This window comes from Budorcas taxicolor, chromosome 11 (genome assembly GCF_023091745.1).
Source record: "Budorcas taxicolor isolate Tak-1 chromosome 11, Takin1.1, whole genome shotgun sequence".
NCBI lineage: Eukaryota > Metazoa > Chordata > Mammalia > Artiodactyla > Bovidae > Budorcas > Budorcas taxicolor.
The window spans coordinates 38890558-38962646 of NC_068920.1; the positions used below are offsets into that span (position 1 = coordinate 38890558).

The window sequence follows — 72089 nt, forward strand, 5'->3', positions numbered from 1 at the left end:
TTATGTTTCCTAACTGATATCACACTGCATATAAATGAGCTAAATTTTCAAGTTCCAAGGGAAAAAAAAAGAGCTTATTGCAACCTGACTAGAGAGGTAAGAAAACTTGTGCTAGCATCAAAACTTGCAAGTTTCTTGATACTTACTGCCACATATTTTGCTAACATAAATTGACATAAAGAAGATTTTTTATTATAATCGACAATGTTATAGAGACTGGCTATAAACACTAACAAACAATACGCCTGCAATACATTATTAACTAACAAGCATTAGCAATATGCCTTTAAAATCAGTGATAACAGTACTGAGTTGGCACAAAAGTTAATCAGTTTATGAAACTTGAACAGACATATTTTTGAAAAGTATATATTTTTGCTTCAAAAGTTTGATCAAGTATTCTAAAACAGATAAACCAGTTTTGTCAATGTGAATATAAATATTAAATAATAATATAAATTAATGTTTTGGCACTTGATTCAGGAATTGAAAACTGTCAAATTTGGTTGGAACAATCTGGATATGTGAGTCTATGTTTACCTTTTCAAATATAAATTTTATAAAATATAAATAGGGATCAAATAGAGCACCTGCATTGAGATGGGCTGTATTCAAAAAAATTTCATTAATAATTTTCTGATAATTACACACTGAAATAAAATATGACTAAAATAAATATTACCTGCTCTTCTACTTTGTAATACAGCTGCTAGAAAATTTAAAATAAGAATTACATATGAGAATAGCATTATATTTCTATTGGGCTATGCTGATATAGAAGACAATTTCAACAGCAAGAATGAGCAACATTCTATTTAACATGTATAGAATACTGCATTCAACAACTGTGGAACACATACTTTCATGTGCACATGTAACATTTACTGAAATTGATCACATGCTGAGCCCTAAAGCTAGTGTCGATAATTTTCAAACAATTTAAATTATCAAAAGTATGTTCTAAAGCTTATGAGGACACTTGTTGTACATTTATAATAATAAAAATAAACAGAAGAAATAAAAATATCCAAGGCTATTATAATACTCAAGGAAACAAAAATGTCCCAGATGTACATATTATTGTGATCATTAAAATGGAAAGTGTAAAGAACAAAAACTACATGTGGGAAATAAATGTTGCATAAAAACATAGACCTCAAAACAACATACACACCTACACACATGTAAACAGCATGCATTTTAAAAATCAATCTTATACAAAAGGGCCTTACAGGGTATTTTAGATACTATTTTCAGTAAAATGGTTAAAGGCTATATTTTAATATTTCTTAAACATGCTTATTATTAGCTTGGAAAAGTGAGATCTTACATAATGGTATTTCTGAATTACAAAAAAAGGAAAGTAAAAAATTGAAAGACATGATACCATGATGAGTAGCACTATAACTTGAACTTTACAGTTAGATTTTTTTAAAGGCTCAACTTGGTTGACTCAGCAGTAAAGAATATATTTGTAATGCAGGAGACCAGGGTTCGATCCCTGGGTTGGGAAGATCCCCTGGAGGAGGGGAGGGTAACCCACTCCAGTATTCTTGCCTAGAGAATCACACAGACAGTCTACAGCGTACAGTCCATAGGGTCGCAACCAGTCGGACATAACTGAAGCAACTAGCATGCATGCACGCAAGGCTCAGCTTAATTTCTAATTCACACAGGTGGGGTTTCTGAAATGATCATTCAATATTCACCTTCAGAAAAGCCAGAAATCTTTACCACGGGAATCTAATAATAGGATTTAATTTGCAAGAAATCCATTAACAAAATAACTCTTGTGATTTGTAAATAGATAAAATATATTTTCTTTAATTAATTTCTGGGCCAATTGGTAGAGAGTTGAAAGAGATTTTCTTTTTTTCTTCTTTTTGTATTTCTTTTTTAGAAAATAAAATAGGAGCTACTTTCAGAAGAAAAAATAAATGAACCATTCAGTTGTCTTTGGGTTCAATATAGGCAGAAATAGGCTAGGAAACAAGCCATTTTAGAAACTGACACTTTCCTTTATATTTGCACTTTCAGTACTTGTTTCACAGAGACCAAGAATGTGTGAATATTGTCCACCAATTGGCTGATTTAGAAGAACTGTGCTCTACAAACTCCAGAGTAGCCTAAACTTTTAATTGGGCTCTAAAAAAAAAAAAAAAAAAATAGCCCTTGCAGCAATCAGGAAGTTCAATATCATAAGTAAAAAGGATAATAGGCAAGGAGCCATACAAAAGCTATATTTACTTAAAGAGCAAAGATTAAATTGGCTTACTAGGGAGAGTAAAGTGAGTTACAGTAAACTTTCACAGATCACCTGGCTCCCATTAACACACTGGAAGAGTCTTGGTAGCAAAAACGAAAGCACACTTTTCTTCTCTCCCTGTAGGTTCAGGATGATGAAGATTGCAGATTAAAATTTTCTAACTTTCCCTCTATCTGGCCTTGCTATTTTATCAATATTATTCCTCACCTTATTTTAAAATTATATTTTTATTTTGTGTTTTCTTCCCTTTTGTGTGTGTGTGTGTGTGTGTGTGTGTGTGTGTGTGTGTGTGCGCTCAGTCGTGTCTGACTCTTTGCGACCCTATGGACTGTACTCTCCAGGCTCCTCTGTCCATGGGTTTCTCCAGGCAAGAATACTGAAGTGGGTTGCCATTGCCTCCTCCAGGGGATTTTCCCAACCCAGGGATTGAACCTGCATCTCCTGGGTCTCCTGCATTGGCAAGTTGATTCTTTATCACTGAGCCACCTGGGAAGCCCTTTTTCCTTTCAGTTCAGTTCAGTCGCTCAGTCTTGTCCGACTCTTTGCGACCCCATGAATCGCAGCACGCCAGGCCTCTCTGTCCATCACCAACTCCCAGAGTTCACTCAGATTCACGTCCATTGAGTCAGTGATGCCATCCAGCCATCTCATCCTCTGTCGTCCCCTTCTCCTCCTGCTCCCAAGCTACCTCAAATCTTATGTGATATAGTAGGATCATTGGTGAACAAAAAAATTCAAAATACCTAAGTCAAATAAATATGAAATTTATTTATATGCTTTATTGTCAAAATCCAGTAACATAACCTGTTAATGCTGCTTCTCAATAAACCATTCTTCATTTTCTCTCTTCTTAACCCGTAATTTATACGTATATTACAAATTCATGAATATGCTGATTTTTACCTTAACGAGTTTTACCTCCTTATGAATTCATTCATTCTTTTTTTGTCGTTGTTAATTCATGACAGTAGGAGATCTAGTTGAAAGCTGTAAAGAGCATATCGTGGCCCCGGCCTCCTATCCTGGAAGGGTGCACAATCGAGCAAGTGATCAATAATACATAATAGCATTTCTGTTCGTAAGATGGCATGATCAGTGCTGGCTGGCATGATAGAAAGATCTAAAGGGCAATTCTGAACATCTCTCTGCTGGTGACATGTATGCCATTCTACTGGTTGCTCTCCATTCTGCAGCCAAGACCTCTGTAGCTTCTCAGTGGTTCCAGGCAGAGTATAGAAGCAAGGACATCTTTTTGCAATGCGGTGTGCCTTTCTTTATGACCTCAAAATTGACTAAATTTGAAAGCCAACTTTGTAACCTCTCTTCAAAAGCATTTGTGAGTCTACAATTAGAATAGCCTTTCATTCCTCAATCAGCAGACACCAGATCCATTTAACAAGCATCAATACTCTCATCCCTGCCTTCTTGGATTTCCATAAAACTTGCTATGAAGGCAAACAAATCAAAATGGACTGCTCCCTGAAGAAAGCCAAACATATGAAAGTACTGATAACTGTATCAAGTAAGGGAAAGGATGCTCCAACCTCTGCTTATGCATTGAAAGGCATCAAACCTTCTCTTAAATCTTTGGTTTTCGTGGTTATAGTTAGTGACCTGGCTGTGCTCAGTCCCTCAGTCGTGTCCAACTCTGCGATCCCATGGGCTATAGACTGTAGGCCACCAGACTTTTCTGTCCACGGGATTTTACAGGCAAGAATACTAGAATGGATTGCCATTCCCTTCTCCAGGGGATCTTCCTGATCCAGGGGTTGAACCCGCATCTCTTGCATCTTCGGCACTAGCAGGCAGATTCTTTACTGCTAGCACCACCTGGCAAGTGACCTGGCTAAAAACCGTCAGACCTGGGAGATCAGAAGTCGCTGTTTGGTGCTCCAGACAAATATACTGAGTACTAGCTGACCTTTTCCCAAAGTGTAAAATAGATTCTCATATCATATAAAATACCAAAAGTTAATATAAATAGTATTAATTAATATTAGCAAGAACAGCTTACTGAAAAAAATACATAATCATATCAAGTCACAGACCCTTAAGCTATAAAGCAATAATATCATCTGGTCCAAGACAATAATGATTATTATTCATGGTTTTTTTTTAAGTATCTTTGCTAAAATCATAGCCAACTATTAATTTTTGTCTTTAGAACTTTGAAGGAAAAAAAATCTTGGGAGGGATAAGAGTGGATTGATTGCCCTTATAAGACCTCTGTCATGTTTTCCAAAGAGATGCTTCACAATTTGTATACTTAGATGGACTTACAATTTCCCAGTAGTTAATGCCATGGAAAGGATTTGTAAAACACACTCTTGTTCCTGACATATGAAGTCCACTAAAATCTTTCTTCTAACATATATTTCTTCTAGAAGTATAAAGGTATAAAAATCTTTTGAAAGATATATGATTTCTAAAGATAAGTAGGTCAAAATATATATATTGAGTCTGGCAGCCACCAATGGTGCCACTTACTCCCTTCTGCAGAGAAGCAGATGCCTGGACACCCTCCCACCATGACTTCTGTCCTGCGCTAATATTGCAACAGTAATGATGTTATAGAATTGACTATTCACTTTTTAAAGCCAGAAACTTGCTATACATTTTGGTATTGATATGGTTAGATTTTTTTCACCTTTGCTAAGATATAACCGATCCATAATATTGTGTAATTTTAAGGTGTATCACAAGACGATTTGATACATATGTCCTTAGTTTTTTTAACTGAAGATAATATAACCAAAAATAAATGAATAAATGAAAAGGTAATGCAGATCTTGTAGCAAAAGTGGTTCTAAAGAGAAAAGTTTAAAGTGATAAATGTCTACACTAAAAAAAAAAGGAAGATCTAACTCTGCTAATGAAATGAAAGGAATCAAGGAAAAATAATCTGCACATTAGGAATTGAAACATATTTTTAAAATATAGCGATACCTAGTCAGTTGGGGGGAAAGATATGTTTCACATATGTAATGTTTCTGAGTAATTGAAACCATTCATTTTATATCCCCATTATTTCAGGAATCTTCAATTTTTTATGGTAGAAATTTGTGGATCATGTATTATATATTTCTACCCATCATTAGATTTGAAATCAATATGGATGATTTGTAAGATAATAGACGTTAGGCACATCACTTGAGCTTTTAGTATTTCTGATCCTTACTTATAAATGGGAAATAAAATTTTATCGTCTGGCTGCACACAAGGTGTTTGTGAGGGTCAAATGTGATAAATATATGATAAAGCATCTTCAGAATTTGAAAGGACTAAACAAAAATAAGAAATGTTAGCTATGGGGCTTTCTTGGTGGCTCAGTGGTAAAGAATCCGCCTTCCAATGCAGGAGAAACGTGTTCGATCCCTGATCTGGGAAGACCCCACATGCCGCAGAGCAGCCAAGCCCCAGCGCCACAACTGTCAAGCCTGTGCTCTAGGCTCCATGTGCCGCGGCTTCGGCGCCCTCATACCCAGAGCCTGTGCTTGGCAGGAGAAGCGGCCGCCGTGAGAAGCCCGCGCACCGCAGCTAGAGATAGCCCCCAGTCGCCACAACTAGAGAGAGGCCCGTGCAACACCAAAGATCCATAACAGCCAAAAATAAATAAATCATTGGTTTTAAAAAAATGGTAGCTATGAAATTCTAGATGATTCAGGGCTTTTGTTATAAACGTCAGCCTTTGTCGTATGCTGGAATAAGTGATATCTTGTGAATTGTCTAGCTCCTCAGCGCTCCATGTTCCTCACTTTGTAGGCGAATATGCAGAGTTTTTGTGAGTTCTTAAGTCTTCTTTTTAGAATCTAGGCTGTGATTATTAAATAAACATGAAAGGAGCAAAAAACATACACACACACATAGATAAACACACACATTCTCTGTTTTTATTATTAACGCTTTAAGAATATTAAAAAGGCAGCAACTCTCCTTTTAAAGAATCGGCACTCTTTTTTGTACAATTAAAACATAATCATAAATTGTAAAATTGCCTGCCCTGTATCCTCTTGTCAGGGAAACAGTGTAGGCTCTGATTTATTATCCTGGGGGACCTTTCTTCTTCCCACCCAAATTCAGTTCTCTAGTACCTGTTTCTTCTATACTTACGGACTCAGTTCTGAGAAGACAACCTAAGAGAGAAATAAAACGAACATTTTATTTGCACCTCCTGAGTCATTTTGATTCACACAGGTAAGAGTTAGGGTTTAAATTAGGCAATTTCTGGCTGGGCAAGTTATGCTGTTCCTAAAATGGAACACAGAGGCTGGAGGTGTGACAAAAGTGTAAAACAACTCATCGTCAGCCACAATTAGACTTTCTCAGTCGCCTGCCAAGCGCTTGACAGGCCAGGACACAGGGCTGCCCAGCCCCTGCCAAAGACTTCCTTGACTTCTGGTAATCTTCCTCAGCTACTGAAAACTATCGATCTCGTTTCCACACATCTCAACGGTAATCGGCTTCTCTTCAAGCGTCCCCATGGATACCACAGACCAACCCGACCTCTTAAATAAGCAGAGTTGATTCCTATTAATACTTTCTCTCATCTGAGTTAAAGAGTCAGACACCACCAACTGTGGCAACTTTTAATTTGTTCTTAAAATAGGACAAACATTTCCAGATGACCCACTCATATGAGTCCCTATTTCTGAGAGTGATTCAGCAGTATAATTGGTACCCAGAGAGATGGTGGTACAGGTTTCATCTAGGTAGTACCTAAATGAAAAAAAACAAAAAACATAGAATGAACTAAATAAGCCGTATGTGTGTGTGTTAGTTGCTTAGTCATGTCTGACTCTTTGCAACCCCATAGACTGTAGCCCACCAGGGCCCTCTGTCCATGGGATTCTCCAGGCAAGAACAGTGGAGTGGGTTGCCATTTCCTTCTCCAAAAGGAACTATAGAAAGAAAGAAAGTGAAGTCGCTCAGTCGTGTTAGACTCTTTGCGACCCCATGGACTGTAGCCCACCAGGCTCCTCCATCCATGGAATTTTCCAGGCAGGAGTACTAGAGCGGGTTGCCATTTCCTTCTCCATAAATAAGCCATAGGGGTTTTGAAATCAGTTTAAATCCTTAATCTATCACTTTTTAGCTATTTGTGATTATTTATAAAAATTGTTATTATTCAGTTGCTCAGTCATGTCTGACTCTTTTCGACCCCATGGACTGCAGCACACCAGGCTTCCGTGTTCTTCACAGTCTCCCAGAGTTTGGGCAAATTCATGTCTGCTGAATCAGTGATGCCATTCAACCATTTCATCTTCTATTGTCCCTTTCTCCTCCAGTTCAGTTCAGCTCAGTTGCTCAGTCGTGTCCAACTCTTCGCAACCCCATGGACTGCAGCACACCAGGCTTCCCTGTCAATCACCGACTCCCGAAGCTTACTCAAACTCATGTCATCGAGCCGGTGATGCCATCCAACCATCTCATCTTCTGTCATCCCCTTCTCCTCCTGCCTTCAATCTTTCCCAGCATCAGGGTCGTTTCCAGTGGGTCAGCTCTTCATATCGGGTGGCCAAAGTGTTGGAGCTTCAGCTTCAGCATCAGTCCTTCCAACAAATATTCAGGCTCGATTTCCTTTAAGATTGACTGGTTTGATTTTGCCATCCAAGGAACTCTCAAGAGTTTTTTCCAGCACCACAGTTCGAAAGCATCGCTTCTTCAATGCTCAGTCTTCTTTATATATATTTATATTTTTAGACTCATATATATTTGTTGTTTAATTGCTAAGTCTGACTCTTTTGGGACCCCATGGACTGTAACTTACCAAGCTCCTCTGTCCATAAAATTTCCCAGGCAAGAAGACTGGAGTGAGTTGCCATTTCCTTCTCCAGGGATCTTCCCAACCCAGCATCAAATCTTTATCTCCCGAATTACCACTGAGCCACCTGGAAAGTCTATATATATCCTCACACTTTGGTTGTTTCCATGTCTTGGCTGTTGTAAAGAGTGCTGCAATGGGCATTAGGGGGCATGTATATTTTTGAATCATGTTTTCCTCCAGATATATGCCCAGGAGAGGGATTATGGAATCATCTGATAGCTTTATTTTTAGCTTTTTAAGAAAACCTCATATTGTTCTCCATAATAGCTCTACCAGTTTACATTCCCACCAATAGTGTAGTGCACCATACGCTCTTCAGCATTTATTATCTTTTGGTGACAATAATAGATAACAAAATATAGATTTTGTGATAAATGGCCATTCTAACCAGTGTGAAGTTATACCTCGTTGTAGTTTTGATTTGCATTTCTCTGATAATTAGTCATGTTGGGCATCTTTTCATGTGGTGACATTCAGCTGAGAACTCTGACCTCCAGCACTATAATATATAAAATTCTGGGGGGTTTTTGCTGTTGCTGTTCTATTTCTTTTTGGTTATGTGGGATCTTTTTGCCATGTGGGCTTTTCTCTAGTTGCAGGGAGTGGTGGCTACTCTATAGTTGAGGTGCTGAAGCTCCTCATCGCTGTGGCTTCTCTTGTCTTGGAGCACAGGTTCTGGCTCCTCATCGCTGTGGCTTCTCTTGTCTTGGAGCACAGGTTCTAGGCACGCGGGCTTCTGTAGTTACGGCTCCCTGGGCTCCAGAGCACAGGCTCAGTAGTTAGCACGTGCCCATGAGCATGTGGGTTCTTTCCAGATCAGGGATAGAGCCCACGTCTCCTGCACTGGCACACAGATTCTTTACCACTGAGCCACAAGGGAAGACCAATTCTGTTGTTTGAAGACACTAAATTTGTGGCAACTTGTTATCATAGCTACATTCATGCTTATCAAGTCCAGCCCATCTCTCATCCCTACCCTGGCCTGCTGCTACCCATTATCTCCTGCTGTCTGCTTCCTGTGTACATATATCATTAACAAAAAATACATATATATTTATTCAAAATTTTCTTTCTTTCTTATACAGAGTTTCCATACTATATGCAAACTCTTTGCACGTAGGCTGTTGTTTTTTTTTTTTTTTTTACTGAACAACATACATTCTTGTTCTTTGTTAGCACTTGCACAGGCCTCCATAGGGAGGATGCTCTATAACTCATTCAACCAGTCCTTAAATGATCAACATTTAGGTGGATTCCAATCTCTGCTAATAAAAATGGAACTTTATAAAGAATGACTTTATGAATATGGTCTCTAATAATCAGGGAGGTGTGTTATCACACTAGATTTCTAGAAGTGTTTCCCTACTGTAAAAGTATATATTTTTTTGCACACAAATATTTCAGTTGTGTCGGACTCTTTGTGACTCCATGGGCTCCGCTGTCCATGGATTTCTCAGGCAAGAATACTAGAGTGGGTTGCCATGCCCTCCTCCAGGGGATCTTCCTGACCCAGGAGCAACCCCGGGCCTCCTGCACTGTCAGGCATGTTCTTTGCCATGAGCACCACTTGGGAAGCCCATGTTCTTTTGTAAATATTGTCAAGTCCCCTCCATAGAAGTCATACTACTTTTCACTGCAACAAGCAATACATGAGAATCCCTACTTCTTCACAATCTCTCCAAAAGCATGAGCTGTCAAACATTTGCATTTTTGCCGATCTGATGGTTGGAAATAGTTTTTAGCATAGTTTTTAATTTTCATTGTCCTTATGAGTGACAGTAAGACACTCATATAGGCCATACATGTCCAGGCATTTCAGGTTTTCTCTACAGAAAAGATCTAAGGGTGCTTTCTAGTTAAACAAGGTTGAATACAGGGTTGAGAAGTGTTGATTGTGCATAACCAGGATTGGGAGAGTAGCAGTCTGATAAATTTGATGGAGTAAGTAAGGCTTGAATAGAATGAGAGTTCCCCCAGCCGCTGGCCACCACCGTCACTGGCTAATGGTTCGTAGGCAGGTCTTACAGGCTGCCTGTGTTCTATCACGGGTCCATGTAATAAAATGCTGTATCCCTGAATGTGTGCAAGTTGAGTTTCCTTTTCCACTGTATTATTAGGTAATCCGTATGAACCATTTCAAACTTATTTCATCATCTGATCACAATTAGCCTCCTGCCCTGCTTGGGGGATAGTATGCCTGCTCTTTGTGGGGGAAAGCTATGGGCAGGTGACATTTCAGGTCCTTCACTGTAAGATTTCAGCCACAAGGTGGCACTAAAGTGTTTAATTTATTCAAGTCAATCGTTTGCCCTGTCAAGACTGTGACTAATTGCCTGTGAATTATTTATGACAATGTAGTTGTAGCTACTCTATTAGCTTCCTATCACTATTGTAACAAATTGCTACAAATGTATTGGCTTAAAACAATACAACATATTATCTTACAGTTCTGCTGGTCAGAAGTCCAAAGTGGGTCTTGCTGCCTTAAAAGCAAGGTATTGACAGAACTGCATTCCTTCTAGAAGCTCTAGGAGAGAATTCTTTTTTTGGCCTTTCCCAGCTTTTAGAGGCTGCCTGTATCTTTTTACCAGTAATGTCACTCCCCCCCCCATGGAACGCTTTGTACGATCTCAGTTTCACCAGACAGAGGGCCCTGACCACTAGTCCTCCATGAAACGTACATTGGATTGTGGGATTAAGTGACTAAAGTAGTTCAAGAACGGAACTTATCTTCTGCGTGCGTCATTACTCTGAAAACTCTTGTTACCCAGGTGGAGTTCTTTGCTCTCTGGCATCAGCTTCCAGATCCAGTTTTAACTTCTATTCCTTGCTCTGAAACCCTGTCCCTTTTCCTATCTGGGGACCTGGCCAAGCCACTAGAAGCACATTGACAGGCCTCCTCTGGCTCTTGCTCTTGAGTCTAATGAAAGCACTAGGTCCTCAATTTCACTTCTTTATTAGTGAGTCCACACCTCCACCCCGCTTGCTGCAGAGTCAAAAACTCTGCCACAGGAAAAGCAAAGCACACATGCCCCATCCCCAGACAGGTGGAAGGATGGAGAAGGGAACTAACATTTCTCAGGCATCTCCCATGGGGGCAGCGACATTCATAGACATCCTCTTCTTTGCTCCCCACAATAGGATAAAGCATGTTTCATAGGACCATTTTATAGATGACCAAAGTAGGAAACTCCTAGGGACTAAATAGCCTCCCCAGGTCACTCATTAGAAGGTGGCAAGGATGGGCTCCCCCTGTGGCTCAGTGGTTAAGAATCCACCTGCCAATGCAGGAGGAACGCGTGCAATCCCTGATCTGGGAAGATCTCACGTGCCGTGAAGCAACTAAGCCCGTGCACCACGGATGCAGAGCCCGGGCTCTAGAGCCCAGGCTCTGCAACAGAAGTCACTGCAGTGAGAAGCCCGTGGGCCGCAAACAACAGCGTAGCCCCCACTCACCACGGCTAGAGACAATCCCTTGCAGAAGTGAAGACCCAGCACAGCCAAAGGTAAACAAAGAAAATCACAAATTTAAATCTTCTTCAATTAAAAAGAAGGCGGCGGTGGTAAGGTAAAAATTTAAACACACATCTGTCTTCAAATCCTGTTTTCTGGCCCACACGGCTTATGTATAAAGGGCATCACTGAACCAAGTCTGAATCCATGCTGCCCCCTCCCCCAATTCTCCAGGCCCAAAGGCTGAGGTGTTTGTGGTCTTCACCTCCTGAGTTTCACAGCCCATTCTTGTGTCTGAACAAAGGTTCTACCCACTGTCTTAAAATGTCTTCTGTCTACACTTGATTGTTTCCTGTTGAATGAGTTTCAGCATTCTTCATTTGTTTTAGCAGCTGAGAGCTTCTCTTTGCTGTCTCATCATATCCTGTGCTGAGGGCTCTTAAATCTTAGCAGAAGATTGAAGAGGAAATTGTGGGAAAGCAGGATATGCTTCCTTCTCTGTTGCCTCTTTAAGTGATGTTGCTTTCTGACTGACTGCTTCCCGGAGATCTTGTAACTCTTTGAAAGCCAATTCCCCACTCCCTGAGCAGCTGTTAGCTCTTGAAGACTTGGGCTGGGAAACCAAACACCAAGTGAAAGCCACGCCTGCCCTTTGCAATGCAAACGTTTAGCCACACCTCTTTAAGCAATGAATGGGATGTGGTAAGGTGGAAAGAGATGATAAAGTATCACCAAACCACCTAACAAGGGTGAGAAGTCTATTTCTCAATGGAGGCATTGAGTTATGTCCAAAGATGAGAACTACCAGGAGGAGAAAAATTCCAAGGAGAAAATTAATCTTCAAACTGAGTCACTCAGGTCTAAGATATATCTGCCTAAGTTTCACTCCTGGGTGCCGGAGTCAGAAAACAAGATATTAATATTTTCAAGAAGGTGGGTATTTCACTTCTGAAAGCATAAGATTATGCAGGAGATATTGTATATTCTATTTTGTAATATAATTGTTTTAAATAAAGAGACAAAAAAGAAAATAAAAATTTTCATTTTTATTTCTAAAACAACACCCCAAATCGTTTTACATATATACAGTGGTTTAAACAGACACACACACACGCACATGCACACACAAATAATAATAACCACAAGAATTTTTTTCTCTGCTTCACAAATGAAGAAAGTAAGTTCCCAGGGGCAAAATTATTTTACTCAAGGTCTAAAACAGAGCAAAATAGCAAGCACATTGAAAAGTCCTCTTGAGAATTGCCTGGTGGTCCTGTGGTTAGGATTCCACAGTTTCACTGCTGAGGGCCCAGGTTCGAATCCTGGTCAGGGAACTAAGATCCCACAAGCTGCACAATGCAGCTCCCCAAAAAGTCCTCTTTATTATTATTATTATTATTATTATTGTTCCCTATCTTTAGGAAACCTGGCATGCTTTAACTGTCTCCAAAGTAAATAAAGTATGTTTCCTGCCACCCCATTCCCCCCACCCCCATGCCTATCCCAACCTGCCCCAAACCTGGAGCCAGATCCGGACCTCCCAAAGTGCCAGGATCCATGCAGAGACATGGGAGGTTGAGCCAAGGAACCGCAGAGCAAGTCCTTGGGGGTGAAAGGGGATTAAGTCTTAATCTTGCCAATGCTGACCAACAAGCTAGGCTTTTGCAGGTCATGGGTAGATCAAAGAGCTCATAAATCCATGTCCTTAAAGCCCAGTCACCAAATGCTCTCCTCAATTTTTCCTCGGCAAACCTTCTTACTGAGAGTTCAGGCGTCATTTCTGGCAAGAATAGAAAGTCTTCCAAAGAAACATGACTGTCCTTTACATTCCAGCCTGCCTTCCAGCCTCCTGCAGGAGTTCAACTCTCCAGCCAGGACCCAGGACTTCCATGAAGCATGGAGCAACCTAGGCAAAATGATTGACATACTGGTTAAGTCAGAATAATAGCTGGCATGTACGGACAACTTGCCTCCCAGGTGGCTCAGTGGTTAAAAAAAAAAAAAAACTCTGCCTGCCAAGGCAAGAGACACAAGTTTGATCCCTGGGTCAGGAAGATTCCCCTGGACAATGAAATGGCAACCCACTCCAGTATTCTTGCCTGGGAAATCCCATGGACAGAGAAGCCTGGAAGGCTAAATTCCATGGGATCGCAAAAGAGGTGGATACAACAACTAAACAAAAAACTCCCAAACCCGATAACTTAATTTGAACCAGGTATTAGTCTACCAATCTTGAATGTGTTGGCTCATTGAGTCCCTACACCTGAGAGGTATTTACTATTATTATTAGCTTCATTTTACAGATGAGGAAATGGAGACACAGAAACATTGAGCAATTTCTTCAAGGTCACACAGCAGGAAGGCTAAACTCCCAGCTTTATTTTTCTGTGCCTTGTGCCTTCTCCTCGCCACTCCGGCGAGCCTAAATTTTCAAGGCCCCCTCTTGCCCCTCTGCTAAGTAAGCCTGATCTCTAGAATGACTCAGTGCTCTGAATTTGCAACTTCCTAGGAAAACCTTGGTGCTTCTCTCTGGGTATCTGTTCTGTCCATCTCGTTTCTCACTTGGAATAAAGAGATTTTTTAAGTGAAGTTTAACCACAAATATGTGGAAGAGATTTCAGAAGAACGGAGGAGCCATCCTAGTGACTCTGAAATCACACTAGGTTAATAACAAGCTCTACCGGGTCCTTTTGGAGAAGGCAATGGCACCCCACTCCAGTACTCTTGCCTGGAAAATCCCATGGACGGAGAAGCCTGGTGCTGCAGTCCATGAGATCGCTAAGAGTCGGACACGACTGAGTGACTTCACTTTCACTTTTCACTATCATGCATTGGAGAAGGAAATGGCAACCCACTCTAGTGTTCTTGCCTGGAGAATCCCAGGGACGGGGCAGCCTGGTGGGCTGCCATCTATGTGGTCATACAGAGTCGGACACGACTAAAGCGACTTAGCAGCAGCAGCAGCAGCACTGGGTCCTATTAAAGGCAGGCCCTCCATATGAACAGCAGAGGGCGCTGTGCAGCGTTGGCCACGTGTTAAAAATGCCCTTCCCTTTCCTCCCCTGCTTCCCAGGACGGGGTCCCCCAGTTAGGATGTGGGGAAAATGGCCCGGTTTTCACACGGCTGCTGTCCTTCCACAGTCCCCGGACCTCTCCGTACACGTGTCCAGACCTTGTTCCTGATAACAGTCCCACCTGAGGTCCCTGGGATATGTGGTGTTTCCAACAATGGAGGGCCCCTTTTCTGACCCAAGACCCCTTCAGTCTAAGATTTTGTGTCCTGGTTAAAATCTGAAAAACTGCCTTTGCGTTATGATTAACCCCAGCCTCGACCAGGATCCAGCCTTGTGCTCCCCAGTTGCCTGTGTCTTGAGCTGTAATTCTGTTCTCATCCCCCTGACGGGGGACCTGCTTTCTTCTACTGAAAGACCTTCGCAGGGCTGCCAGCCCTCCATTCTAGACTTGGGAGGATCCCTGGTCATGAGCTTCCCATCCTATCCTCTGAGCCTGTTTTGCCTCCAGCTTGGTGCCAGCTGCTGCTTCTGAACTCTTCCGATTCTTCCTGGGTCCAGATGTAAAAAGCAGGGAGACTAAGATTACCTGGAGAATTCAATAGGCCCAGGGTCACCCAACCAAGATGTGCTGAAAGAATGCAATCTTCATCCATCCCCCACTTCACAGGTTCAGAAATAGAGGTTGCAAGCTGAAGAATGAGGTGGTCAGCGTTTCTTTGGGGAAAGTTGTTGGTGTGTTTCTACCTCCTTCCTCCATTTCCTCCTGATACTGGCCAAACATTGAGCACCTCTGATTCTACTGAGTGGTGCAGTCCCTGACCTTGTCTTCTACTGGTTGTCCCCAGCTATTGATACAGTCGACCAGATATGCTGAGGTAGCTAAAGTGGAGACTTCATCTACACCTCTCTTCTCTTGAATGGTTAGAGATCGTCTCCCCAGGTGGCCCAGCCTCCTCCACCCAAGATAGTCTAATACAGGGGTCCTCAACCTCTGACATCTAATGTCTGATGATCTGAGGTGGAGCTGATGTAGTAACAATAGAATAAAGTACTCAATAAATGTAAAGCTCTTGAATCATCCTGAAACCATCACCACCCCCAGTCCATAGAAAAAAGGTCTTCCATTAAACCAGCCCCTGGTGCCCAAAAGATTGGGGACTGCTGGCCTTAGAAGCTTCCCCAAACAGATCAAATTAGAACCTTGATGGAAAGATTAGGCTTCCCTGGTGTCTCAGTGGTAAAGAATCCGCTGCTAATGCAGGAGACGTGAGTTCACTCCTTGGTCCAGGAAGATCCCCTGGAGAAGGACATGGCAACCCACCCCAGTATTCTTGCCTGGGACATCACATGGTCATCTGAATTACCTCTCCTTACTGACTAATCAAGGAATTCTAAAGCAATGTCCCACCAGGGAAGATCCCTATGGACTAGGAAACAGACAGAAGTTGGGGGCGTTAGCTCTTCAAAGTTCTACTGAATCCTCCCCTTTAAAGTTCTCAAATTAAAATTCAAACATGAAGGTGATTAACTAAGGGTAATACACCAGTGTTTTCCCCTCTGTTTTCATAGCACCTGGTACATGCCAGTCAATGTATATGAAAGAGCCCTTCCCTCTTCTGGGGACCATGTGCCAATGTCCACAGCAGCAGGACAGCAGGTTTGTGTAATCTCTAATCCAGGAGGGCCCTTAAAGTTTCTTCCAACTCAGAGAGTCTTTCATTCCATGAGATTGTTTCAGCCCCTTCCTTTGCCCCATTGCTCAATAGATGAGCCATGATTCAGAAAGGAAAGGAATGTAAAAGAGGTTGTGCCTACTGCTGGGTGGTGTTAAAAAAAAAAAAAAATCTGAGACTCCTCGGTATTCACGCAGAAAGCCAGGACACCTCTCCAAAGCAAAACCACAGCAAGTTCGATCACCCTGCCCACATTCTGCTCTTAATTCTCAGGCTGCAGGCTGCCACTGTGAGACTTACCCTCCCCTGCACCACTGACTAATATCTGTTTTCCTCTGATTTCACCTGTGTAGAAATAAGTCTCAGACGGTGGCTGTGAGTAGGCAGGCTGTGAGTAGGCAACTCCACCCTCATCCCTTTAGGAATGATTCTGAACACCAAATTCTTTAGGGAGAGATGTGTTTGTTTCTTTGTGATTCCAATCAATTAAGACTTCCTTCTCAACAATGGGGCTACCATTAGTGTCTACACTCACTGGCAAAATGGAATGAAGGTGTGTGTAATCACTGCAGAGGGTGACTGCAGCCAGGAAATTAAAACACACTTACCCCTTGGAAGGAAAGCTATGACCAATCTAGACAGCATATTAAAAAGCAGAGACATTACTTTGTCAACAAAGGTCTGTCTAGCCAAGGCTATGGTTTTTCCAGTAGTCATGTATGGATGTGAGAGTTGAACTATAAAGACAGCTGAGAGCCGAAGAATTGATGCTTTTGAACTGTGGTGTTGGAGAAGACTCTGAAGAGTCCCTTGGACTGCAAGGAGATCCAACCAGTCCATCCTAAAGGAAATCAGTCCTGGGTGTTCATTGGAAGGACTGATGTTGAAGCTGAAACTCCAATATTTTGGCCATCTGATGTGAAGAGCTAACTCTTTTGAAAAGACCCTGATGCTGGGAAAGATTGAGGGCAGGAGGAGAAGGGGACAACAGAGAATGAGATGGATGTATGGCATCACCGACTCAATGGACATGGGTTTGGGTGGACTCCAGCAGTTGGTGATGGACAGGGAGGCCTGGCGTGCTGCAGTTCATGGGGTCACAGAGAGTTGGACACGACTGAGCGACTGAACGGAACTGAACTGAAACAGCAAGATATATCCTGTATCAGAATGGAGATGATGACTGCATCCTCTCACTGAGGACAGAAAAAAAGAAAAAAAAGATGTATTCTTAAGATGTGATCAAGTAAACTGAGCTGACCTGGGTTTTAAAGATGTGTGTATTTTCATTTATGTGCTTGGCAATAAAGACGTTTCCATTCTCTGAAAGATATCCCCAGTTCCCTTCCCGAAGCTTCTCCTTGATTTTTTAATACTCACGTCTTCTCCTCAACGATTCATTAATTTAGATCCATAGGTGGGGCCTAACGATGCATTCTAAATAGGGGAAAAAATAACACTGATGTCAATGAAGAATGGCATTGACTGGAATGCACATAAGTTTATGTTTATGTCTATGCCTGACTGAAGATAAACATGTAACAATGGAAACATGAAGTACCAGAGTTGACACAGCTACCCTGAATTAAATTGTCATATTTCACTGAATCTCACATTGTAAGCAACATCATTATACTTTATGTCTGCAGAGGAAGAACATGAAAAAGTAACTTGCCAATTAAGTCATGACATGCCACTGATTACCCAATGTGTACCAATTTCAGAAATAGTCAAAGGTGGATAAAAAATGCCTATCTTGGAATTGATGGTCTTTGGCGCTAAAAGTCACTCTAAGTACTAGCTGACTGTAAATTCTGATGCTGTATGTCTCCAGAGACTTTTTTATTTGTTTGTTTTAAAAGCAGCTCTTATTGAGAAACTGTTGATTGAGTAAATGACTTCTTTCTCATCAATATAACAATGGTGGCAATTTCAGTTGGTAGTTGATGAGACAGATAACTAGGTCAAAAGTCATCTTCAAGATCTTCAGATACATGGACACTGCAGTTCAAGGGAGTGTGGTTCACTGCAGAAGCCCATGGCAAGAAGAATGCTAAATCTCACAAACTGCTGGGTCGCTCTGGTCAAACCTCATAAGTACTCTAGGCCTTGGTTTCCTTACCTATGAAATGACAAGGGTGGTCTAGTATCTCATTTCTAACTCATGTCTTACTTCCAGCTCTGGCACCTGATGAATCTATGATCTACGCATTCACATTGTCTCTCTCTCAATAGTCCAAATGTATTTAGTTGAAATACAACCAGTATGGAAACTTTGCTTTTTTTCTTTTCTCGGCATGCTGCAGGGCTTGCAAGATCTTAGTTCCCCAACCAGGGTTCAAACCAAGGCCCTAGGTGTGAAAGCATGGAGTCCCAACTACGGGGCCATCAGGGAATTCCCTGGAAACTTTTTTTGAGGGGTAGTTTCCAGTGACCCTAAGCTCTAACAAGATACTCCAAATCTGTTGGCTGAAGAAATGAATGAATAAAGGTATCCCCTCTTGATTCTGTTTGCTAACAAATCCCCAATATTGAGCTATAGTATTTGTCTCTGTATGACTCTACTGAAAACACCGACCTTCCAGTATTGAGACTGAAAGGGAAAGGCTTACCTCTGCTACCCTCGACTGCCCCTTCAGTGAAGACATCCTCATCCTCAAAGCATCTCGTATCTAAAGAAGCAATGAGAGTGAAGAAATGACAGCATCCTCAAGGTCTAGATCTGGGTCCTGAAACTTTGAGGCCAGAAACTCTGGCAGAAGCAGCATCAGATGGTTCAGCACCATGCTTGAAAAATAATGAAACTTGGATAAAAGTTGAGATGTAATCATAACTAGATTTAGGATTAAGATTAAAGTTCTGGTCATGGTTTCTATTTTTTTCACTGGCTATGTTCAAATATAACCTCCAGTTGACTTGAGAAGGAGCAGGACAAGAGAGAGTATAGTTCTTCCCTTCCCCCCCTCCACCCCCCACAGCTGATGCCTTGAACCACCCGACAAACTCAGCTCTTCTCCACTATCCTCTCTGATCAAGGCTGCTTCATCCTCCTGCTCCCCCCAACCACATGGAAAACATTTACAGTGAGTGACAGAAATTCAAGTTACCTTGTGGTCCATAATGGTTCCAAACAGCAAGATGAAGAACCCCTGTGACAGAATTCAACAAAAGTATGAGGGACAGTTCTGCAGACCATAACCCAGAAGTTATTTTAACACCACTCTTCTAGATTCGTTCAAAGATAGTTATCATATATTAGAAACTTCAGTTTCTACTGATTCTCTTGCACTAATGAGTGTTTTCTTTGAATGGACCTCAAAAAAAGAGGACCACCTTCATGCGTGTGCATGAGAGTGATTGATATTTCTTGAATGGCTTCAAATGTAGGATAGTTTTCAAACTTATTAAATCTGTTTACTTTCTTCCCAGGTATTAAGGTGGTTGTTCTTACTCATGATGATAGTAACACACACATAAAATTTTGTCATTCAAAGTCACAATCAGGGAAGGTGTCATGGGAAAATGAAATGTATTCTAGTCTACTTTCAATGGAAAAGTCAAGAAACAGGCAGCTAGAGTCTGTAACGGAGAAGGCAATGGCACCCCACTCCAGTACTCTTGCCTGGAAAATCCCATGGATGGAGGAGCCTTGTGGGCTGCAGTCCATGGAATCGCTAAGAGTCAGGCACGACTGAGCGACTTTTCTTTCACTTTTCACTTTCATGCATTGGAGAAGGAAATGGCAACCCACTCCAGTGTTCTTGCCTGGAGAATCCCAGGGACGGGGTAGCCTGGTGGGCTGCCGTCTGTGGGGTTGCACAGAGTCGGACACGACTGAAGTGACTTAACAGTAACAGAGTCTCTAAACCTGGTGAAAGAAGTTACTGCATAAAAAAAAGAGAGAGAGAGAGAGAAGTCTAAAGAAACCCATAAGACCAGGGTCTCTTGGAGTTTAAATTATCTGGTCACCTACAAAGTCAGAATAATTGCCAGTCAATCCTTTTAAGTCACGGGAGTTAGGAGCCTTGCAAGGAAAGTCTGAATCCTGCCACAAGAGTGAAGGGAAGCCTGGTTTCTAAGGATGGTTTCATGGAGAAGAAACACTGATCAGAAAACTGAAAATGCTGAATTGTGAGTCACAGAGAACCCTTGTTTTAGAAAAATGAATGTGTGTAACTAAAGGGAGTCTAGAAATTGTCTTTCCATCAAGAAAATAGAGAGAGAAATGATCCGAAAGAGAAATGCAGAACAAAATTTCCTGGGGTTTAATTAAATTGCAAAGTAGGATGAGATCAGAGGTAGTGAGTATAACTTCAAGAGCAGGGGAGATTTATGTGAGTCCAAGAGCTTTTGATCCCCATTCCCAAAGAAAACCTTAAGTAAAAGGTTTCTCTTTAAAGCAATACAGAGGAAAGAATGAAATAAATGTTCTCTTTAGTTATTAAGAAATTATGAATAAGATATATAATTGTACTGAGCTGGCATTACTTTAAAGTTGGCTTTATTATTTCACATTAGGCTTTGAAATAGAGTAATAGTGATATGGAATACGTTGTTGCTTTGTTAAACAGTTATATTTAATTTAAAGCATTGATCAAAATTTTTTTGAAAATATTTTTCTGAAAAGAAGCGGATAATAAATGTTTTAGGCTTTACAGCCTCTGTTCCAACTATCTCACCTTTGCCACTGTAGCACGAAAGCCACCATAGGCAAAATGTGTGTGTGTAAGCTGTATTTCAATAAAACTTTTTCAATAAAATGGTGTGTATGTAAGCCCATGTGTAAGGTGTATTTCAATAAAACTATTTACAAACATAGGCAGCAGGCCACAGTTTACCAGCTCCTGATTTAAAATATATTAAAAATATAAACCTTCTGAGATTTCCCAGGTGGCCCAGTGGCTAAGACTCCACACCACTAATGCAAGGGCTCTGGGTTTGATCCCTGGTCTGGGAACTAGATCCTACTTGCTGCGACTAAGACCCAGAGCTGCCAAATAAATAGATATATTTACATATATATATATATATATATATATAAACTTCCTAAATTTTCTATTACTCATGGGTGCAGAAAGCAGCCTAATGACAGCTTCCCAAAAGTGGCTTAGTAGCCAAGATGAAGTGGAACAACTTTTAGATGGATAATCTTATCAAAGCAAGCATGTTAAGCAAGAAAAGACATTAGAGATCCTTTTAGATCCATCTTTACTTTACAGAGGAGAAGTCTGGGCACCAGAGAAAGTGACATTGCTGGGATCCATCTGTGAATAACAACTAACATTTATTTTACAGAGAATAGCAGGGAAGGAGTATGAGAATCCCTGACTGATTAATATCCAAAGTGAGTGTCATGGGCCGTCTCTGCATGCTGTGAAAAATGACTATTATTTCATAGATTGCCCAGACTACTTGAGAAAGGATAAAAATTGTGCTTGTTTTGAGGCATACTATGTAAAAGTAGCCTCACACATCCCTAACCAAAGACTAGTCTTCCATAAGTGAAGGTCAATGTCTTTTCACGTTGAAACTTTAGAAAAGACAAAAGGAGATGCCTACCCAATCAACCTGATCATCGAAATCCAACTCAACAATCAATAGACAGAGTGATGTCACAGATAAATGTCTGTAAGATATGAAAGGAAATGGAAGGAATATGTGGTGTTCTGTATTTTTAAACCATAGCCATATTTTGTTGTATAGCCAGAATACCAAATTATAAGATAATAAAAAAGTAGCTAATAGTATCAGTAGTATCAATAAAATAAGTCTCTCTCCCAGAACTTACCTGGAAAGCATTGAGCAGGGCAAAGATTATGTGGAATATCAAGGAAGTGCCTTCTATGAGTGTAGCTATTCCAAAACCCCAGGTCAGTCCCAATAGTGGGGTGAGGATGGCGACATTTTTGCTGATCCTCAGGATTATGGCCACATCTTGAGACTTGGAACTGCCAATAGAGGGCCTCTGAGTGTTGACAGCCACAATCAAAACCACAACAAGATTCACAGCCACGATGACCAAGGCTGGGATGGCAAAGGCTAGAAGGGCTTTGGTGTCATCCCAGTTAAGCCAACAGGCACCACGTCTCACGTAACCTTTCCCTGGCACTGTGATAGCCACAGTGGTGGCAGCAATGACTAACGGGCACCCATAGCCAACGGCAAAGCCAATGGCCATCATGCGGGACCTCATCATCCTCCGGAAAACCACCAGCAGTCCATAGATGATGAGCAGGGCTTTGAAGAGCATCCAGAAAAACAGACAGAGGTAGAAAAAGTGGCTAAAAAATGTCACCGCAACACACCAGTTGTAGTCCTGGGCCTTTTTGTTAAAGTTGGAGCCTAAGATGAACCACACATTGGCAGTCAAGAGCGACACAGCTATATTCACAATGCATACATGTCGCATATATGATATGTCCGTCATGACCACCCGGGACCAGACGGTGGCTTCAATCATCAGGCAAAGAATCAAGCTGAGGATGGAGACGCTGAGCCCAATGCAGGTGATGTAGTCCAGGACTTTGTTGTCCACAGATATGGGGGACATGAGGATGGAAAAAGACATCATCACGTTGGTGTAGTTACACCGGCATTTAACTCTGTTCATGGTGTCTAGCGTTGTTTCACAGACATTCTCATCCCACCTCCTTTTCCTGGAGTGCCAGCCAACACACTGGGCCCTGGCATTCTGTGATTTGTTCATCTTCTCAAAGGTGAATAAGATTTGCTCCAATTTTTCTGGTAAAATCACTGAAAGGACCAGTCCATTTACCGGCCTGGGAAGATGGGCATTTTCCAAGTGGGCTTCTTTCAGGACCGCCCCCAGGGTGGGAAAAGCTATGCCAACAGCTTGGGATGCATTTGGGGGCAGCTTCCACAGCTCTTGCCTGGGAATTTCTATGATTCCGAGGATGCCCTCCACTGTGTTGTTCAAGTTCATGGAGAAACTGAGACTTCTCTCTGAGGTCTTGTTGTTGATGGGGAACCCTTTTGTCTGAATGAAGAGTTCATCCACAATGTGCTCAGGTTCATTTTGGATATGGAGTTGCCTCGCAAACCAGTTCACTGACTGCAACAAATCGGAGCTGACATTTTTGTCTGGAATGAAAGCCCAGTTTGGAATGACCGCGGGGTTGAGGATGTGGTTGGCCACTTTGCTGTAGCTCTGCAGAGGAGAGAAGTAGATACGATACTGGAGATACACACACTGCAGTACAAAGTCGATTTCTAAAACCTCAAGTTTCTAAAGATCAAATGATTTGATATTATTTGACATGTTTCTCTTCAAATTCACTGATTATTAGAATCTCATACTAGTAGGACTTCGGCAAGAGGAAAAAAATTAGAAATGCTAAAAACAAAATATGATAAAAAAGAAATGAAATTAACAAAATAAGATTGAAGGTTGACATATATACACTAATATGGATAAAATAGATAACTGATGATATTGATAACCTGCTGTATAGCACAAGAAACTCTGCTTAATGTTCTGTGGTGACCTAAATAGGAAGGAAATCCAAAACAGAGGGAATATATATATACTTGAAGCTGGTTCACTTTGCCATAGAGCAGAAATTAACACAGCATTGTAAAGCAACTATATCCCAATTTTTAAAAAATCAATAAATATAAACTAAAAAATAATAAGATAAAATAAAATGAAATAATCAAATAAGATGAAATGAAATGAGATGAACTATAGAAAAGGGTTGCCTGCTTTATTATATGCCCCAAGCAGCATTTCCAACTTCAGTTTGTATAACCCAAGTTTTCCATGAGATATTAATGACTGTTTAAGGAGGAAACAGTCCTCTGGAAATCCAAGTACAGCACACCATATCCTATCCTCCCCTCGAACCTTGTGAAGAGTGCCAAAGTTTAACACATTTAAAGCTCTAGAAAGTCCTGCCATAAGACCTACTTGGCTTCACTTACCCCAGAATTCCTGTATCTGCTGTACTACAGATCTCTCTTTTAAGAAATGGAACCTCTGCTAACATTTCTCAGTACAATTACATTTTACAAAAATAAAATTTGGGAAACTTTACAGTAGTCAAAGTCTTCCTCACAGGATCATTATGTGACAGTTCCTTGCAAATATTCAGTCTGTACAAAAACCTGTATTAAAAATGTTCTTATTTCTTGAAAGGGGTTTCCCTGATAGCTCAGTTGATAAAGAATCCACCTGCAATGCTGGGGACCTCTGTTCAATTCCTGGGTCAGGAAGATCTGCTGGAGAAGGGATAGGCTACCCACTCCAGTATTATTGGGCTTCCTTTGTGGCTCAGCTGGTAAAGAATCCGCCTGCAATGTGGGAGACCTGGGTTCAATCCCTGGGTTGGGAAGATCCCCTGGAGAAGGGAAAGGCTACCCACTCCAGTATTCTGGCCTACACAATTCCATGGACTGTATAGTCTATGGAGTCACAAAGAGTTGGATGCGACTGAGTGACTTTCACTTTCACTGTTTCTTGAAAACGTCCATAAACTAGGATGACTCCATATCCATAAACTAGGATGACTCCATACCCAAAACTGAAATGAGTTGTTATTCTGGTTATGGTAGTTTTTACCATGAAAACTATTTTGAAACTATTAAAGTGCAAGATTTTGAAACAAAAAATTGTCAGCTTTTTAAATGAAATTAACAAAGAATACCTTCATTTTCTCTCGGGTGACATTATCAGACAAATCTGTAGAAATGTTTTTTAGTAACTCCACTATAAATGCAATATTTCCGGACGTTGCTTCTGATGATTTCACAGCATTAATTATGCAGGCGTAATCCAGTGGGCAATTCTTTTGGATTCCTTGAGCTACACTCCTGATGGGCTCTGGGGTTTGGTAGTCAAGAATGTGCAGAGTTATAGACGGTGCTGCCACAGAGAGGCGTGATGCACTGTTTGAGTCCTGTTTGTAAAAAGATGGTTATTTCACTCAAAAATGATTAAGCACCCAACATGTCAAGGAGATCCAACCAGCCCATCCTAAAGGAAATCAGTCCTGAATATTCATTGGAAGGACTGATGCTGAAGCTGAAGCTCCAATACTTTGGGCCACCTGATGTGAAGAGCTGACTCATTTGAAAAGACCTTGATGCTAGGAAAGATTGAAGGCAGGAGGAGAAGGGGACAACAGAGGATGAGACTGTTGGATGGCATCACCGGTTCAATGAGCATGAGTTTGAGTAAACTCCGGGAGTTGGTGATGGACAGGGAGGCCTGGCATGCTGCAGTCCTTAGGGTCGCAAAGTGTCAGCCATGAGTGAGCGACTGAACTGAATTGAACTGAACTGAAGTGACAGAGAATGCACTGACACTCCTATTCTAAAAACACTTGACATTTTAGGAGATGCAGAGATCAATGTGCTTCTACAGGGATGAAGGAGAGGCAGAAGGAAACAGTGGCTAAGTGAAAGGATACAACATAAAATATTTTAATTGAGAATTGTTTTATTCATTGGGTTTTTATTCTTTCTGGGACACACACCTCTGTCTTCCTTTGGTCAAGTGATTGAAAGTATGAGAAAAAGATATCAAAATGAATTTAACTGTAGACAAATTCAGTTGCTTAACTGATTAGCATAAGAGGTATAAAAATCCATATTTTTTGTTTGTTTTGAAAGCCTTTTTATTTAAAAAAAATAAAAATAAAAATATTTCCCACTGGAGGCTATTTCTTTTTTTGTCTTTTAAAAATTTTTATTACACAAATATCTCCCATTACCACATGTCAGAGGAAAGATGTCCTTGCTCTTTGTAAAACCAATCATGGAGAACATTTGGAAAACAAAAGTCCACCTAGCTTCCCTCCTTTCCCTGGCCCCGAATAACCCCAATGTGTCAACTGAGATAGCGTGACTTGTCCTCTTAATGCTTACATTTAATTTTTTTGAAAATCCATTTTTAAAGCTAAAATTTTAATCTCTAAGTGTTTATCACTGTCTGAATGAATTTCAGATCTTTTTTTCTTTTTTTTTTTTGAGTAAAGATTTTGAGAGGGAGAAATAACGTGGTTGAGAGTTTGGGTGAGGAAGGAAGGATAAGAAACAAATTTGAACCCACTCTGTAGAATTTCTCAGGTCCAGATCTGAGACTTATTGTCATGCTGAACAGAAAACATTTAAAATGTTTCTTGTAGAATATGCAAATAAGATGAAATATGCAAATACATCACCATAAAGAGTGTTTCCACAGAAAGGCTTGTACATGTTTCAGTTGATTTCTGCCACTTGTTTCCATTACAGATAAATCCTATTTCTCCATGAAAGTGCTGAGCACAGGGCTGGCTGCAGTTAGAAGCGCTGCAAGGTCCGTGGCATTTTCCTTAGAAGAGAGAGAGAGGCCTGATTAGCATTTCTACACGTTGACGAGGCTATCTAACTCCTTCCTGGGGCTTGGGGGTTGCTTCCCAGAGGAGGCGACATTGAACTGTGTTCTCAGCCACCAACCACTAAGACCTGCCAGGCAGAATGTGAAGCTGATATTTGGACAGAGTGAAGAACATGTGGAAAGGAGGGTCATTCATAAAGACTGGTTCAGAGTGTCTGAGGGGAGAGTGGCAAGAGATGAGGGTGGGGAGATAGGCAGGGTCAAGTCCTGAAAGACCTTGGATTCTGTGCATATATGAGAGTTACCAGGAAACATGATTAGATTGTGAAAGATAATCAACCATGCATGGAGCAGGAGTTAGTAAGCTTTTCTGTAAAGGACCAGGTAAATAGAGCTGCCAGATAAAATACAGGTTAAATGTCAGTTAAATATTGATTTTGTTTTCAGATACACTCAATTCTCATTATTTGCAGCAGTTGCAATCTATAAAATCACTGCCACAAACACTGAATTAGTGAATACGTAACCATCTCCAGATCCTAGGAGAAATACAAGGTTAGGTTCCTATAAGCTTCTGCTCACAACATTTTCACCAACTGATCAGTATATCACTATATAAGCTTGTTTTGTGTGTTTCCATTTAAAGACACCTTATTTAATATATGCTTTTGATTCACTGACATTGAACTCACAGCCAAGGGCACTATAACTCGTGACAACACATTAACAAAGCTCATCTAGCACATATATTTTCCCCACAAGGCACATCCTAACCTTCTTAGGCACACTGTACATCACTTTGGAACTATATTTGGGGGCGATTTTAAACAGCAAAATCACCAACTAAAAACAAACCCACAAAACATGTGACACTACATAGACCACAAAAAAACATTTGTTTATAGTAGGAAGATCAAGTGCCACCTCATTCAACTGAGGACATGCACCTTGGCTGACCATTTTTATGTTATTCTGTGCATGTCTGTTAATAATTCAGAGAGCACTATGAGTGCTGATTTGGAGAAGATGCAAATACAGAATCCACGAATAAAGAGAACCGACTAAAAATGTTCAGTAAAACAGTGGATAATTTTTCATTTATGTATAACCCATGAAATATTACTCATGGCTTATCTGAAATTTAATTTCACCAGACATTCTATGTTTTTGCTAAATACAACAAAGCTAGCCAGAGAGTAAACATTTCAGCTTTGAGGGCCATATGGTCTCTGTCACAAATACTCGGCTCCGCTTAGTAGCATAAAAGCAATCAAAGACAATGTGTGAATGAGTGAGCATGGCTGGGTTTCAATAAAACTTTATTCAAAAAAACTGGCAGCAGCCTAATTTGGCCCATGAGGAGAGTGGATTGACTTGATGAAGCTGCTGAAGTATTCCCAGGAAGAATTGCCTTCAGATAGCAGCAGTGCAGTAGGAAGAAGTAGATGATACTGAGAACCATCAACGTATTGAAATAAATACAAAATGAAGTGCCTTATTGGCTGTGAGCCAAAGAATATTGATGACCAATATTCATTACTTGGACAGGAGGATAGAAGCAGGTTGTTTTGCATCTTTCTTTGACATCTACCCAAGTGTATCCATTGTTGCAATTTACTTAAGCCAAGTGCATTTCAATTTCCTCATTCATATAGTTTGAAGGTAATGCCATAGTTTTTTTACAAACATTGAATGAGACAGCATCTTGTACACACTTAGATCAGTGTTGTCATAAATGCTCAATGCACATTAGCTACATTTCTCTCCTCTTTTCTTTCTAAGCTCCAAATATGTATAGATTTGTATTTGCCCCTACAAATATACTTGGCCATGACTGTGCAGATCCCAGTAATCTATGTGGGTGAGAACCATAGGATTTCACTATCTTACTTCTCATGATGGTTCCACAGTTTGTCGCTCACTTCTCCAGGGTAACCAGTCTTGCCAGTTCAGTTCAATCGCTCAGTCATGTCCAACTCTTTGCAGCCCCATGGACTGCAGCACACCAGGCTTCCCTGTCCATCACCAACTCCCAGAGCTTACTCAAACTCATGTCGATCGAGTTGGTGATGCCATCCAACCATCTTATCCTCTGTCAGTTTCACCAACATGATACCTATTACATCACTTGAATAGATCGCTCAGCCTCAGAGTGCTACATGCTTTTAAGAACCTTGAAATTATCTTTGAAGGAAGGAATGAATGATCCTGTCCTCTTTACTCTTCTGCCTCTTGTTAGCTCATTAGTTCAGATTTCCCTTTAGAGTTTTAAAAAGGACTCTCATCTATTATTCTCAGAGAAGGCAATGGCACCCCACTCCAGTACTCTTGCCTGGAAAATTCCTTGGACGGAGGAGCCTGGTAAGCTGCTGTCTATGGGGTCGCTAAGAATCGGACACGACTGAGCGACTTCACTTTCACTTTTCACTTTCATGCATTGGAGAAGGTAATGACAACCCACTCCAGTGTTCTTGCCTGGAGAATCCCAGGGACAGGGGACCCTGGTGGGCTGCCGTCTATGGGGTCTCACAGAGTCGGACACGACTAAAGCAGCTTAGCAGCAGCAGCAGCTCATCTACTATTCTAGAACATGTATGAATATCTGCCAACTTGTTTCACTGACTATGCTGTGGGTAATAGTATAATTGCAAGAAAATCTATTGATGATGTTTAACATTTAGAACTTATTTGAGATTGTTATTCTGTGTGAAAACTTGTAGTCTGGGGATTGATCTGCCATATCCATGCCCTTCCTTTATTCTGCTGAGTCTTCAAATGGAAGAAGACTGTTCTGCAGCTACATACCTTGAATTCTTCCAGTCTTGGGTTTTCTTTCAGGACTCTGAAGTTTATCTCCATCCTGTAAAACATAAATTCTCAAAGGTTTTCTTTACAGTGGGACTCTTCTCTCTCATCTTAACTTAGAGACTCCATGTGAATATGAAGAGAAAATGTGTTCAGGACTAGGAAGAAAATGGCACCTGATATTGCAGAAATTTGCTGAAGGGATGTGAGCCCTGACAGAGAACACGCTGCCCGCAGTGACGGCTAGAAACTGGGTGTGGTCACATAGGCTCTGAAAGTCAGGGGATTAGGTACATCTGTTGGAAAGTTTAAGGACCCATGGAGAGCACAGTGATGACAATTAGAGCACTAAATCATTCTTTGCTTGTGTTAACTGTAGCTATGATAGGGAACTAATATGGTCCACCCAATACACAGAGAAAGAAGTAAGCAGATACTAGGAATGAGTGCTAGGTTGCAATAATAGAATCTTTTTGTAGCTCTGTTGCTGTTGTTAGTTGGTAAGGGTGTTTGCAACTCCATGAACTGCAACCTGCCAGTCTCCTCTGTCCACGGGATCTCCCAGGCAAGAATACTGGAATGGGTTGCCATTTCTTTCTCCAGGGGGAACTTCTTGACCCAGGGATCAAACCCAAGTCTCCCCAGTGGGTCAGTGGTTAAGAATCCGCCTGCCAATGCAGAAGACATGGGTTCAATCCCTGCATTGAGAAGATTCCCTGGAGAAGGAAATGGCAACCCACTCTAGTATCCTTGCCTTGAAAGTCCCATGGACAGAGGAGCCTGGGGGGTTACAACCCATGGGGTCACAAAAGGGTCAGACACAACTTCCTGACTAAGCATCTTGTAGCTATAAAGGACTGTAAAAATCTAAAAGAGGAAAACACACTCTTCGTGTTTTAGGTAAGGAAATTAAGACCCAGAGAAGTGAAGCAACTCGTGCGGCTAACAGACAAACCTAAGGTTTTAACCTAAATTCCTTGACTGCCAAGTTAGTGCTTCTGTCTCTCAAGAGCTGCCTGTCTACATACTCCATGGCTTGCAAAGTGGTTTTTCTACTAAACTGTTGCACCCTGTGACAATACTGTACTGTCACAAGCCCCAGCCACCTCTCAATTTTTCATTGTCCTTTTCTTTAGAAAGTTGCCATCAGAAAGGATAGCATTGTAATCACTAGAAAATTTCTTTGAAATGACATGTTATTTATCATAAATCAATCATCTCAGGAACTGATTGATTTCTCATGGGACCACATAAGAATTGATCAAACTTACTTTTGTGCGGATATGGAATCTACTATGAGAATATTCTGTGGCCAGAAATAATATTAAACAGCAAATCGTGGTTGCCTGGGACTTCATTTTCACACATGAGGATCTTCACCTGCAATAGACAAGGGTGGATAGAGCTGAAGATGACAGTACCACATAACTAACCTAATATTTAGTCAGCTAACCAACCACTGAGTCCACAGCAAATGTAAATTTCCTTATGCTCTAATGGAGATGCACTCACTCTGATCTATTTAGGCTCCTGAGGAAAACTGTAACCAGGAAGCAGACAAAACTCATGGATCTTGGATCAAAGCTTTCCTGGTTGGAGTCAAGACTAAGAGGGACTTTCATGACGCCACTGTGCCTTCTGGTGAGATGACGATCCACGGGCACTTACAAGAAGGCTTCCAAGTTGTCTTTTAGTTTAAAATTGTCTTTGAGCTCCTAACCAATGAACAGAAGGAATGTATATTTTGACTTAAACCATCATCTTGTAGAACAAGTCTGAGCAGGGGAAAGGGGACATGGCAGAATGACAGGCAAAGTCAGTAATGGATTTGCATAGGTGTTGAAATAGAACTGTGGAATTCACAGTCTTACAGTGTGGGTAGAATGAAGTTTTCACGTACGCAACCAATTGGTGGATAGGCACAGAAGGCAGTTTTCAGTATCAATATTGTTTAAGATAGATTTTTAACTGATCCTCACAAAGAGAAGTAACAGAAGTACCAGTATGAGTTGTCTTAAAAATAACTGTATGTTTTACATATAATTCTCCTGTAGCTTTCAAGATGATGCTTTTGAACTGTGGTGTTGGAGAAGATTCTTGAGAGTCCCTTGGACTGCAAGGAGATGAAGCAGTCAATCCTAAAGGAAATCAGTCCTGAATATTCATTGGAAGGACTAATGTTGAAGCTGAAACTCCAATACTTTGGCCACCTGATGTGAAGAACTGACTCATTAAATAAGACTCCAATGCTGGGAAAGATTGAGGGCAGGAGGCGAAGGGGACGACAGAGGATGAGACAGTTGGGTGGCGCCACCAACTTGATGGACATGAATTTGAGCAGGCTCCAGGAGTTGATGATGGACAGGGAAGCCTGATGTGCTGCAGTCCATGGGGTCACAAAGAGTCTGACATGACTGAGGGACTGAACGGAACTGAACTGAGCTTTCAAAAATTTTTTACCATAACACAATAATAAATGGATCTTACATTGTGACTCAGTGTGTACTGACAAAAATATGTGTGTATAAAGCTATCTCTATATAAACATTTAAAAATAAATAATCTTTATATTTTAAAAACTTTTATGTTATACCTCAACATAATAAAAGCTATATATGACAAACCCACAACAAACATTATCCTCAATGGTGAAAAATTGAAAGCATTTCCCCTAAAGTCAGGAACAAGACAAGGGTGCCCACTTTCACCGCTACTATTCAACATAGTTCTGGAAGTTTTGGCCACAGCAATCAGAGCAGAAAAAGAAATAAAAGGAATACAAATTGGAAAGGAAGAAGTAAAACTCTCACTGTTTGCAGATGACATGATCCTCTACATAGAAAACCCTAAAGACTCCACCAGAAAATTACTAGAGCTAATCAATGAATATAGTAAAGTTGTGGGATATAAAATCAACACACAGAAATCCCTTGCATTCCTATACACTAATAATGAGAAAATAGAAAAAGAAATTAAGGAAACAATTCCATTCACCATTGCAATGAAAAGAATAAAATACTTAGGAATATATCTACCCAAAGAAACTAAAGACCTACATATAGAAAACTATAAAACACTGATGAAAGAAATCAAAGAGGACACTAATAGACAGAGAAATATACCATGTTCATGGATTGGAAGAATCAATATAGTGAAAATGAGTATATTACCCAAAGCAATCTACAGAGTCAATGCAATCCCCATCAAGCTACCAAGTGGTATTTTTCACAGAGCTAGGACAAATAATTTCAAAATTTGTATGGAAATATAAAAAACCTCGAATAGCCAAAGCAATCTTGAGAAAGAAGAATGGAACTGGAGGAATCAACCTGCCTGACTTCAGGCTCTACTACAAAGCCAGTCATCAAGACAGTATGGTACTGGCACAAAGACAGAAATATAGATCAATGGAACAAAATAGAAAGCCCAGAGATAAATCCACACACCTATGGACACCTTATCTTCCACAAAGGAGGCAAGAATATACAATGGATTAAAGACAATCTCTTTAACAAGTGGTGCTGGGAAAACTGGTCAACCACTTGTAAAAGAATGAAACTAGAACACTTTCTAACACCATACAAAAAAATAAACTCAAAATGGATTAAAGATCTAAACATAAGACCAGAAACTATAAAACTCCTAGAGGAGAACATAGGCAAAACACTCTCTGACATAGATCACATAAATCATAAATCACAGCAGGATCCTCTATGATCCACCTCCCAGAATACTGGAAATAAAAGCAAAAATAAACAAATAGGATCTAATTAAAATTAAAAGCTTCTGCACAACAAAGGAAGCTATAAGCAAGGTGAAAAGACAGCCTTTGGAATGGGAGAAAATAATAGCAAATGAAGCAACTGACAAACAACTAATCTCAAAAATATACAAGCAACTTATGCAGCTCAATTCCAGAAAAATAAATGACCCAATCAAAAATGGGCCAAAGAACTAATAGACATTTCTCCAAAGACATACGGATGGCTAACAAACACATGAAAAAATGCTCAACATCACTCACTATCAGAGAAATGCAAATCAAGAACACAATGAGGTACCATTTCAAACCAGTCAGAATGGCTGCAATCCAAACGTCTACAAGAAATAAATGCTGGAGAGGGTGTGAAGAAAAGGGAACCCTCTTACACTGTTGGTGGGAATGCAAACTAGTACAGCCACTATGGAGAACAGTGTGGAGATTCCTTTAAAAACTGGAAATAGAACTGCCTTATGACCCAGCAATCCCACTGCTGGGCATATACACTGAGGAAGCCAGAATTGAAAGAGACACATGTACCCCAATGTTCATTGCAGCACTGTTTATAATAGCCAGGACATGGAAGCAACCTAGATGTCCATCAGCAGACGAATGGATAAGAAAGCTGTGGTACATATACACAATGGAGTATTCAGTTCACTTCTGTTCAGTTGCTCAGTCGTGTCCAACTCTTTGCGACCCCATGAATCGCAGCATGCCAGGCCTCCCTATCCATCACCAACTCCCAGAGTTCACTCAGACTCACATCCATCGAGTCAGTGACGCCATCCAGCCATCTCATCCTCTGTCGTCCCCTTCTCCTCCTGCCCCCAATCCCTCCCAGCATTGACTCTCTTTTCCAGTGAGTCAACTATTCACATGAGGTGGCCAAAGTACTAGAGTTTCAGCTTTAGTATCATTACTTCCAAAGAAATCCCAGGACTGATCTCCTTCAGAATGGACTGGTTGGATCTCCTTGCAGTCCAAGGGACTCTCAAGAGTCTTCTCCAACACCACAGTTCAAAAGCATCAATTCTTCGGTGCTCAGCCTTCTTCACAGTCCAACTCTCACATCCATACATGACCACAGGAAACACCATAGTCTTGACTAGATGGACCTTACTCAGCCATTAAAAAGAATACATTTGAATCAGTTCTAATGAGGTGGATGAAACTGGAGCTGATTATACAGAGTGAAGTAAGCCAGAAAGAAAAACACCAATACAGTATGTGAAAGTGAAAGAAAGTGAAAGTGAAGTCGCTCAGTCGTGTCCGACTCTTTGCAACCCCATGAACTGTAGGCTTCCAGGCTCCACTGTCCATGAGATTTTCCAGGCAATAGTCCTGGAGTGGGCTGCCATTTCCTTCTCCAGGAGATCTTCCCAACCCAGGGATCAAACCCGGGTGTCTGGCATTGTAGACAGACGCTTTACCATCTGAGCCCTAACACATATATATGGAATTTAGAAAGATGGTAATGATAACCCTGTATGCGAGACAGCAAAAGAGACACATGTATAGAACAGACTTTGTGGGAGAGGACTCTGTGGGAGAGGGAGAGGTGGGATGATTTGGGAGAATGGCATTGAAATATGTATACTATCATGTAAGAAACAAATCACCAGTCTAGGTTCGATGCAGGATACAGGATGCTTGGAGCTGGTGCACTGGGATGACCCAGAGAGATGATATGGGGTGGGTGGTGGGAGGGGGGTTCAGGATTGAGAACTCATGTACACCCGTGGTGGATTCATGTCAATGTATGGCAAAGCCAATACAGTATTGTAAAGTAAAATAAAGTAAAAATAATAATAATAATAATAAAATTAAATTAAATAAATAAATAATAAAGAGCAAAAAAATATAATAATGTGAAAAAAATAAAAAATAAAAATAAAAAAATAAAACCTTCTTTATCAGAAAAAAAAAAAAAAACTTTTATGTTAAAATACTATTCTTCCTATCTGGAAGCAAGACATTCTGATATAGTCACAATTTTTATCTTGTATTCCACTTTATTCTATCTGACATTCTCTCAGAAATTGGTTGTTACCCACTAAATTGAATTCACAAACCTCTAATGGATTGTAACTTGCAATCTGAAAAATAGAAATATAGACTATAAGATTCATTTTCCTTGTCAGGTCAAAAATTGTTCACTTCTGCTGAATTGGTCTTGTTGATCCTTTCTCTTTGCTATTCTTCACAATCTGATCACAATCTCCTTCCCCAGGTACACTTCTCAGGGAGAAAAGATATCTACATTCAGAACCAAAGAATAGGACTGATGGGTGAGTGCGATTCTCCTCTACCTGGAGAGCATTGTTTGAAATGCACAATTAAATGATCAAAGTCAAGCCAAAGGGAGGCATTTATAAATAGTAATGCTTGCTATCTAAGGCTTCATGTGAGAGGCCACTCTTATTCTTCATTATTTTCATTACAGGAATCCTGCTTAAAGCTAATCTTGCTGGAAGAAATTCAAGAGTTTGGCATAGTGACATGATGTGATTTATGGAATCCAAAAATATTCCCCAACCAATGCTAGGGCCTCCAGGGCCATAGTTCCAAAAAATGTTTGAATAATAGATAGCCCAATAGCCATAGCATTTTCTGTAGACCATTATGCTCTTTGTGGGTGGAAGACTATGAAATGATACATTTTATGTATTCATATAAACTAAGAAAAATTTTACTGGCATAAATATTTATGCAATATGAAATCATAAGCATACACATAAGGAGCACAAATTTTGAACTAAGCACTCTTGGTTAGTTTGAGGTTAATTTGCTACTTAATCATTCATGTTATCATTGTCTGGTATGTGCAACCCACATACCACTTGGTATGATAATTATATGGTAAATTTCCTTCAGTTACTACAAATGCTGGGAGATACTGTTTAATGATATTACTCAAGAGAAGTCATAGCATTCTTACTTCTGTCCAGTTTGACGATGGGGATGAGTCAGATGGATAGATGTTTTTAGGTTAGTTCCAATTGGGTTGTTTCTCTTCTCACCAGAAAGAGTTAGATGGAATCCCTCCCATCAGAATTCAGATGTTGGCTGAGGCCAAAACCAGAGTGCTCTGCAGAGCAGTGGAGAAAGCTTAAGACCCCTGAGAATGAGGAATTAAAAAATAATAAGGAGCACTGCCAGCATAATCCATAATCAGAGGTTGATATTGTACAGAAAAGAATGGAGGAAACACGTTTTCTTAGATTAATCATTGGTAAAGACTTGATGGTGGCTTCTCTGCTGGCTCAGACAGTGAAGAATCTGCCTATAACACAGGAGACCTGGATTCAATCCCTGGGTTGGGAAGATCCCCTGGAGAAGGGAATAGCAACCCACTGCAGTACTTTTGCCTGGAGAATTCCATGGACAGCGGAGGCAGGCAGGCTACATTAGTCTGTGGAGTTGCAAAACATCAGACATGACTGAGCGACTAATACACACAAAACCTTGATAACTAGAACTTTGAGTTTGTGTAATACTAAGCTGAAAAATTTCTGGAAGTACAAATAAAATGCCTCTCCAAGGCCTAGCACAATGTCTACATATAGTAAGATTCTCCTTGAGGTTTTAATACTCATATCTTTTCCTCAGTGATTCATTAATTTAAATCCATTGGTTAGGCTTAATGATGCCTTCTAAAAGGGAAAAAAATAACACTGAAGACAATATGAGAAATGACATGGACCAAAATGCACATATATTTATGTTCATGTCCATGCCTGACTAGAGATAAACATGTAAAGATGGAAACAAGAAAGTACCCAAACTGACATTGCTACACTGAATTAAATTATCATGTTTCATTGAACCCAACATTGTAAGCAACATCATTATTTTCATGTCCACTAAGGAAGGAAAAGAAAAAAAGCTTGCCTATTAAACTGTGACGTGTCACTGATTGTACAATATATTCCAATTTCAGAAATGTTGAAAGGTTAGGAAAAAATGCCTGTCTTAGAACTGATGAACTATGGCACTATAAGAGGGGCTTTCCAGATAGTTCAGTGGTAAAAAGAAAATCTGCCTGCCAGTGCAGGAGCTGCAGGAGACGGGTTCAACTCCTGTGTCAGGAAGATTCCCTGAAGTAGGAACCAGTAACCCACTCAGATATTCTTGTCAGTATAACCCCATGGACAGAGGAGCCTGGTGGGCTATAGTCCATGAGGTCTCAAAGAGTCAGACATGACTGAGCTCTCACATACGCAGCACTAAAAGTCTGACTCAGTACTAGCTGACCATAAATTCTGATGCTGTGTGTGTCCAGAAAGCTTTTTATTTGTTTATTTCTAAGGAAGCAGCTCTTCTTGAGAAACTTGGTTGAGTAAATGATTTCTTTCTAATGAATATAACAATGAGGCAATTTCAGTTTTTACTTAAAAAGATAGATAGCTAGGTCAAAACTCATCCTCAAGCTCTGTAAATACCCAGACACTTCAATTCAAGGGAGTGTGATTTTCACTGAAAAAGCCCAAAGGTAGGAGACTTCTAATTCTCACGAATTGCTGGATGGCTTTGGGCAAATCTCACAAATGCTCCATGCCTTGGTTTCCTTACCTTTGAAATGACACGGTTGGACTAGAATCTCATTTCTAACTCATGTCTTATTAGAAAACTCTAGCATTTTTTTTTAATTTAAGGTTCTGGGTTCACGTTGTTTCATCTCAATGGTCCAAATCTCAAGTTGAAATGCAACCAATATGGAAAATTCTTTTGAGGGGTATATTTATATAATTTAATTCCTTAAAACATAACAGTCAACTCTCTTGAGGCAGCACAAGCCAGCTCCAGCCCAGTAGTAGACTAGCGCTGCAATCATATATATTTATCACGGGATCAATGCATATTATCCACCATCTGTTGGGCAACAATTTTTCCAGGCATCAAAAGGTAAAGAGAAAAAGGATGGAAGAAAAACAACATTGAGGACTTTTATATACTTAAATGTTCTACAAATTCAGGAAATCTCTCTGCTTTACTCTCAGTAGGCTGAATTTGGTGTCTAATGGATTTGGTGTCTAATGGATTTGGTGTCTAATGGATTTTGCCAAGGCATTCTGGTCTCATAGAAGAGCAAGGGGGTCCGTGGTCAAGTCCATTTGGGAAACACTGCGTACAGCACCACCACCACCCACCCCTCACACACACATGCTTTCATCTAGCAAAGTTCCGAGAGTTCTTGAAGTGACTAGACCGTCACCCAGGTTTTACCAAATTCACTACATCATCAAAAGTGCCTTGGGCGCATTGAAAGCTGCTATCCAAAGACAGTATGCTATTTGGGAACACATTAATGTCCCCAGATTTGGGCTTCCCATGCCTTTGTCAGACCCCTACCCCATGCTACCACCAGGGACTTCCCTGGTGGTCAGATGTTAAGGGGTCTGCCTGTAATGCGGGAGACCCTGATTCAATCCCTGGGTCAGGAAGATCCCATGGAGACGGAAATGGCAACCCACTCCAGTATTCTTGCCTGGAAAATCCAATGGATGGAGGAGCGTGGCAAGCTACTGTCCGTGGGGTCGCAAAGAATCAGACACGACTGAATTACTTCACCCCATGCTAGTCCTGCGCTAATTCCTTTAATTCACTCAAATTGTGATGCAAAGTAGCCCAGCAGAGGGTGATAGTCCTGGTGTTAGCACATCCTGAAAGAAAGAGGCAGTGTAGGGGTCATCTTTAGTCCATGAAATAAGCCAGAATTATCCTAACTCGAGATGATGCTCAGAGTAGAGAGGGAAGGTAGGCAGGCACAGATACACGGCAGTCAGAAGTTTGGGATGACCACAAGGGAGGGCAAGAGAGCCTCAGAAATAGAGACTAAAAAAGAGGAAAAGAAAGATGCAAAAGAACTCTCACCAGAGGCCATTTGTGGTAATTAGGCAAATAAATAGCTATCTGATTTACAAAGAAACTCCCTCCAGCTTCTTTGCTAGTCACCCAATAAAGGCAACTCCACACTTTGTTCCAAAGTATCCAGAAGAAGATTTATTTCAGAGATAAAAGCAACAATCAGGGGACTTCCCCGGTGGCCCAGGGTTAAAACCTCACCTTCCAGTGCAGGGTGTGCAGGTTTGATCCCTAACCAGGGATCTAAGATCCCACATGCCTCTCAGCCAAAACACCAAACAAAAACAAAAAACAGAAACAGAATTGTAACAAATTCAATAAAGACTTTAAAAATGGTTCACATCAAAAAACTCTTTAAAAAATAAAATTAAAAAAAAAATAAAAGCAACAAGCAATCTGGAATGGCAGCTTCTCAGGAACTAGAAAATTTCCAATTACTCCTCCTTATTCCTGCAACCCTTCTCTTTTTGTGCATCCTCATAGAGGTGTGAATCATCTCCTGCTTTTCACTTAATAATAAGCAGCCATTCTAGGTGGCTGAATGGAAGCCAGGCTCCTTGCTCTAACAAGGTGATTACTTCGGAGAGAGAGAGAGAATATAGTGTTTGCAGCCTTCAGAGGCTTAAAGGAAAATACAGGTGCACTCAAAAGTCCCAGAGGGACTGCATCTCAGGATTTAACTTGCTGGAGAATTCACAGCCATAGGCAGCTCGCACATCATTCACTGCCTGTGCTCTGAGCCCTAGGGACATGGGGTCTGCACAGCACTGGGCTTAATGCTTTTAGCCCCAGAACCCTGGAGAAAGTAGACTGCACCTTGTGGGAAACTCAGGTTATCATTAGTTAGGAGGTAAACATAGAAGGACATTTCTCTGTCCCCAGCATCCAGCAGAGCATCAGGTGTATAATAACCTCAGTAAATATTTGTTGGAGAAATGAATAAAGGAGTGAATAAGGCCAGCTTCTGATGTTTTTGTTTTAAAATCACAAGATCATTCTCCCCAGGTGGAAGGGAGGTCCCAGAAGGAGGGGATATATGTATGCAGATGGCTGACTCAATTCCTTGTACAGCAGAAACTAGCACAACATGGTCAAGCAATTATAAACGTTCAGTTGCTCAGTCATGCCTGGCTCTTTGCGACCCTTTGGACTGTATCCTTCCAGGCTCCTCTGTCCATGGGACTTTCCAGGCAAGAATACTGGAGTAGGTTGCCATTTCCCTCTCCACAGGATCTTCCCAACCCAGGGGTAGAACCCTCGGCTCCTGAGTCTCCTGCATTGCAAGCAAATTCTTTACCTGTTGAGCCAATGTGCAAGCCTGCTAAAGCAATTACGCTCCAATAAAAATAAATTAATTCAATGATTAATTAAAAAATAAAATCACAAGATAACTTTCCTATCTTAGGGGATCAGATGAGCATATTTGTAATGCTAGATAAACTTCAGTTCAGTTCAGTCGCTCAGTTGTGTCTGACTCTTTGCGATCCCATGGACTGCAGCATGCCAAGCTTCCCTTGGATAAACTTGGAGCCTGGTAATGTAAGTTGAAATGCACCCAGTCTAATGGACCTCCTCTTTGCTCTACTATGTGGAGCCTTATGTAAAAAAAAGATTTTGGGGTCTCATCTAGTTTCAGTAGGAAATTATGCGCTGCCAGATTAGTGATGTCTTCCACAAGTACGGCACCCCATTCCAGTACTCTTGCCTGGAGAATCCCATGGGCGGAGGAGCCTGGTGGGCTGCCGTCCATGGAATCGCTAAGAGTCGGGCACGACTGAGCGACTTCGCTTTCACTTTTCACTTTCATGCACTGGAGAAGGAAATGGCAACCCATTCCAGTGTTCTTGCCTGGAGAATCCCAGGGATAGGGAGCCTAGTGGGCTGCCATCTATGGGGTCGCACAGAGTCGGACATGACTGAAACGACTTAGCAGCAGCAGCAGCCACAAGTATGACAGTGCAAATGTCTTTCCACACTGTCGCCACAAAGTCGGGAATCACAAAATACTGTTTCCCTGGACAGATCTAGAAGATGCTGGCTATGTTTAAACACCATCTTCTAACTGTCCCATCTTCCTTGAACCTGGAACTGAGTTTCTGATTGCGTTAGAATTCAAAAATACAGTCAGCCTTCGTGGGTCCTGGAACTGTTTCTGATACTAGAGGCTAGATGGTATTGAAGCAGGTGATTCACACAGGCTCAGGAGCTCCCTGCCTGTCTGAACATGCTGAGCGAGGGCTGGCATCAGGACTTGCCAAGAAAATAATAGGAAGTGCAACCTGGGAACTGTAAGCGCAGTCAGGCGGGGAGGAATGCAAGGAAATGTGTGAACTCTCAAACCTCTTCATGCAAAACGCTTAGAGGTGAGCTGCCTGAGAATGTTTGTAAACTCCCTGGACACTTTCCCAAAGCGTTGCGCTCCACTGAAATTCACCCCAAGGTGAGAGGAACAGAAAACTCATTTTCTAAACCTTCTAGATGGCACCTCACCACATACTCCTCAGCCAATCCCACTGGTGGGAAGGATCAATTCAGAAAGGTTAACTAGAGGGTGAGGAACTTAAGAGTTCGGGTGACCCACATTTTGGGGTATGTGTGTGTGTGTGTGTGTGTGTGTGTGTGTGTGTGTTGCTCCCCTCAGCTTAATCTCCTGTCTATTCCACTAGTGTAATTAAGACTCTGATTATATAGCCAGATGGCAAGTTGCTTGTGTGTTTCTTGGCCTCGATAATAGAATATATTCAGTCTCTCTTACGGATTCTCCCTTGCCATGGATGAGTTGATTCATAGAGAGCCTTGAGGGAAGAAAAAGATATGAAAGATTTGCTAGAAGAAACATCTCATCCTAGGTTATTTTAGATGGCGTCCAGCCAGGGCCTTTGTAGTTTAGCATCTTCTCTGAAAATTGCAGTCTGGATTCAAATTCTGAGAAGTCTGAATAATCACATCATCTCAGAATTGGAAAGTTTCCAGCATCTCACCAACTATCTTGATACTTACATGAAGTTAAAGAAATTGATAAGACAGGCAATTTCCCTGCTTCGTGAAGAAAGTTCCCTGGAGAGTTGACACTTAAGGAAATAAAATAGCATCTTAAGATGCACACTTTAGAGGTCCCAGAATTGCCCTCAAAGTATAAGGAATATATGCCATCAAATGACATAGTATTGGCTGCAAAATGAGGGTGAGATGCCTTTGCAAAAAGGTTTCAGCAGTTCAGTGGAGGAAATGTTTCCCCTTTAAGGGCAGCTTTGTCAGTCCCACTAAAAGAAGAAACTACTAAAGCATGCTTCATTAAAAAAAAAAAAGAAGAAGAAAGAAAGAAAGAAAACATCTAGCTTTATACTCAGCCTAAATAAGCAAATTGAAAGCTAGTTTTCTCATCCAATTATCAAGCAAGGGAGACTATTGGAAAACAGAGGATTTAATTGCCATTTTCAGCCCTAGGAGTGAGCAATTTAGAGCAAATGACAAATGACTTTTTAAAGAGAAACCAATGTAAAAGAGACTGAGGAAATACTCCAGATCTGAGTTAGCCAATCTCTAAATAATAAGAGGGAAGTTTCCTGCAGAGTCAAGCATTCCAGAAAATACCATCATAAATCACACATCTTCCCCACTCTGGGATATGTCTAACGACAGTCCTGTCTTCAGCAGGAAAAGGTGCTGGTGTGGCGTGTGTACTCACGGCATCCAGGAAATCCGGCAGCCCAGCAGGGGGTCGGCGCTGGACTCCCCCCAAGGGCGCCCCACCATCACTGTGTCCACCCTGGCTCCCCCCACGATGTCAGCGGCTGCGATCTATCTTCTCCATGTTTGAAAGGAGGCCGAGGAGGCCCTGGTGCTCACTAGCCTCGGTGAGAAGCCGATGTGAGAACTGTAAACCTGCCCTGGGTTTCGAGGCTTGTGTAAGTCTGTGATTCATTCCTCAGCGGGTCGGTCAGACACGCCTGAGAGAAATTACAGGTTCCTCTCGTCTGAAACAAATCCATTAAAATGAGTCAGTTGTTTGTCCTTTCTTTCCTCCTCTTTATCTCAGATAATCACATGAGACTGTTGCACCTACTGGGGTAATGAGAACTCAGACAGGCGGGTGGTAAATGCAAGATTCTGCCACTGTTGTTGTTGATGTTAAATTGTTAAAAGGAGACCCCATTTTTGCCTGTACTGACGTTAAACTTGGAAAACACTGGCTAGGACATGATCCAATCCCTGCCTTAACACCAAAAATATCTTTGGTTTATTTTCTAATGACTTGTCCAAGGAGTTCTTACTGAGGCTCTACCTTGGTGCACAGCCATGGGGAATTCAGATGGAGAATTTCGCCTGTGGGAAACTTCCCTTGGTCTGACTTGGGGCAGGGTGGTCAGTTGGATTGTCCTTGTCACCCCCAAATGGTCCCACACCTCCCACTTCTAGCCCCTCCCATTAACCTACCTTCCTGGCTCCTCCATATAACTGTTGCAAACTTTCATTTGACTATTACCAGGGGAGATGTAGACATGAAGAAGAAATAAGAGAGAGGAGTTTTGTCATGTCTGTTGTATCAGGAGGCTCAAGGAGACGATGCCTGTGGAAATAGGTCGTTCCATTTAGGTCAATAGTTAAGTGCCGTGTCATTTGGAAATTTTGAAAAATCAGTGTCATCAAACTTTCGGTTGTGTAATCAGAGGACTTTATTAAACATTCTATGTACAAAGCACCTCGTTCTGCTCTTTGGACCTACAAAACAAGTGACTTATCGAGTAACAAGGGTAAATCTGTCTCTAAAGGCTTATGGTCTTATCTGGGAAAGAAAATATATGCACACAAGAAGGCTAAGAGTAAATAATACTACACAATAAATACTGACTCAACAGTGAATGGCCCAGATATACATATTGCAAGAAATCAGTGGAGAGAATCAGCACTTCTGGTTGGACTGATTAGGGAAGGCAAAAAGTGATGCACAGTTCAGACACAGAAAGCCCTGGATACATGCATAGTCTCTGAAATATACTCTTTCCAGGGCAGGATACCAAGTAACACAATTCTGTAAACACTGAATGAAAAGATCCTTCAGTAGCCTTTGCTGGCTGGTCACCCTGATGAAAGAAACTGAATCCAATGCTCCACACTTTCATTTAGATGCCAGTGAACCAAGACTTCCCTGGTGGTCCGCATTTCTGAAGCAGGGGGCACAGGTTCAATTCCTGATCAGAGAACTGAGATCCCACATGCTTCATGGCCAAAAAAATTTTTTTAAAAAGAGAAGAAATTAGATGTCAGTGAACCAACTCCTATGAGAGTGTCTCGTCCACACTCATGCAAAAGGTCATGGCTGTTTGCTGTTTGTATGTGTGTTGCACATACATGAATTCATAGGTACTCTAATACAAACAGCTTACATTTTAAGGCCAATTATTATTTGCCAAGTACTGTTCTCAGTATTTTATCTACATTTGTTCATTTAATCTTTCCAATAGCCCTATAGGGTAAGCTCCATTATTCTCAATTTCTGGTTGGGAAAACCTAAGTCCCAGGAATTTAAATAACTGTCCCAACGAGTATCAAGTACTAAGTGCTCTGCCCAAGAATCTGCCTTAGACGCCACTAGCACCAGCTTCTCCTGAGCCACCTGACCAAGTCACTTCCTTGGTGAGGTGAGAACAGGGTGTTCCACGTATCTCCACCCTGGGTCTTCCACGGTCAGCCTGATCCATGCAGTTCTTTGTCACCTTTCAGGATGGGACAGACTGAAGTGTGGGCCGCAAGAGGGAGGGTGGACTTCACCAAGGGATCGTCAAATGATAGTGGGGTTTCTCTGTTAGCATCCATGAGCCTTTATTTAATAATTTTTTATCTTTAGGTCACACCACGCAGCAAGTAGGATCTTAGTTTCCCTACCAGGGGTCTGACCTTCATCCCCTGCACTGGCAGTGCTGAGTCTTAACCACTGGCCACCAGGGAAGTCCTCCATGAGGCTTTCTTAATGAATAATAACCCCAAAATAGAGTCTTTCGCACCTCCTCTCTCAGGGAGTGAGTGCATGGGAGCAGAGTGTGCTTTCACATGACATGTGGTTGCCAAATACACAGTACAGATGAAAGGCCAGTCTCTCCCTCTCTCTGTCTCTCAACCCCTCTCTCTTGTGTTCAGACTTTCCATCTGCAAATGGAGGCACTTGGACTCAGTCTTTTCTAAAGATTTTTTCAGAATTATAAATCCTAAAACCATCTAGCTCCATGACATCGCATCCTTCCTTCAATATGTTGATTTGGGGTAAGTGACCTTTCTTCATATGGAAATCTCTGCATTGGGAAAACAAGAACTGTGTCTGCTCCATTCTGTTCCCTTGAAGAGACCCTACAGAGATACTGGGAAATGTCAAATTAAAGCTTCTTTCTGACTTCATTTGCAAAGGGTGCAATTGTTGTCCCAAGATGAACAATACCACTTAGAAGATGACTCATTCTCCCGGTTGGTATATTTTCCTACCTTCTGATTATTATATTTTTGCTTTCTTAAACGTTCCTACTTAGAGGAAATTTTCTATAGTAAAAAAGAGAGAGAGAGAGAATAAAAAAGTTTTACTACAGTTTTCTGTGTTTAAAAAAAAAAAATGACACCCCTGATTCATAAAGTGAGTTGCCCTTTTCCATTTGTAATGTGACATCATTAATACTGGCTTCTTTTGTATATAACTTTAAAAACTTATTTATTTATTTGGCTGGGCAGGGTCTCAGTTGCAGGATGTGGGCTCTTAGTTGCAGCATGTGGGATCTAGTTCTCTGACCAGGGATCAAACTTCAGCCCCCCTGCATCAAGAGCTTGGACTCTTAACCACTGGACCACCAGGAAAGTCCCAGTACTGACTTCATGGGGAGATAACTAAGGGCTACTCATTGCCCCTTGCCCTTTATCCACTATTTTTTTTTCTTCTGCATCTGATTGTGTGCTTGCTTTAAAAAGGACCTTTTTTTTTTTTTTTCCAGAAGGATTTTTATCTGCAATACTGTTCTATTATCAGGTGGCTCCTGATTTGAATGTTGAATTGGTTTACATACAAGGTAAGAAAATCAGTAGCTCTCTACTTGACATATAATATTTCTCCTTTCTCATGCCAGGTTTCAAAACACCATATTGTTGGTGGGGGTTCATCTTACATGGGCTTCCCAGGTGGCGCTAGTGGTGAAGAACCCGCCTGCCAATGCAGGAGACAGGAGACATGCGTTCGATTCCTGGTTGAAGATCCCCTGGAGAAGGGCATGGAAACCCTCTCCAGTATTCTTGCCTGGAGAAGCCCATGGACAGAGAGGCCTGGCAGGCTACATCCCATAGGGTGACAAAGTGTCAGACACCACTGAAGCAACTTAGCACACAAGCACCTCTTACACAGTCAGAGTAGACAGAGAGACCCTGGTGGCTCCGTAGTCTGGAGGAGAAAGTCCAGGGCTAGGAACCAACAGACTTGGGTTTTTACCTCTGGCTCAAATCTCTATTAGCTGTTACTTATCACTCCAGCCTTCAGTCTCCTTAACTTAAACACCTTTCTGGTTCAAAAGCTCAATGCTTTTTGCTTGGTTCACGGCCAAAAAAGTTGTATCTAAGCCCACGCTAGGCTGACCATGCAATCAATTTAAATGTGGAGGAGTGGCACATATTGGCCCTTAAATTCTTTTTGTCCAAAGAACAATGACCTACTTAGAGTCGGCCCAATGTTGGTGACTATGCATGAGGGCCCTCCCTCAGCCACCTATAGAATCTAGCTGGGTGACATCCCTGGCCACCACTGCCAAGACAAGCCAGAGCTCTCTTCCTGATTCTAACAACACGAAGCTGGAGACCCTGGCAAGACCAGGATTCTGGTGTCCACTGTTGGATACCCAGCATGGCATATATATGTAGACAGTGGATGGGGAAAACATCAGCAACACTGAACAGCTTAGACAGAGGGGCTTTCCATCCTCTCTTCGTGCCCTCCTCTGTCAGCACCACCAAGAAGGAGGCGTCCTTCATACTCTTCGGAGGCAAGAAGACACGAATCAGGACGTTTCTCCTGGGGTCTCTGCCACTCCTGAAATGTATGACCTGGTCAAGAACAGACAATCACATCTTTAACGTACAAGCAGCAACATCTAAAAGCATCATGACAACTGTCACGGATTGACTCTTTCTTGAACAAGAAGCCCCTTTGGGTAGAGCCCCCTTGGCAAATGAAGATTCGCTTCCCTTTAAGTCCCTTGGGAATCCAGGAATCAGCTTTGTTCTCTTGTCTGCAAAAGCTGTTACAGAACATGTCTGTCTCCAAGTTGGACCACGCCCTTTCCTCTTGGAAAAGACCTCTCTTTTGACCAAGGCCCTGGGTTGCTGCAGAAGATCTCAGCCACACTGGCTACTAGAGCCCTGATGTGCTGGGATCAGGGAGGAAGGCTCTTTCTATAATTCTTTCTCTGGCACTGTACATGTGTCTGTGTGAGTCTGTGTGTGTGTTGCTCTCTCTGTTTCTTTCTGTATTTCTCTATGTCTCTCTCTGCATCCCTCAGCCTCTCTCTGTACCTCTCTGTCTCACTGTGAAAGTAGGGGTCCTGCTGTAGATGTCTCCATCTCCCTGCCTGGTCTTCTGTCTCTAGATCTAGAGGGACACAGAGACAGAGGATTGGAAGTCTTGACTGCACATGTCTGATTGCTCTTCCATCTCTGAGCTGCCATCTCATGTCACTAAGCGTCCCTGTCTGTCTGTCTCCCCCTGTGCCTCCCTTCCCTTTCTTTCTCTCTGTCTCTGACCCTCCTGCAAATGAAAACTGACTTCTGCATTATCTCCAAGGCCTCCCACAGACAGTGTGTATCATAATTCCTTGATCTTTTAACACTAGAGAAGACAGAGGGTGACCGTAGGAAATGTGGGGATGTTGTTGATGTAATGGAGGATGTCCTGGGGATGGGGAATAAAAAGGAGGGGAAGAAGGAGCAGCTGGGACCACAGATCCCTCTGCTCACTCCCCTCTCAAAGACTCAGGCCGATTTACAGGCACTCCCGCAGGACAAGCCTGACTGTTTTACAGGGACAGCAACAATTTCAGACGTCCAAGAATTAGAAGTGTGAATATATCTCCAATCAGAGCTAGGTGAGAGTAGATTGCCTGAGAAGAATCATTTCAATCAAGAAAACATCATTTCTGATTAGCATGAATCCAATTGAGATTTTTTTTTTCCCCAAGAAATGTCGCATACAGGCCATGTATATGGAGTCCCCTGTGGTGTGTACTCACCTCCCAAGTTAGGAGTATAGCCTGGCTTACTAGCGTGGCACTTTGGTGGGGTGACGAGAGAAATCAGAAGAGACATTCTGAGGAAGACAAAGGATAGTGGACTTGTCACCAGCAGTCTGTTCAATTATTCAATCATTAACATGATCATAATTATTCAAAGCACATGGAGAATTATTTCATTAAGCACAGTATTGTGCTTAGTGAAACATGTCAGACAAAGACAAACACTGTATGTTATGACTTATATGTAGAATCTAAGAAAAATAAACCGGTGAACAGAAAAAGAAGCCAACTCACAGATATAGAGAACAAACTAGTAGATACCAGTGGGGAGGGGGTAGGAGAGGGGTAGAGGATTAAGAGGCACAAACTACTAGGTATAAAATAAATAAGCTGCCAAGATATACTGTACAGCATGGGGGAATAAAGCCATTATTTTGTAATAACTTTAAATGCAGTATAATCTATAAAAACATTAAATCACTATGTTGTACACCTGAAACTAACATAATATTGTAAATTGATTCCATCTCAATTTTTTTTTAAAGCACATGGACAGCAGTTTATTTCTGGCCTTCACCCCATCCCTGTCCTTTTTTATTTTAGAGCCATTGACAACATGCAAATAGGCTAGTATGAGAGATTCTCCTCCTGCATGGCTTGGATGCTTCTCCTGAAGCCTGTAGTTTGAGACGGAGGTGGGGAGAAGGCAGTTGACTGGCATGGGAGAGAGTGAAACAGGAAATCTCTAGTCTTCAAACGACTCCACTTTTTAAATTAACTTTTATTGGAGTATTGCTTTACAATATTATATTAGCTTCTACTGTAGAAGACAGTGAAGCAACTGCACGTGTATCTATCCCCTCTTTTTTGGATTTCCTTCCCATTTCGGTCATCACAGAGCACTGGGTAGAGAGCTCCCTGAGCTATATCCCTAGAGGCTGTCACACAGAGTGAAGTAAGTCAGAAAGAGAAAAACAGATGTCAGATATGAACACACGTATGTGGAATCTAAAAAATGGTACAGATGGCCTTATTTTCAAACAGCTCCTTCTCAACTACTGACATTCTCAACAGGACCATCACCACCTTGCGATGTACCTGGGTCTAAATTATCCTTGTGCTTCAGGTACATGTTGTGGATTGGAAATATCATCTCGCTGGTGGAATTATCACTATGTAAACATAGATTAATTCATCACATAGGATATAAAATGAATGCAAACAGGTATGTTTATTATTACAGTTTAGGGGAGCTGGGACTGACACTTCCCAGGCAGGTAGCCCAAGGAGAAAGACTTAAATCTGGACTGTAGGATATGGTGACCCAGAAGTCAGAGACCTACAGACAGGAGAGGAGGAGACAGATGATAGCATACTTCCTCTGCTGCTGCCGCTGCTAAGTCGCTTCAGTCGTGTCCGACTCTGTGCGACCCCATAGATGGCAGCCCACCAGGCTCCCCCGTCCCTGGGATTCTCCAGGCAAGAACACTAGAGTGGGTTGCCATCTCCTTCTCCAGTGCATGAAAGTGAAAAGGGAACGTGAAGTCACTCAGTCATGTCTGACTCTTAGTGACCCCATGGACTGTAGCCTACCCGGCTCCTCCGTCCATGGGATATTCCAGGCAAGAGTACTTCCTCTGAGTAGGGCTAAAACACCAACTTACAGTGGCTACAGCTGGTGGCAGAGTGAAGGAAGGACATAAAAAGGTAAGAACAAATTAGCCTAGGACCCAGAAAAGTGATTCTCTTTTTTTAACACTTATTATTATTTTATCTAGCTGTGCCAGGTCTTAAATGCAGCATGTGGGATCTAGTTCCCTAACCAGGGATCAAACACAGGCCCCTTTCATTGGAAATGTGGAGTCTTAGCCACTGGGCCACCAGGGAAGTTCAACAGACCAGTGATTCTTTACCCTAAGAGTACATTAGAATCACCGGGGAGCTTAAAAATAATAATAATGACTCAGCTCTACTCTAAGACTTTCTAGTTTAATTTCTTCGGTGGAACCTGGACAGTGGTATTGTTTACACGCTCTCTGGGTGTTTCTGAGGTGCAGCCAGCCTGGAAAACCACTGATTCAGACAATCAACAAGCTAATAATGAAATTCTGGGTATTATCCTGCCTTACCTTGCATATAAACACACAAAGAGAAGGAGGGGGGAAAATAACTATTTTCTATAACACCAAAGAGCAGAGCTTCCCTATGGTAGCCGAATGGATAAATACCAGACACAAGTAAAGGAGTGAAACTAAGCTGAAAGAGATTGGAAGAGTCAGACCTCTCTCCTGAGAGCATCCAGGCAGACCCCAGGGAAGAGATGGGAATACATCAGATAGGCTAGCTGGAGGCAAACATTTACATTCCTGAGATACTTCAGGAAGGCTTAGATGAGTGTGTCTCAACCGTGACTACACTAGAACCACCTAGGGAGCTTATGCGTCTTCCCAAATCCAAGTCACAGTGCAGACAATCCAATTAAAACCTCGGGGGATGGCAGTGGTGGAGCAACATTTTTCTGTAAACTTCCCAGTTACTTCTGATATCCAGCCAACTTTGAAAATCATTGCTTTAGATAATTATTAATGTTTCTTCTCAGTAAAAAATTGGCTTTTTTTTTTTTTTCCAGCTGGAAAGCATGTAAAAGTATCAGCCATCTTCCAGGTAAGCAGACCAAGGACTGGGAAGGAGACCTAAGCTTCAGGAAGAGTAAGGCGAAAGGTATTTGCAACAGTGTGGATGGACCTGGAGATTAGCATACTACATGAAGTAAGTTAGACAGAGAAAGACAAATATCATATATCACTTATATGCAGAATCTTAAAATGATACATATGGACATATTTACAAAACAGACTCACAGACATAGAACATAAACTATGATTACCAAAGGGGAAAGGTGGGAGGGAGGGATAAATTGGAAGCTTGAAATTGACAGATACACACTGCTGGTGTTACTGCTGCTAAGTCGCTTCAGTCGTGTCCGACTCTGTGTGACCCCATAGATGGCAGCCCACCAGGCTCCCCTGTCCCTGGGATTCTCCAGGCAAGAACACTGGAGTGGGTTGCCATTTCCTTCTCCAATGCATGAAAGTGAAAAGTGAAAGTAAAGTGGCTCAGTCGTGCCTGACTCTTGGCGACCCCATGGACTGCAGCCTACCAGGCTCCTTCGTCCATGGGATTTTCCAGGCAAGAGTACTGGAGAGGGTTGCCATTGCCTTCTCTGCAGATACACACTACTATATTTAAAATAGATAACCAACAAGGACATACTGTATAGTACGGGGACCTCTGCTCAATAGTCTGTAATAACCTAAATAGGGAAACAATTTGAAAAAAGAATAAATACATCTATATCTATAACTTTTCATATTGTTCATGGGGTTCTCAAGGCAAGAGTACTGAAATGGTTTGCCATTCCCTTCTCCAGTGTACCACATTTTGTCAGAACTCTCCACCATGACCCATCTGTCTTGGGTGTCCCTACACGGCATGGCTCATAGTTTCATTGAGTTAGACGAGGCAGAGACATTATTTTGCCAACAAAGGTCTGTCTAGTCAAAGCTATGGTTTTTCCAGTAGTCATGTGTGGATGTGAGAGTTGGACTATAAAGAAAGCTGAGAGCTGAAAAATTGACTCTTTTGAACTGTGGTGTTGGAGAAGACTCTTGAGAGTCCCTTGGACTGCAGTCCATCCTAAAGGAAATTGACTTCATTGGAAGGACTGACATTGAAGCTGAAACTCCAATACTTTGGCTACCAGACGCCAAGGGCTGACTCATTTGTAAAGACCCTGATGCTGGGAAAGATTAAAGGTGGGAGGAGAAGGGGAAAACAGAGGATGAGGTGGTTGGATGGCATCACTGACTCAATGGGCTTGAGTTTGAGTAAACTCCAGGAGTTGGTGATGGACAGGGAGGCCTGGCGTACTGCACTCCATGGGGTCACAAAGAGTCAGACATGACTGAGTGACTGAACTGAAACTGGTGTCTATAACTGATTAACTTTGCTGTCCACCTGAAACCAACACAATATTGTTAATCAGCTCTATTGTTGTTTCATTTCTAAGTCATGTCCAACTCTTTTTGGGACCCCATGGACGGTAGCCCACCAGGTTTCTCTGTCCACAGGATTTCTAAGGCAAGAATACTGGAGAGGGTTGCCACGCCTCCTCCAGGTCCCTTACCTTTTACAACTCCAGTAACCATGGAAACAAGCCCTCCTGAACATCAAGCTATTGATATTAGGAAAATCTTTGTGTAGGGTCAGAATTTGTTCTTCTGGAATTGTCACACCTTGAATATGGTTCAACTGATGAGAGTCCCAATGAATGAGTGAGCTGTCATGGGGACCCAAGACTTTCCATCTGCTCTCATTTCTCTGTTTCATCACCTGCTCTCCAGCTCCATAGTTTGAGGGTCGCCCCTCCAGGCCCTGCTGCCTTGTCACTCTCCTCTAATGCATTGAAGTCTACTTTCTCTCTGTGGCTGTGGTCCCAGTGCTCCACCTAGAATCTGAACAGCTCACAGAGGCACTCACAAAGCTCTTCTGAAAAGTCCATACCACAGAAGTGTTAGGTGATGCTTTGAGCAACACTCCAGGTGCCAGAAACTCCAATGTGGCTGTTACCTCGTCAAACTTTTAAATGCAAAAATGAACGTGAAGGCTTTACCTCTGATATCCTGGAGATCCATTGTGCAGAGTTTATTCGATCCTTTAAGGCATCTCTTATCTGAGGGGTTAACAAAAGCAATTAAGGGTTAGAAGATTATGAAGAACTAATGCATATGCTTGAGACCGGCAAACACTATGGTGAGAGTGTGTTTCCAGCAAGTACTGTTGGCGGGACCAACAGTAATATTGCTCTTGTTGATACTTTGACTACAAATATTAGCTGTGGTATTCAATTCACTTAAAAAGTAATCATATGGTCTGTAACTACATAAAACCTCAAGTGCTTTTTATGCAGTTTCACTTGCAAAACTGCATTTGTTCTTTGCCCTAATCTAGCCATGGACGGAGGAGCCTGGTGGGCTGCAGTCCATGGGGTCGCTGAGAGTTGGACATGACTCAGTGACTTCACTTTCACTTTTCACCTTCATGCATTGGAGAAGGAAATGGCAACCCACTCCAGTGTTCTTGCCTGGAGAATCCCAGGGACAGCAGAGCCTGGTGGGCTGCCGTCTATGGGGTCGCACAGAGTCGAACACAACTGAAGCAACTTAGCAGCAGCAGCAGCAGAGAAGGCAGGGCATCCCAGGTGGCTCAGTAGCTAAAGAATGCCCCTGCAATGCAATTGCAATGAGAAGATGTGGGTTCCATCCCTGGGTCAGGAAGAGCCCCTGCAGGAGGTCACAGCAACTCACTCCAGTATTCTTGCTTGGATAATTCCAAGGACAGAGGAGTCTGGTGCGCTATAGTCCATAAGATCACAAAATCAGACACAACCGAAGTGACGGAGTAGCACAGAAGGCAGGAAAAGCATTATTATGTCTATGATCCATTTGAAGAATCTAAGGCTCATGAGTTAAGGACTCTCCAGCAGCACACAGCTATTCCATAGAGATATCAGGATTAAAGGGCTCATTTCTTAACCCTTACCTCTTTTACTTTTAGGTTGGTATTGTATTCTCATGGGAAAACAAAAGAACTTCTGTGAAATGTCTTTTACAGACCTTGCAGATTCACTTAAGAGTAAAACAGCATTGATGGTACAATAAATATATACATAAAATTTTAAAAATAAAAAATAAGCCCTGCAGTGTGAGTGTTTGCATCTGTGATTTAGAAGGTTTGCTTTTCTCAATCCAAGAGGCAATGTAATAAAATAGAAAGAGGGTGATCTTAAAAGCCTGAATAACTATGATGTTTTGTTCCTTTTTTCCACTTATTTTCATCATACCACCTGCACACACTCATCTGTATTTGGAGAATTTCCTTCCTTAAGTCCACTGCTCTTTAAGGTAGAAGCCAGGACCTCACTTGACTCTCTTGCAGCTAAGATGTAGCCATGTGACCTGGGCTCAGCCAATCAGATATGATAATGCAAGATGCCGGTATCAGTGATCCTCCCCAGGCAGTGTGGAGTGGCTGCAGTAGCAGGAAATCTAGCTTAGCACACACTCTCTGATGTTGCCCTGCCGAGCTGTGCTGTCTGTGCCCAGCAACGTGGGAAGGGGCAGGGGAGCCTCATGTGGAGTCATCTGTGCTGTAAATCAGAAACTATTTTTATGCATAGCCTCCATGCCTCCCAGCCACAGAGAGACCTTCCCAAAGATGTTATTGTGAGATGTAATAACTTATTCTGCTTTAGCTAGCTAGAGTGGGTTTCTGAGAAATTGCGAGCAAGCTACTTCATCACTCTGAGTTTCAATTTCCTCATCTGTAGAACTAAAAATAGGAAAAACCAGGATTGCTTTCAGGGTGAGAGCTAATGACTATAAGAGCTTAGCCCCATAAAAGCTTGAAAGCTGGTAGTATTACTTGCATCGCTGAGACCTCGATGTCCTGTTCAAGTGTCTGCACAAATGATTGAGGTGAAAGACTCCCAATAAGTCGTATTTACAAGTAAGCATTTCAGGGCCAAATACTGATAATGCAGAAAACAGCAGAAGAATTTATTTTTTATTTATTTTTTTTAAGAAGAATTTACTGTACCTTCGGATCCAGGATTGTTCCAAACACCAGGATGAAGAAGCCCTGAGAAAGATGGAAGAGGGAGGGATAGCCATTAAACAAAATAAAATGATAATAATAAGTACCAGTACTTATTATCAGTTCTTATTCTGGTAGAAGGTAAATAAAAATAATTTCATTAAATCCTTAAATAGGAAAACAAAAACCATTTTATTAAATCTTCAACTTTCTCATTTTAAAGTCGCAACACCTAGATTGATCCATTCAACAAATATGGATATAGAATTTTTCACGCATCAGCCACTGGTCTCGACGCTTAGAATACTACAGTAAACTAAGCAGACTGAGGTCCCTGAAGCATGCAAGAACACTATAGGAATTTTTTATTTGGGCAAAATAAACTGCTTTATGTTTATCAGGAGTTGCACATCTCATCAGAATATAATAGCCCAAGAAAGTCCAAGGAGACAGGCTATACATGGCCACCTCACAGTTCTTGAACAATCAGTAATGAAAGAAACTTCCACGGAAAATAACAAAAGCAGCTGCGTTCAGCTTTTATGAACACCTCCAACCTCCTTCCCCCATCCACAACTAAAAACTGTTATAAAACTTAAGAAGAAAAATTAAGGCCACGGATACTCATAAAAACTCTAGAGTTTCTAAGTACACTAATAGGTGTTCAGAAATGGGTGCTCCAGATATTATACTATAGAGAGAATTTATTAGTTCTCATATCTCTTATCTCATATCAATACTTCGGCTATCCGACACGAAGAACCAATTCATTGGAAAAGACCCTGATGCTTGGAAAGATTGAGGGCAGGAGGAGAAGGGAGTGACAGAGGATAAGACAGCTGAATGGCATCACCGACTCAATGAATATGAGTTTAAGAAAACTCCGGGAGATAAAAGAGGACAGGGGAGCCTGGAGTGCTGTAGTCCAAGGGGTTGCAAAGAGTTGGACATGACTTAGAGACTGAACAACAACAAGATCTCTTATGATTCATACAAAGATAGATCCCATTAAAGTCACACAGTGGCTGTTCTATCATTACAGTCCATTTGAGTTTTCCACTTTTTTTTTTGCACAAAACCACTCTGGAAGAAGGAAGGAAATGTGTTTGTCCCATTTTTCACCTAAGGAAGTTCAGAGATTTAACTTTCAAAATGTGAAAGGCAACAACAAAATACATTAGACAAAATTTCTCTTGGAGATGAGGTTACTCAGGTCTTGGCTCACCAGACAAGAGACGTAAGATAATGCCCTTCGATTTAGGCATCCTTGTTAAGCTGCTCCTATTTCATAATCAAATGTGATTCTTACCCAGGCTGAGGCCTGCTAATGTACATAATTTAAGACAAACGGCACCATGAAGATGTTACAACCAAGTGACCATCAGCAGAAACAGTATAAAACCCCCTGCAATCATGATCTGTAAAAACCCCTCTGAAGGATAGAGGACTTCACAGGGACCAGTGCATGGCCGCCCAGCTCAGCTATCCCCCAGACACGCTTAAATACACCTCCCTGTTCACCCAGTCCGTCGAGTGCTCCAAAGCATGGAATGATTCTATCACATTACTCTTTTTAGTGTTTCTCTTAACCTACAAGACAACCATTGAAATCTGTCATTGTGTCTATTAAGAAAATGTCACTAATTTTGTGAACCATTCAGTTATAAAGTATCACTTGTATAAAGATGCTTGAGCCAAATACATCCCAGTCAGGTTTTGGTACTAGGAATACATTTTAATCCAAAATCTTCACAAATTTTACCCAAGAATTAAATTTTAAAAGACCAGAGAACCATAATTCTAGCCTGTTTCCTGAAGGCTATAGGACGAAGCTCTCTCTTTGAAAGATCTTTAATTTCTTGAGTTTGGATGAATTATATTTGTATCTGAACATTTACCATAATGCTCAGCACAAAAGAAATAATAAAGTTATGTCACTGTGTATTTCTGTGTGTGCATGTGTGCATTTAATTGCTTTATTATACAACCTGCATCTATAGCAATAAATATGTAACAGGAAAACATTCCACAAGGATCACTTGTCATTGGTCCATGCCGCCTTGGGAAAAGTTACAAAAAATATCCTTCAAAAAATTCAGATAAGATTTTAGTCACAGTTTTATCTCTGAGTGAGAAGAATTCACTGGTAGCAGCTTCTTTGAATTTCCTTTACTAGAAAAAGCACAGTTTGAGCAGGTAAATCTCAAGATGTTCTCCCAGGGTTTTAAAGTACGTGCTTTAACTGCTGTAGACTGAATATTTGTGTCCTCCAAAAATTCATATGTCAAATCCTAGTGCTGAATGTGAAGATATTCAGAGGTGGGGCCTTTGAGAGGTGATTAGTCATGAGGGCAGAATCTCATGAAAGGGATTTAGGGTCCAAATAAAAGAGGTCCCAGGGAGCTCCTGGCCCCTTTCACCAGGCAGGGTTATGGCAAGAACAAAACTGTCCATCTGTAAACCAGGAAGTGGGCTCTCACCAGATAACTCAGTCTATCTGTGTGTGCCTCCATCTTGGACTTCCCAGCCTCCAGAACTATAAGAAAGAAATACCTGTTGTTTATAAGCCACCCAGTCTATAGTATTTTTTGTCATAGCAGCCCAAATGGACTGAAACATTTACTTTTCTCCCACCAAAACAGCTAGAAGCGGTCCTCAAACCTCCTGCCCAGCCAGTTATTCTCAGTAAATATGAAGGAAGACAAGGGTCAGAAGAAATGAACAGTCAAGGTAGCTCTTGACTACATAATAACACTTCCCTAGCTAAAGGGTGGGGCTTCCCCAGTGGCTCAGAGGTAAAGAATTCGCTTGCAATGCAGGAGCCACAGGAGATGCAGGTTCAATCCCTGGGTTGAGAAGATCCCCTGGAGGAGGAAATGGCAACCCACCTCAGTATTCTTGCCTTGAGAATCCCACTGACAGAGGAGCCTGGTGGACCACAGTGCGTGGGGTCGCAAATAGTTGGACTTAGCCCACACACAGCTTGAGCTTTAAAATCCATGGCGATGCTTCCATGGGGTCACAAAGAGTTGGACTTAGCACACACACAGCTTGAGCTTTAAAATCCGTGGAGAAGGAACCATGAAATCTTTAAGGTCTTTCTCCTACATCCTGTTGACCTCCTGCATGTGTAGGAGTCTCTCTTCTCCATCTGCCCCATCAGCCTCAGCTGCCTCACATCTCGGTTCCTCCTTAATCCCTGCGTGTCCTTCTTCTTCTTGCTTAGTTGATTCTGTCTCCTCCATCAGTGAGGGCTGATGACTGTCCTTTCTCTCTTCCGGCACTGGGCATCCTCAGGATACTCTGATCCACAGACTTGCTGGTAAACAGCAATAACCAACTCGCCTATTTTGTAGCACTTGCCATTCTCCATGGTTAAATACTTCCACCACAGGTGATTTAAATCTAGCAACACTACCATGTGTAAAATAGATAGCTAGTGGAATAGACAGCTGCTGTATAGCACAAGGGGCTCAGCTCAGTGCTATGTAATGATGGGTGGGGGATGATGAGGGAAGGTGGGAGGCAGGCCCAAGAGGGAAGGGATATATGTATACATACAGCTGATTCACTTCCTTGTACAGCAGAAACTAACACAATATTGTAAAGCAATTACACTTCAATTTAAAAAAAGATAAAAAATGAAAATAATATCAATCCATCAATCAATCCAGCAAGCTGGCATCACTGAACATGGAGTCAGGAAGAGATGGGCACATCATTACACAGTGTTCCCACCACCCAGACATACTAGTTGCCAATAACCTCAAAAGTACGGTGAAATATAAATACAAACAACTACAAAGTGATGCATTTTGAGGATGTATGACCTTTGTTTTCAATCTAACTTATTTAATTTGTAAGGATGTCTATGTTTACAATCAGCTCCCCAAATTCCTGAAAGGTAACAGCACTCTTGAGCCAGTACAAGTCAGTTCCAGCCCAGCACTGCCTCATGCCTGCCCCAGTATCTGACCTTCACCCTGACTCTGCGCTCAGTTTCTCACTGTCCCAAGGGTCCTGGCATTTAGCTGGATGGCCCCACCCTCCTCCTTGTCAGGAGTCAAGGCAGAAACAGCTGAAATTACAGGTTGACCCTGTAATAATAGGTAAAGGAGTTCATGGTATCAAAATAAATGCTCACAGCCTGGTTTAAAACAAAAGTCACAAGAAAGTGGCCCCAAGGAAGACAAGGGGGAAAAAAATGCTTAAAAGTGAAACATGAATTCATTCAGCATTCAGGATGAATGGCCATGGGGTACCCAGAAGAGAAATTTTAGGAACATTACATTTTTAAAAATATTTTTTATTTTGAGGGTCTTTCTGCAAACCATATGGGATCTTAGTTTCCCAACCCATGCCCCTAGCAGTAGAAGCATGGAGTCTGAATCATTGGAGTTCCAGGAAAGTCCCTAGGAACACTACATATTGAACCCAGTTCTACCAGTGACTAGCTGCATAAATGTGGGTAAGGCAATTGATAATTACCAAAATTAAAAGACGCTTACTCCTTGGAAGAAAAGTTATGACCAACCTAAACAGCATATTCAAAAGCAGAGACATTACTTTGCCAACTAAGGTCCGTCTAGTCAAGGCTATGGTTTTTCCTGTGGTCATGTATGGATGTGAGAGTTGGACTGTGAAGAAGGCTGAGCACCGAAGAATTGATGCTTTTGAACTGTGATGTTGGAGAAGACTCTTGAGAGTCCCTTGGACTGCAAGGAGATCCAACCAGTCCATTCTGAAGGAGATCAGCCCTGGGATTTCCTTGGAAGGAATGATGCTAAAGCTGAAACTCCAATACTTTGGCCACCTCATGTGAAGAGTTGACTCATTGGAAAAGACTTTGATGCTGGGAGGGATTGGGGGCAGGAGGAGAAGGGGATGACAGAGGATGAGATGGCTGGATGGTATCACTGACTCGATGGATGTGAGTCTGAGTGAACTCTGGGAGTTGGTGATGGACAGGGAGGCCTGGCGTGCTGCGATTCATGGAGTCGCAAAGAGTAGGACATGACTGAGCGACTGAACTGAACTGAACTGAACTGAAGAGTGATACAAAAAATGTATGGTGCAATTAATATTTTTCATACAAATTAAAAAAAAACAAAAGGTGAAACACCTCTATTTTTGTGTTTTTTTTTAAACTGGAGGATATTGCTTTACAGTGTTATATTGGTTTCTGCTGTACAACAACGTGAATCAGCCATAAATACACGTATATCCCCTCCTTCTTGAGTCTCCCTCCCACATTCCCCATCTCATCCCACAAGGTTGTCCCCAAGACATCAAAACACTTGCTGTGGAATGAAATCATGTACACTTAAATTCTAAAAGAGCAAAATGAGAAAACATTTGACTTAAAATTTCTATTATAAATAAAACATTTATTTGAAATAGCCTTATTTTCTTATAAGTACACAATTAGGAACAAAAGCAATATTTCAGAGGGCGTTAGAAAACTAAAAGCTCTCTTTTCAGTTAGTTACTACCTACGTTTAACATTCAATATAAGAAACTTTGGCTCTTTTATATACCATAGCTGAAAAAATGAAAAAACATTTTCAGTCAAGTAGGGAATCATTAAAGGTACATACAGAGTCACCTGGTAAAATGCTCGGATGTATTTTTAAGTGAAAACATACATTGTTTTTTAACCCCTATGCTATGTAAAAACATATTTGTATATAAGCATAGAAAACTTGGTAAAGATATATATAAAACTGGGAATATCACTTAATCCACAAGAAGAGAGACTGTCTTTAATACCACTCTGGATGGCTTGCCTCATTAAAATAAGATGGTTTCCAATGGTCACTAAAAATTCTAAAATGGTGAGGAGGGTGGGAGGGAGATCCAAGAGGGAGGGAACATATATGTACTCATGGCTGATTCACATTGATGTACAGCAGAAACCAACACAACATTGTGAAGCAATTATTCTCCAAGAAAACAATTTTATGAAAAAAGTAAAAATAAATTTAAAAAATTTTTAATTTTAAATAGAAAGAAATATAATATGTGGGCACATTTTAAAATCTCTACTTACATACCCAGATTTTGGGGAAAGTAGTATTATTTAGTTTCTAAACAGCAACAGCTCAGCTTTTAATATTTTATTTATTTATTTGGCTGTTACAAGTCTTAGTTGCAGTATGCAGGATCTTTCAGTTGGGACTTGAGGAATCTTTGGTTACAGCAAGTGGGATCTAGTTCCCTAATCAGAGAACGAACCTGGCCCTCAGCACTGGGAGCGCAGAGTCTTAGCCCCTGGACCACCAGAGGAGTCCCCCATTCACTGTTGTCTTTCATTTTTAAACAGTCCTATAAAACGGGAATTCTTCTACCTATTTCGTAAGTGAGGAAAACATGACCTGGCAAAGTTAAGCAAATATCCCAAGAGAGTGTTACACATTCATAAATCAGAGAGTCTAGATTTTAATCCAGGCCTTTCTGGAACAAAAGCTTACTTCCTGCCTCAATTTCCCCTCCACAAACGCACTCATTCAAATCAGTCATTTCCTACTCTTTGCCATGTGTGGATTGTGACCTGCCAGGCTCTTTTGTCCGTGGGATTCTCCAGGCAAGCATATTGGAGTGGGTTGCCATTTCCTCCTCTAGAGGATCTTCCCAACCCAAGGATCAAACCTGAATCCCCTGCGGCTCCTGCACTGGCAGGCAGATTCTTTACCACTAGCACCACCTGGGAAGTCCTCCTGCCTCAATATGCTATTTCAAATCCTTTGTCTTTTATAAAGAAATACAATGCTACGAGCTCCTGATCACAAAACTTTCTCCTGAATTCTCTCACTGTGGACTCAGTCAGAAGGCTCCGGACTTACCTGGAAGGCGTTGAGCAGGGAGAAGATGATGTGGCATGCCAGCGAGCCATCATTGAGGACCATGGCTATGCCAAATCCCCAGGTCAGTCCCAGCAGTGGCGTGAGGATGGCAATGTTTTTACTGATCCTCACGATGGCCCTGACTTCCTGGAACATGGAACTGCCGATGGCCGCTCGCCGGGTCTTGACAATCACCAGTGTGACTGTGACCAGGTTGACAACCACGATGGCCAGAGCCGGAACCACAAAAGCCAGAAGGGCCTTGGTCATGTCCCAGTTGAGCCAACAGGCCTCAGGCCGGAGATAACCTTTGCCAGGCTCAGTGGCAGCGACCGTGATAGCAGCGATGAGCAAAGGGCACCCGTAGCCCACTGCAAAGAGAGCTGCCACCAGGACGGACTTGGGCAATGTATGGAAGACTATCAGGATTCCGTAGAGGATGAGAAGTGCCTTGGCGAGCATCCAGAAAAACACAGAAAGGTAAAAGAAATGAACAAAAAAGGTTGCTGCCACGCATGCGCTGTGGTGCCTGGTTGGACCGCTGAGAAAGGAAGCCACGACGAACCACACATCAGCCATCAGTAAGGTGGTCGCAATGTTAGCAATGCACACGTGGCGTAAGTATGAGATCTCTGTCTTCGTCACCTGGCCCCAGACCAAGGCCTCGATGGACAAGCAGAGGATCAAGCTGCAAATAGAAACACCCAGGCCTATGTACGTGATGTAAATCAGGATGGGGCTCTGCAAGACGTGGGGTGCCATCAGAATCGAGAAAGAGGTAAACGCCTTGCTCGGGCTACATTTGCAGACCGCCTGCTGGGAGTTCTCCTCAATCATCTGGCAGACCTTGCGGTCCCATCTGCCCTCTAAGGAGTGCCAGCCTACACACTGCGCTGTCCTGTCCTCTGACTTGCTGATCTTTTCAAAAATCAGCAAGATTTTTTCAAGTTCCTTGGGCAGAATGACAGACAGGACAAGCCCATTCACGGTGATGCTTTCTAAAACACTGGCTTCTAAGATGGCCCCCAGAGTTGGAAATGCGATGCTGACGGCCCGAGAAGGAGAAGGCACCTCCTGAAGTTCCTCTCTACTGATCAACACCTTCCCCGCGACCACGTCGCTGGTGTCGTTAACTCTCATTGAAAAGGTGAAATTCTTTCCAGCGTTGTCTCTAGAGAGGATGGTGCCCACCGTGTGGATGAAACTATCTGCTATGTCAATGGGATGCTTATTGACAAATAGCTTTCTTGCGAAGGAATTGATTGAATGTAGCAGGACACAGCTGCTGTTTCTTTCGGGGAGGAAGGTCCAGTTTGAGATGCTTTTGCTATTTAGAATGTGGTTGGCCATGATGCTGTAACTCTGTCAATGAAGAACTGGGATTAGTACTGAGACACTCTCTGAATCTGCCAGAACAATCAACATTTACTTTTTAAATGTGTGGTCCTGGGACGTTCCTGGTGGCTCAGTGGTAAAGAATCCACCTGCCAATGCAGGAGACACGAGTTGGATCGCTGAACCGAGAAGATCCCACGTGTCATGGAGCATTAAGCCCGTGCACTGCAACTGTTGAGACTGTGTTCTAGGGCCCGGGACCCACAACTACTGAAGCCCACACACTCCAGAGCCCGGGCTCCGCAATAGGAGAAGTCACCGCAGTCAGAAGCCCTTGCCCTGTAACTAGAGAGTAGTCCCTGCTCGCCGCAACGAGAGCAAAGCCTGGGCGGCAACAAAGACCCAGCACAGCCAAGAATACATAAATAGATAAATAAATAATTAACATTATACATAAAAAAGTGATCCTCCAGCTGGCATCCCCTGGAACTGCCTGGAGATCCAGAATCTCAGGCCCCACCCCAGACCTAGTCAATCAGAATCAGCATCCTTTTTTAAAACTGAAGTATTGTTGATTTACAGGGTTGTATTAAGTACTGTTGTCCAGCAACAGACTCAGTTACACACACATGTATATAAATACAGATTCTTTTGCATTTCTTTTCCATTATGGTTTATCACAGGACATTGAATACAGTTCCCTGTGCTATACAGTAGGATCTTGTTGTTTATCCATTCTCTATATACTAGTTTGCATCTGCTAATTCCAACCTCCCAATCCATCCCTCGTGTCGCCACCCTCCCCCTTGGCACCAGTCTATTTTCTATGTCTATGTAGAACCAGTATCTTAATGAGACTCCCAGATAAGGTTAGTGCTGCAAGGGAATTGCCTTCCTCCCATTTTGTGCAATGCCTTCCTCCCCCACGCCCATTGCCATCATCAATTCCTTTTCATACCTTAGCGAAACTAACATTTGTTTACTCTGGTCAGAGCACCTATTACATAATTAGCATCTAATGCATCCCACTCGTGTGCAGCACCCTGTATAGGAACATTTGTTGTTGCTTAGTTGCTAAGTCATGTCCGACTCTCTTTTGACCCCATGGACAGTAGCCTGCCAGACTCCTCTGTCCATGGGATTTCCCCAGGCAAGAATGCTGGAGTGGGTTGCCATTTCCTTCTCCAGGGAATCTTCCTGACCCAGAGATCGAACCAGTGGCTCCAGCATTGACAGGTGGGTTCTTTACCGCTGAGCCATCAGGGGACCCCACGTATAGGAACATACCAAACTGGAAATCAATCCTAGAGGCTAAACTTACTTTTTAATATCCTCTGCTTTGAAGATCAAAGCAAAAAAAAAAAAAGGATCCGGTTCCATTTTACATTCCTGAGGCAGATATGTATGATTGTTTTCTTTGCACTCAGTTATTTTCCTTTTTTGCAACCTGTTCTGACTCCAGATGAAAGTAAGAAAAGTCTTTCTCTCTGCAGATCTACCATGGTTCTCAGTTTTCAGTAGCCAAATAGACCCTGGAAATGTACACCGGGGTTTAATCCAAACCCCATAAGTGGTCTCTCTAAATGTTTGTTGATTGCATGTTTTCACTTTTTCATTCTTCTATTCATTAGCTCTTCATTCACTTTTCAATGACAATTTATTGAACACTTGCTGTGCTAAGCACTGGAGATACTGAGATGAAAAACACGGTTCTCAGACCCCCAAAAGCTCACAGAGTATCCAGCTCACCTGCATTCCTTTTCCATCAAGATGATTCTCTACCACATCCTCACCACCACTTACCTGCATCTTTGCCTCATCAACATCCGTCAGTGGCACAGTGGAGATGTTGTGTAAGAGTTGCACAATCACAGCAATGTTTCCCGGAATCCGGGGAGACTTCTGAATGTTCCTAATCACGCAGGACAGATCCTGCGGACACTTTTCCATTAACAAATCTGTAATAGTCTCAGGCTTGTTGGTATATTCGCTTATTTTTGATCCTCCAAATGTTTGAACAGAATTTAAATCTGCCTAAGAAATGGCAAAAAACAACAAAAAGTTTTTTAATGTTCCTTTTGTTTTAAATAGAAAAAGAGTTTTACTAAAATTTAGGACAGTCTGATTACACGATGGTATACTGCATAATGTTTTTGTATTTTACATTCTCAAGTTCATACTTGCTGTGAATTACCTGCCCAATACCAGGGTGTTTCAACAGAAAAGGAAAGCCCTGCCTTGCCAGCCACCTGCTTCCTGCCCAAAATAGCAGCTGTGGTCTTTAGCACACCTCTTCTGACTTCTTCTGTGTATGTATGCTGCACATTCATTCTGTAGGTAGATTTCTAGTACCCTCTAAGCTTATTTCTACTATTCCTGAGGGGCAAAGCATGAGATATGAGCATATTTTTAAAATAGAAATTCTGAGCTGAATTTGGATGAATCCGTTGGAACATCCATAGAGGACTGAAAGTATTGATAGATCTCCCATGGATTCAGGCTTGAGTCTCACCCTTGAGAGCAAGCAGGGCAAACTATGGCCCCAGGATTATCACCTGATTTGGGGTGGGAGCGGGGGCAGGGCATGCTGCACGGCTTGTGGGATCTTAGTTACATAACAAGGAATCAAACCCAGGCTCTCAGCAGTAAGAATGCAGAGTCTTAACCACTGGATCACCAGGTTATGGCGACAGTCACCAGGTTGCTGCTGCTGCTAAGTCACTTCAGTCGTGTCCGACTCTGTGAGACCACATAGACAGCAGCCCACCAGGCTCTCCCATCCCTGGGATTCTCCAGGCAAGAATACTGGAGTGGGTTGCCATTTCCTTCCCCAATACATGAGAGTAAAAAGTGAAAGTGAAGTCGCTCAGTCATGTCCAACCCTCAGCGACCCCATGGACTGCAGCCTTCCAGGCTCCTCTGTCCATGGGATTTTCCAGGCAAGAGTATTGGAGTGGGGTGCCATTGCCTTCTCCTTATTGCCAAAAATGGCCTGTTTTTTAGTAAATATAGTTTTATTGGAACTGATGGATTTATTGGACAGGTACAAACACACTTACCAACCACACAGCGTCACATCCACTTTCCCTTTAGTGAGTGCTACATGCATTGCTGATTTCTTATTTTTTAATTGAAGTATAATTGCTTTACATTGTTGTATTAGTTTTCGCTGCACAACAAAATGGATCGGCTATATGTATACATATATCCCTACCCTCTTGAGTCTCCTTCACACCCACCCCAATCCCACCCCTCCAGGTCATCACAGAGCAGTGTGCTGAGGTCCCTGTGCTCCGCAACAGCTCCCCACTAGCTGTCTGTTTTCTACATGCAGTGCATATATGTCAATGCTACTCTCCCAGTTCGTTCCACCCTCCCCTCCCCTGCCACAGCCACAAGTCCATTCTCTATGTCTGTGCCTCTTATTCCTGCCCTACTAATAGGTTCATCTGTACCATTTTTCTAGATTCCATATATATACCTTAATATATAATATCTGCTTTTCTCTTTTGGGCTTACTTCACTCTGTATGACAGATTCTAGGTCCAGCCACATGACTACAAATGATCCAATTTCATTCATTTTTATGGCTGAATATATATATATATATTTTATGGCTGAATATACATATATATACATACACACACAATATCCCATTGTATATGTATACCACAACTTCTTTATCCATCTCATTGCTGATGGACGTTTAGGTTGCAACCATGCCCTGACTATTGTCAATTGTGCTGTGCTGCTAGTGTGGGGCTCCACTTTGCAGGTGGGAGAAAGGATGTTACCTCAAAGATGTTGAAGGCAGTGAGAGTACGGCAGGTGTCAGTGACTTTGTGCCATTTCTTTTGCCTGCATAAAAACCCCATATCCCCGGGAGTGTCTGGAGGGCAAGGTTGGCTGCAGTAGGAATTGTCCACACAAGTGCCATGGCATTCACCTGAGGAAAGAAAAGGTGTCAGCATTGCATGGAGAGGTCTGGGCTCTGGACCACGTGGGCCAGTTACCACAGTGTCCACACAGTGAAGGCGCATCAGCCCTATGGCCATCAGGTGTCTTTTCTTTGTAAAGGGCAGGACAATTGAAATAGATCAGAGGTCATCATCTATTTCAGTGACAACCTCCTATTATTTCCAACAAACTAGTATCCTGAACTCTAAGGCTTAAAATAGATAAAAATGGTACCATCCCAGATGAAGTGAGTAAAAGAGAAGAGCCCATGGTTCAGTCCACTAGCTCCCTCTCTTACCCATAGGAACCCCCTAAACATGCCTCATGCCTGCAGCTCCCCAAGAACACAGTTTGGAAGCCAGCATGCCTGATATTCTCTAAGAAATTTCTCAGCTCCAATTTCTTTAAAAAGCTAGGAATAAAACCACATATGACCCAGCAATCCCACTTCTAGACATGTACCCTGAGGAAACCAAAACTGAAAAAGACACATGTTCCCCAATGTTCATTGCAGCACTATTTACAATAGCTAGAACATGGAAGCAACCTAGATATCCCTCAACAGATGAGTGGATAAAGAAGCTGTGGTACATATACACAATGGAATATTACACAGCCATAAAAAGGAACACACTTGAGTCAGTGCTAATGAGGTGGGAGAACCTAGAGCCTATTATACAAAGTCAGAAAGAGAAATATAAATATCATATACTGACACATATATATGGATTCTAAAAAGATGGTACTGATGAATTTATCTTCAGGGCAGCAATGGAGAAACAGAGATAGAGAACCAACCTATGGACATGGGGGGAGGGAAGAAGGGAGAGGATGAGATGCACAGAGAGGGTAACATGGAAACTTACAATACCATATGTGAAACAGACAGCCAGTGGGAATTTGCTGTATGACTCAGGGAACTCAAACTGGGGTTCTGTGACAATCTAGAAGGGTAGGATGGGGAGGGAGATGGGAGGAAGATTCAGAAGGGAGGCGACATGTGTGTACCTATGGCTGATTCTTGTTGATATATGACAGAAAACCACAAAATTCTGTAAAGTAATTATCCTTCAATTTAAAAAGAATAATAAATTTTAAAAAGTATTGTACAAAAAAATAAATTTCTTAGCTCCAGAACTTTACAAGGAGTTATATCATCAACGGGGTCTCATAGACCGCCCCCCGCCCCCCATAGCCACTGCTCTATTTTGAGTTAGTTCAATCCAAAGGATTTATGGCAAAGAACTCTCAGACCAGGATGGAGCAAGAAGGGAGCAGGGGTCAAAGGTACAATTTAAGATGAGAAGAGTAAAAAAAAAAAGTCCAGATACACGCCATCGAGGTGTGCCATCTACCATGCCACGAGACAGAGGGCTGAGAAGAGCTCTGCGTTACAACAAATGAATAGGAACACACCCAACTGTTAGTAACTGCTGCCAACATACCGTGTGGCCTGGTAGACACCTGCTCCTTGCTCTTGTTGGCAGCCTAGGAAGGGAAAATTAAAATTCAGGTCAAAAGCACCCAGTGATTCACTTTCACCACATCTGAATCAGCTCTGACGCCAGCATGCCACTAAATCTAAGACCATGAATTTGTCACCATGGTCCCATTTCCCCTCAGCCTGAACAGATGTCTTTCCATGGCTATTTAGCAGGAGAATTCCTTCCACTCCAGGAAGAAATATCTGCTTTCTATCTAGGAAATACACCCTGGGCAGATGTGGACTTACTGGAAATTAATGAAGGTTAAGCTGCAGAACCCCTTGCTTGCATGGGCCCCTTCTGTGTGCTGAAAGAGTCCAGCAACATGTTCACGTGATCATTGTTGTTGTTTAGCTGCTAATTCATGTCCAACTCTTTGTAACTCCATGGACAGTAGCCCGCCAGGCTCCTCTGGCCATGGGATTCCCCAGGCAAGCATATTGGAGTGGGTTGCCATTTCCTTCTCCAGGGGATCTTCCTAACCCAGGGATCAAACCCACGTCTCCTTCATTGGCAGGCAGATTATTTACCACTGAGGCACCACGGATGCTCCATCATTATCATATGTTTTATTAAATTTTCAGAAGCAAAATAGTTTAGCCATCATCTGTTCAGTTCTTTTTTTTTTTTTTTTTTCCCAACTCCCCCTCCTTTACATTCTCCCTTATTTTGGAGAGCACTCGAAGGATATAGCTGTTTTGGGTAGAAGTTGATTTGGGTGTATGTTTAGTTTGGCTTCAATAGCATATATTTATGAATTTTGCAGTCATATTTGCATTACAAAGAGGACATCAACATATAAGAGGCATTCGTTCTCAGAGTATTTACAATTAGTCATAGAACAAGAAAATCCTAAGTGCTCAAGATATCTTGCAACTAACATATGAAAAAAATTTGATTTCCGCAAGGCAATGGCACCCCACTCCAGTACTCCTGCCTGGAAAATCCCATGGACGGAGGAGCGTGGAAGGCTGCAGTCCATGGAGTCGCTGAGGGTCGGACATGACTGAGCGACTTCACTTTCACTTTTCACTTTCATGCATTGGAAAAGGAAATGGCAACCCACTCCAGTGTTCTTGCCTGGAGAATCCCAGGGACGGGGGAGCCTGGTAGGCTGCTGTCTATGGGGTCACACAGAGTCGGACACGACTGAAGTGACTTAGCAGCAGCAGCAGCAGCAGCAAATTTGAAAACAGTCTTTCTTACATGTTTACATGATATTATTAACAATGAATTGAGAAGCTGAAAGGTTGTTTTTTTTTTTTGACTAGCCATAAGAACGAAAAAAAATTTGATCATCAATTTTAGAGGTAAACTGAATCATCTTTCTATTTTTGTTATAGAAAAAAACTACAAAATTATTGACATGTAAGTATGCAGCCAAAAAATGTAGGAAGGAAATTTTGGCAGTTTATTTATAAAAATATTGTTATTAATTTATTACTGGAGGGACTGCCCTGAGGGTCCAGTGGTGAAGACTCCATGCTTCCAATATGGGGGACACAGGTTTGACCTCTGGTCAGGGAACCGAGATCTCACACGCCACTCGGTGCCAACAAAATAAATAAATAAATAGATGCATGGAAGTGCAAGCATTTCAAGATGCCCTTAGCCCATCTTGAGTGGATCATGATCTGCAATGCACCATAAGAAAGCACTTCAAAATGAACAATTCTGGATAACACTTGGCCCATTAAACAGACTCCAGTGAGGTCACATCCTGCTAGTCAGATAGGAGGGCAGAAGGCAATAGTATGCTATTTACAAAAATTCTGGAAACTGTCTTCTTAAGTGAAGGAACTGATTCACTTCCAGTTAATCTGCCAAAGTCCATGTACACAAACCCACCTGATCTCTTCATTTCTAGGGTGGTATCCGATCTGGGCCGCTTAAGCTTCAGCTAGTAACAATCCACGGACAGAGCAGCTTGGCACGCTACAGTCCATGGGGTCGCAAAGAGTCAGACACAACTGAGCGACTAACACACACATAACAACAATCCTCAGACTAATACTGTGAACAAGACACTTGTAAACCCATCACCCGCTAAACCCTCAGAATTGCCTGAGAGAGGTCGGAAGACAGATAGCGCCCCCCAAAAAGCTCAGCCCCCAGCAACTTGTAAATTGAGAAGAAAAGGATGGAACATCTCTGGTAAGGTGAGTCCCTGATAATCAAGAAAACAAAGCCAGCCTCCCATGCTCAGCCTCCAAGTTCTGTCTTGTGGAAGAGTACGGATGAGGACATGAAGAGGAAATGGTACAGAGCTGTGGAGTTGGGTGCCTCCTAGAAAAGGCCTTTCTGAGGGGGTCTCTAATCTTTGCCAGAAACTGGGCTGTAACTCAGTATTAGAGGGAGGCGAGTCATGGAGAAATTTCCCATCCAGGGGCACGTTACTCAGGGTGAATATTGTTTGGAAACTTCTAGAAAGAATTCTTTATTTAACTTTTTAGTTTATATTGGATTATAACTGATTAACCATGTTGCCATAGTTTCAGGTAAATAGCAAAGGGGCTCAGCCATACATACACATGTGTCCATTCTCCCCCAAACCCCCTCCCATCCAGGCTGCCACCTGACCAAGGTGCTCACTGCTCCTTCCTGCCCATTGGTGGTGTTCACCATCAGGCTTCTCGAAGGAGATGCCATTTTGGGTGAGACAGTGTTTCACGGTGCCGGGACCATTCCTAAGTCCAGCTCACTCAATGCCATTAGCCATCTCCCAGTCAAGCTTGGAGAATTCCCTATAGTTCAGATGGTAAAGAATCTGCCTGCAATGCAGGAGACCCGGGTTCAATCCCTGGGTCAAGAAAATCCCCTGGAGAAGGAAATGACAACCCACTCCAGTATTCTTGCCTGGAGAACTCCATGGACAGAGGAGCTTAGCAAGCTACCATGGGGTCGCAAAGAGTCAGACACGACTTAACTAACACACACACAGTCAAGGTCACATTCCTCCCAGCCTCCACATTCTCAGGTGCCTTTAAGGAAGAGGCAGTACCCTGTTTACCAGCCGCTGAAAGATTCACCATCAAAGGATAGGGAAGAAGAGTGGATTACCCTTACCTCATTCAAAGCCCTTTGCATCTCAGGAAATTATGGAAAAAGCAGACGGGAAAATAACTGGCAGCTATTGGCTAAAATGGGTTTTGGTGGCCTGCAGTTGCAGTTTCTTCTGGTTGGAGCATTCTACCCCGTCTTCAGGCTTCCCTCATGGCTCAACTGGTAAAGAATCCGCCTGCAATGCAGGAGACCCCAGTTCGATTCCTGGGTCGGGAAGATCCCCTGGAGAAGAGATAGGCTACCCACTCCAGTATCCTTGGGCTTCCCTTGTGGCTCAGCTGGTAAAGAATCCGCCGGCAATGTGGGAGACCTGGGTTCGATCCCTGGGATCGCAAAGAGTCAGACACAACTGAGCGACTTTCACTTTCACCCCTTCTTCTACATACCCTTCAGCTCAGATGGGATGGCTAACTCATGGGTTCTAGTTTCCATTTGGTCTCCCCACCGGTTCATCCTCCCACCTCCCTCTTCTCACCTGGCATAACGTCCTGCAGGACTCTG

General features: G+C 42.0%; 2 protein-coding genes across 2 annotated transcripts in view; both read right to left on the reverse strand.

The window, feature by feature from the left end:
* Positions 1-13380: 13380 nt before the first annotated feature.
* Positions 13381-30729, reverse strand: ADGRF4 (adhesion G protein-coupled receptor F4). Its single transcript, XM_052649545.1, has 9 exons — positions 30643-30729; positions 29372-29426; positions 26412-26560; positions 24894-25145; positions 22019-23398; positions 19338-19379; positions 18843-18902; positions 17611-17667; positions 13381-13449 (listed from the first exon to the last, which is right to left on the reverse strand). The coding sequence occupies exons 1-8, from the start codon at positions 30727-30729 to the stop codon at positions 17620-17622; spliced, it is 2073 nt and encodes a 690-aa protein (XP_052505505.1). The 3' UTR covers positions 13381-13449; positions 17611-17619.
* Positions 30730-48279: 17550 nt separating this feature from the next.
* Positions 48280-72089, reverse strand: part of ADGRF2 (adhesion G protein-coupled receptor F2) — a 24138-nt gene continuing 328 nt past the window's right edge. The window contains exons 2-9 of the mRNA XM_052649558.1: positions 72064-72089; positions 68487-68529; positions 66879-67030; positions 64888-65118; positions 61750-63111; positions 54911-54952; positions 52926-52985; positions 48280-48327 (exon numbers count right to left, since the gene is read on the reverse strand). The exon at positions 72064-72089 is cut by the window's right edge and continues 76 nt beyond it. Coding sequence (XP_052505518.1) covers positions 48280-48327; positions 52926-52985; positions 54911-54952; positions 61750-63111; positions 64888-65118; positions 66879-67030; positions 68487-68529; positions 72064-72089 — 1964 coding nt within the window. The remainder of the gene's footprint in view (positions 48328-52925; positions 52986-54910; positions 54953-61749; positions 63112-64887; positions 65119-66878; positions 67031-68486; positions 68530-72063) is intronic.

Excerpts from the sequence above, each read along its gene's own strand:
- ADGRF4 (XM_052649545.1), bottom strand. The coding sequence starts at position 30,729 with ATGAAGTCCCAGGCAACCACGATTTGCTGTTTAATATTATTTCTGGCC. Across the intron at positions 25,146-26,411 it reads CTGTGGAAACACTCTTTATG|GACTCAAACAGTGCATCACG; the intron begins GTGATGTATTTG and ends TTTTACAAACAG. Across the intron at positions 18,903-19,337 it reads GAACCATTATGGACCACAAG|ATACGAGATGCTTTGAGGAT; the intron begins GTAACTTGAATT and ends TTGCTTCTTTAG.